The 72,089-nt window shown below is 39.9% G+C and overlaps 2 protein-coding genes across 4 annotated transcripts in view; both read left to right on the top strand.

Annotated features, from left to right (window-relative positions):
- Positions 1–6,462: 6,462 nt before the first annotated feature.
- On the top strand, positions 6,463–46,920 carry ppp2r2ab (protein phosphatase 2, regulatory subunit B, alpha b). Of its 2 annotated transcripts, XM_088931892.1 has the most exons (11): positions 6,463–6,706; positions 8,899–8,999; positions 14,272–14,349; positions 29,386–29,483; positions 33,266–33,431; positions 37,692–37,804; positions 38,169–38,346; positions 40,637–40,801; positions 42,000–42,169; positions 45,074–45,165; positions 46,403–46,920. In XM_088931892.1, the coding sequence occupies exons 2-11, from the start codon at positions 8,927–8,929 to the stop codon at positions 46,680–46,682; spliced, it is 1,413 nt and encodes a 470-aa protein (XP_088788018.1). In that variant the 5' UTR covers positions 6,463–6,706; positions 8,899–8,926; the 3' UTR covers positions 46,683–46,920. The 2 variants fall into 2 exon arrangements, with proteins under 2 accessions (XP_088788018.1, XP_088788026.1); XM_088931900.1 differs by lacking the exon at positions 8,899–8,999 and having other exon boundaries at positions 6,485–6,706.
- An 11,602-nt stretch (positions 46,921–58,522) lies between these two features.
- Positions 58,523–72,089, top strand: part of LOC148839349 (BCL2/adenovirus E1B 19 kDa protein-interacting protein 3-like) — a 17,437-nt gene continuing 3,870 nt past the window's right edge. Inside the window, exons 1-5 of one of the 2 annotated variants that reach the window (XM_088909737.1) lie at positions 58,523–58,646; positions 67,665–67,911; positions 69,727–69,814; positions 70,736–70,842; positions 71,381–71,530. In XM_088909737.1, coding sequence (XP_088765863.1) covers positions 58,583–58,646; positions 67,665–67,911; positions 69,727–69,814; positions 70,736–70,842; positions 71,381–71,530 — 656 coding nt within the window. In that variant the 5' untranslated portion in view covers positions 58,523–58,582. The remainder of the gene's footprint in view (positions 58,647–67,664; positions 67,912–69,726; positions 69,815–70,735; positions 70,843–71,380; positions 71,531–72,089) is intronic. The other variant, XM_088909736.1, reaches the window with a different exon arrangement.

The following is a 72,089-nucleotide window of genomic DNA, read 5'->3' on the forward strand; positions in this document are numbered from 1 at the left end:
AGCAGCCTATATCACCGGGCAACTCACAACTGGCAACCCACTGAAGCTAAGCAGGTGTGTGTCAGTACCTGGATGGAAGACCTCCTGGGAAAAACTAAAGTTGCTGCTGGAAGAGGTGTTAGCGGGGCCAGCAAGGAGCGCTCACCCTGTGGTCCATGTGGGTCCTAATGCCCCCAGTATAGGAGATACTATACTGTAAAAAGGCACCGTCCTTCAGATGAGACGTAAAACCAAGGTCCTGACTCTCCGTGGTCATTAAAAATCTCAGGGTGTTTCCCGAAAAGTGTAGAGCATCCTAATAATCACCATCTAGTTGGTGTGTAGTGAGCATTCTGGAACTCTATGGCTTTCATCGCATCATTGGAGCTGCACATTGGTGGTGGTGGAGGGGAGTGGAGTGTCCAGAAAAAGCTCTATAGAAGTGTAAGCAATTATTATTATTATTATTATTATTATTAAGTTTACAGTATTACTTACATGCTTTGTTGCAAACTACATTTGGGATTTAAGATGTGATTACCACTCTGTTATACAGGCCAGCTTTGTGCAGTGATCAGAATATCGTTGCCTCATGAACATTTTCTCCCATCTCAGCCACTGAACTCTGTAGGTTTTTTAGTTGTCACTGTCCTCACAGTGGTATCCTTCACCTGTGTCCCTCCTGCCCGACAGCTCAGTTTGGAAGAACATTCTGATCTAGTTATTGTCTGACTGGTACAATGCCCTTTCTAATTCTGATCAAGGCAGTGCCCGGGTGGTGGTACGATGCATTTTCCATTTCCAGATGAATGCTGACTTACAGCTAAGTTCAGAAACTTTGATATGTTTGTTGTTTTTTCATGAGGTCGGTGCTTTTAAATCACCTTATATTGACTTGCTTTGAAAGCCCCTTAGTGTTCATGTTTGAGTCTTTGCTTGAAATTCAATACCTGACCAAGGAACCTCACAGAGACAGGTGTTTTTGTTCTGAAATCATGCAAACCACTATTATTGCACACAGCCAGTAGCCACTCTGACTGTGTGGCTTGTTACAGTAATTTTGTTCATCTAAATTTACAGTAGATGAGCTGCAACAAAAGGGATTTGAATACTTTTGCAATCTCGACTTTTCCATTATTCTTTCATGTTCATTATTTTTAATTCTTTTTTGTAGTCTGCTTTGAAGAGTAGATTGTATATATAAAAAATAAAAGTTTTTCAAGTCGGCAGCTGCGTCAGGATGCATAGGCTGCAAAGAAACAAATAAAGGTTTATTCCATGCTGAAAAGAGAAGAAAAAAAACACAACGTTTCAGCTGTGGATCCTTCTTCATGTGTGCACAGAAAAGAAACACAACATGGTTGAAACGTTGTGTTTCTTTTCTTCTCTTTTCAGCATTGAATAAATAATAATTGTGACTTCAAAGCATTAGATAGATAAGACTTTATTGATCCCGAAGGGAAATTGATGTAGAAACTCATGGCGATAGCTGGATTTGAACACCCTGTGGCTGAGATCCGACCTAGAATGCACTTCTGGTGATAGCAGTTACAGTGGGATGCCAATGGTTGCAAAAACGGCACAAGCTTAAGCCATCATGCTTATGACTGCAAACTTTAAAAGCAACAAAATGCAGATACTGTGCAGGGGTCTGAGTACTTTTGCAAAACATTGTAAATACTGTAGGTTAGTGTGAGTAGACATGTTTAGTAATTTTCTCTTCACAAATAACACAAAGGGAATGCATTTTTATCACCCTGTGATATGAAAATAGGAATAGGCAGGTACACTGCATATTCATTTACAAAGGTTAATCTGCACAGGAAATTTATTTGGTGAAGCCAAACATATAGTGTGCCACAAAAGAATTGTGTTATTCTTTCAGAGTAGAACAATCACAGCATTTGAATTTAGGGGATACTGTTTATTTAATGGTTGAACATTTGATAGATTTTGAGGATTGAAAGTACTACACTTTAGTTCACCACCAGAGGTCGTACAATCCCACAAACTAGAAACGTGGTGTTGCTGTTCAGACGCAGCTGACTCAAATACAACACAGAACTGCAATAAATATGAACATAATTTCCGGCAGCATTATTTTTTTCTCAGATAAATTAAATCAAAATAAACAGAAGATGTATTCTTAACAGGAGAGGAAGTGTAATTATGTCAAGGATCTAGAATATTGGGTTCATAATTCTGCTCCTGTGGAGACACCCATCTGCTGATTTTCATTGCAGCAGTCTTTACTTGATTCCCTAACTGAACCAATAAGTTACCTGGTCAGACCTTGGTTAGTTGTTTTGTAATTCAAAAGCTGTAGATTTTGTAAATTAAGAAACATAATAGTTAAAAGGCACCTCCTATAGGTATATACAGTATTAAAGAGCTGAAAACATTTAAAGTTAAGATAGACAGACAGATACATTATTAATCCCGTGAGGGAAATTGCAGGGCAACAGCAGCCTGGAAAAGTCAACACAGCACAGTGTAACGAAATAATACAATAATACAACAATTCAAAACAGTAAGTATAGTCAGTGAGAAGTGCAGTAAATAGTAAAAAATAGAGTATACAGAATTGCACACAGTACAGAAGATACAAAACAAACCAGAATGTACAGTACACAAGAAGATGTATTGCACATTATAAATATATTGCACAAATTATATATATTGAACATCAGTTGTAAACAGGAAAAGCAGCTCTGGAAAACCAGAGAATTCATGTTTAATCCAAAAACAGGTCAATGTTGCTCCTGCCCAGACACACAGTAGATGAGTTGTAAACTCTTATGGCAGAAGGCAAGAATGACCTCCTGTAATGCTCCCTGTCACACCGTGGTTGGATCAGCCTATTGCTGAACGTGCTCTTCATTCTCACAATGTCATAGAGGGGATAGGAGACATTGTCCATGATGGCCATTAATTTGGACACCATTAAAAAGAGTTCAAATGAAATGACTAGATCTATTAAGGGTTCAAGTATTCAATTGAGTTGTATGTGGGTCCCCAGGACCAGGAAATCAGCAGCATGTTCTTAGACTGCCAAGGGTGAGGTCATAGTCCTCATCTGCCAGAACATTAGGGTTGGGTCATTAATCCTTGATAACTCTTGCAATAAAATTCCTTTAACTTAGTCCATTGAAGTTCCATGTATTGTGCGTATTTACTATTTCAAAATAACTGGGGCCTCGCCTTTCCACCCCCACACTGAGAGATGGCGGTTACCTGCCAGACCAGACAAGTGCCAGAGCATGGGCAGAGGAAAGAGCACCACTCCCTCATGCAGACATCTTACATTTATACCAAGGAAGTCATGTACTGTAGCTTGTTACCCAGAGGTTCCCGGTTGAATTACTTGCTCTGCCAGCGACTCTCTGAACTTGATCTCATCTGTGGAAATTCGCAGTAATAACTTTGTGTTACTGTGAGCACATTGTTTTACTTCTTTGTGTTCGCTTGGCTTCCTGTGACTGTGTAGCAGCAGTTATTAGTGTAAGTCTTAGGTAAGCGTCTACTAAATGGCAACTCCAAATTTTTCATTTTCATTAACATGTAGCTGGGATTTTAAGAATAAACTCCAAAATTCAATTAGTTATAAGGAACTCTTATTTTACTGTTGCAGGACTCTGCTTGACTGATATCTGGCAGAAAAAAATAGGAGGAATATATCACTGTGTTGCTTGGTTCAACAGGACAAAACTTTTGGAGCTTTGCTGACAGATACATGTCTATTGATTTTGGTTCAGTTCCCCTCTGTTCCTTTTTAACTCCATGTGTCTTTTGTAACGGAAAACCTTGTTCTGGATTCTGTAGTATTAAGCAAACTGAAGTCTTCACCTATAAGGGGCACTAATACCGTACATTGCACATTAACCCCTCAGCAATGTTGGTGCTCGTTTACAGCTCTGTACTGAGGCAAAGTCCTTTCCTCAAGCATTTAACAGCTACAGTATGTCCAGGTTGGGGACTTGTACATACAACTTTCTGTTATTGGATGCAGAGCCCTTACAACTATTTCTGACACCCCCCTGTAATACAGTGCTAAACACGTATACCTTTCCAGTGACTTTTGATTAACTAAGTGTTCAAATACATCTCAGTTTTAAAACCATTCAAGACTTTCTTCATGTAAGTGTGAAAAACACTTAACATTCCATACTGTATTAATAGCTGGATGACAGGTTATACCAGTTAAATCAAAAAAACGATTTCTCAAGACAATACCCGATACTTAACTCCCATCCAGTAACAAACACAAAATTGAATGTTAAACAGATTGTATTGTATGGAATTGTATTTTTATATGCTCCATTATGCACTTGACATTTTGTGGCCATGATATCTTAAGCTTAACAAACTTCTGATTTTAATATGACAAATATCTACAGTTCTGAAATTGCTCTTTGCTTGAAAAGTACTGTATGTTTCAACAGCTAATAATTTTCACCTTCTTGCAAAATAAATCAAGCAAAGTAAAGAAAATATAAAATCCTATTCTGGACTTTTTAGCATCATCTAATGTTTTATTTAAGAATAAAACTGAGCTCCTTGCTACTGAGAGATGTCACTTGTTGTGTCTGAGCTGGTCTGCTTTATCTCAGTATGAACTCCAGAGGTTCCTCAGCAAGGGCCTTCAGTAGCTGTACTCACTGGGGATTTCACTGATGTATCTCAGTAGTGACATGCTTGACAACAGTTCTGCAGTTGCATGCTTTTGAATGTTTTAAGGACTTATTCCTAGTATATTTTGGTTTTATTTTTGTTTCACCTGAACTTTGAGGTACAGTATATACTTTAGTTGGTCTAATGCGTTCATTAACTGCATAACTGTAAATAAGTCTAAACAGGCCCCGAGGTGTTTTCTAGGTAACTGAACCTTTAAGGACGTGAAAGTTTTAACTTTCAGATGATTTTAAGAAATGTTTGAGACAACCTTTCACAGCCAAGGATATGCAAATAGAATTTTCAATGGATGCAGTCTTCAGTTTTCATTCCACTTGATATATAGCTTTATTTAACTAATTATTGAAACTATCCATTTGATCAATTATTGTATTCTAAAAGATTTTTGAAACAGATACAGAAAAAATATACATATATAAATCCATACACCCATTTTCTAACCACTTTATCCAAAACAAGGGGTTACCAGAGACTAAGCAAGCAACAGTCAATATACGCTAGATGGAACACCAGTCCATCACAGGGCACACATACAGACACAAACACACGCACCAGGGGCAGTTTTCCCAAAAGCCAAACAAGCAACCAACATGTCTTTGGACTCTGGGAGGAAACCAGAGCACCTATAAGAAACCCACATGAGATAATACCCCAGGAATTGAACCCAGAGCCCACTACAAGGCAACAATGCTTACCACCGTGCCACCCAGATATATAAACGTAAGAAATTAATACTGGAGACACTAGTGTAGCTTCTTACAGTCCACACAGTATACTTAAAACGACATAAATAATATTCTGGAATAATCTACGCCTGTATTTATGCTGCTTTTTCCCCATGCAGATCTCAAAAAAGTTATACATCCAAAATCCATGATGCAAAATCACAAAAAGTTGAATTTATTTTGGTCCAGCAACGTCTAACATTAAAAAACCATGTGCGGCAAGAGCTGTTACCTAAAAACTGGAAAGAGTTTTTAAAGCAACTTTTTAAATTCTAAACCTTAAATTCGGGTGTTTTGACACAAGGCTGTATAACAGATTTCATGTGATGAAAATCGGTCATATGTAGCTCGTACCTAAGTAGTTATTTTATCTGTCGTGTGCGCTTTTCCTTTACAAAAGCACGTGTGACAAGTAAATGTGTATCTCCAGTACAATTCCGACTGCTGTGTTGACTCGTTTCCGGCATGTGAAACAAGGTTTGCGCCCAAACCACTTCATTGTCTGAACAAGCGCCGTCTGATCTTTAAACTGCGTATGCGCACAAGAAGTTACAAGCACTTCCACAGCTACCACTCATGGTCCTAACATCGCGTTTTCTGCCTGAATGTTTCACAAATCTGTGACTGATCTAAGAAGATCTTAGTAGGTCAAAATGTAACACACAGAAAATTGTCAATGTGTTTACCTTAAATCTTAATTTGTTGTAACATTGGGTAACAAGCTAAAGTAATAATAATAATAATAATAATAATAATAATAATAATAATAGACGCTATTTCCCAAACTATCTCCTTCAAAGTATCCCTTTTTATGTATATAATGTTAAAACACAGCATTACAAAATTAAAGACAAAACAATCCACTAAACGTGTAGCTTTTCCTTTTTATACCGTTGATATATTTGCACACCTACAGCGAGGGGAGCTTGATATCTGAAAAAAATGTTATGTCCTTTTAATGTGATTTTACGGTAACACGTCCTCAAAAAGCGACAAATTCTGGGCGCAAACGTCGCTCGAAGCTCCACCTTTCCCTTGGAAAGGTTGTGTCAGTCGTGATGACATCAGTGCGGGGAGGAGGTTGCGCCATTTTGAAAGTGGAAGGAGAGAGGGGAGGTAGATTAGAGAGAGTAAGTGAGAGAGGGAAAGAGAGAGAGCGGCAGGGGCAGGCAGGAAGGCGGCCGAGTGCCTAGCTTGACGATCCACCACCATCCTCATCGACAAGCAGCTTGCACACAGCACAGACCGGCAAGATTAGAAACCCCAGGCCCCCAGTCGAGCACCAGAGAGCCGCACACTCACCATGGCAGGTAACAGTATGTGGGGAAAATAGAAGTACTCAAGGCGTCCGCTCCTCTTTTTTTTTCCTGTGTACGATTTTGAGACCGAAAAGGCAATTCATCACGCTGAACCCTGCTCATTTCCTTAAATCACCCCTCCTCTGTTTCCCACTGTTCCATCGATCAGTCTTTCCCCACGTTGCATGCACGTCAAGCAGGGGGAAAAGTGAAGAAATCGTGGGCTGGTGCATGTTTTTGTCTTGTATGTGTATTTATATCTGTCGTGTTGAGATCATAACTTAATGCGTTACTGGAATGCATGCCTGTGTGTGGTAGAGAGAGTGAATAGTACGGAATTGCATCCGCTCCATTACTGTGATCCTTTGCTCCGTAAAGTTTTTGCGTTCCATTTTAGGATTGACTGGCGATTTTTATATTCTTGCGGGAAAAAAATGTAATTGTCGTTTATATTGGACACTGGGAAATTCCTCATGATCAGCAATATCAAGTTTTTGCACAGGGCGGTCATGCCCCTATCCCGGTATTGAAATGCTTATTTCAATGTTGCTGTGTGTGTACTATGTAAAGATGCAAGTAAAAGGGTGGATATGACTGTTGAAATAAAAATATCCACACAGACATGGAAGGATGAAAGGACGTGTGTTAGTATTTAGAGGGACTTCCTTGATAGCACACTTATGACGCGAGTGATGGAGGCACCTTGCGCCTCGTTTATGAATTTGAGATGGCGATTTCTATTTCGTCCCCATGTGTCTTTCTGAACGTTTCCCCCCAAAAACTCATGGTGTACTGGCTACGTTAGAACTAGTAACAGGATCTAGAACCGTTAATTCGTGTATGGAGATATACATAGTACAACACCTAGTTTCAGGGAAAAGGGAAAATATTTTCTTATTTAAGTTAAAAAGCAAAACATGACCACTTTCCGTAGTCTGTCCATCCCCGAAGCGTTAAAACTGGCAGGCGTATCCTTGCGCTCTCCTAAGTCTCTGAATAGGTCTATTATGTAATGTAACTACAGTGCATTTCTGGCTGCATGTATAATCAGTTTTTTTAAGCGTGTTTATAGCCTGCGGTGATTTAATACTTATTTGTTTTGCAGATGCAGGGGTTTAGGTAGTTGTAGAGACACTTGTGGGTTTTTATCGTACTGAACTGGGATTGTAAGTTAGTCACTGCCAACAGAATTCCCACTGTATTCCAGTATATCTCACACTGACCGTGCATTCTGTCTTTATTGTAGTAGCAATAGTATTAATGTTTTCTTTAACAAGCATTAATGAAACGGTATCCTTATGCCACACTTGTTTTTATTGCCTATCAGCAAGTCCAAAATTGAGTGCTGATTAAAAGCTGGATTTGTCACTTTTCGGTTATGCATTTATATAGACTTGCACTGTGTATGACGTACAAAACAAGCTCAACCCATGTATAATACATTGAATTAAAAAAAATAGATATCAAAAATCATGAACTAAAACCCAGATGGGTGAGTTATGTTTTTTAGTTAGTATTGGGTATGATCTCCCTGAGGCCTGGCTTTCACTCTTTTGGTAGACTGCGAGATGCTCTGCCACTCTTCTTGTGCAGCTGTGGCAAGCTGGGAAAGTTGGCAGCATTGGCAACATGGTCCCACTTATGTTCCGAAGGACTTAAAAAACACTGGCCATGGCAAGACCTCGAAATTTGCTTGCAGTCATGCCACTGTAATCTTGGCACTTTGTGGTCTCTCATTGTCCTGCTGGCAAATCTGTGCTTTCTGATTGGGCTGAAAAAACAGGGGGAAAAGTGTCAGCACAAGGGCTTTGTTAGTGTCGCCAAGCTGTAAGGTTGCCCACAATCTGCCCCAAAAGTGTTCTTGTGTTCAAGTAGGTTCCTTCCCACATCCTCACATTTTCACTGCCTTGCCAGTAATCTTGAACAAAGCAACAAGCGGTATAACACTCATCATGGCACCTTCCTGTACGATTTCTTCCTTCAGGTCTGTCAAGTTCAAAATGGCATTCCTTGGTGCCATTTTGCACTGTTCACCACACCACCACCTCAGACGTTCTTTGGCCCACAGAAAATGGCGACTACACCTTTCAATGCGATACCCCTGAACGGCCTCTGAGCATTCAGGACATTTTCATGTAGACTGCGAGCTAGAGCCGTCCTGCTGATGCGTGCCTTGTTTCTTCCTGGAATTTCTTGTACTATAGCTACAGCAGTCTGAAAACGATTACGCAGATGGATCAGATGGATGTGACGGTCCTGAGCCGTTGCGGTGACCCTCTGCCTTCCAGGATGTGGCCTGTTCCTGGTGAGCCAGTTTCCTGGTTTCTCTGAATTAGTCTGCTGATTGGTGAAGCAGAACATCTCATTCTCTGGGCAACTGCTGTCACAGACAGGCCACCTTCAGTCATGCAAGTAGCAATTAAGCGATCTTCATCACTCACAAACTGGGCATGGATGTACTGTCCTTATTAATTAAAATAATCTTTGTGAATGGTTGTTTATGCAGGTTCTCAATCAGTTCATTTTGGAAACTTAAGTACAATTTAAATACCAAACTTGGCACCTGGTATTTTTTTAAATTGCATGACCTGAGCTCCATGACCTGAGTAGGTTGTTTTTCCCATGAAACAGTAAATAATCAACAAACCTTTCTGCTCACTATTAAGAATTTAAATAACCCTATGCGCCCAATGAGGTAGTGGTCTAAAACCTAGACTTGATGTTTTAGTCTATTAGCACCTATTTTCAGAACTTGGAAATGCAGAGATTTTCTGATCTTCTTGACCACTTTTCAAGACACGCCATTCAGTAATGAACAATTTTTAAAAACACATTATTTTTTATTTGTAATCTAAATTATCTTATTTTAATTATAAAGTCTTAAAAGAAGAACTGCAGGTCAGTAGATGTACTATTAGCTTTGGTATGGAGAAGATCCACTGTCTGACAGGTTTAATTTGACATAGCACTTATACTACTAGATTGGGGTATAAAACATCTCCTTGCTTCTGGGGACGGGAAGGCCATTTTTGAAGACCCTTATTTGACATCCACTGATGTAGAATAGTGGTATGCCTGTCAAAAACTTTGCCACTCACTTCTGTAAGTGTTCAGCATGGAACGGTTCCCCATATTATGTACTGTAGTATTTGCTGCGTACTGAAAGATGGGTAGGTAGTTTGGAGCTCGTAGGGCCACAGATGTGGAGAATACAATCTCATGTTGCTGTATAACACTAATGTATCTGCCTTCCCGGTTGTCTGGAATCTCATCCCTTGCTGAGGGGTACTCAAGTACAGTAGCTCAATGGTCCAATATTTAAGACAGAACCAATTAGTAGGAAGTTGGTGATCATGTCCCAGAATTACTGCTGCTTTACTGTGTGTCACGGTGAGAAAGCTATTGAACCTCCTCGTGTTGCGTTTGTTGAATGAGGCTTAAAATCAAGTTCCTGTTGTGAATGTGGTGGTAGTTGTTGATCCATTGTTGAATGGTCCCCGTTCCTTGGTCAAAGAACCTTTGGATAAAATCATCTGCTTTATAAAATTACTGCGCTGGGCCCACTTCAACCTATTGATCTAATGGTTTGGATGGAACTTTGTATTGCAACACCTGAGGTAATATTGCAGGAAGTCAGGGGTCCTGATGCCTTAGTGCGAGTGTATTATACTGGATGTAATATATGTATATACATTTCGTACTGAGGACCAAACCCAATAACAATAGGAAAAACTCAGGTCTATTTTTCTCTTCTGTCTCCTGCTCCCTTCACCTGACATACCTTCCCATCTTGACCTGATCAAATGTTATTCTCCCATTGGAAAAACATCTTGTCTTTGTAAATCCCATCAGTAAGTTTCAGGTAAGATTAATACTTGGATGGTTCACTTTTAGACCACTAATCTCACATCTGGTCCTGCATGGAAATGTAATTTTTGTAATGTGGTCATAATAATTCTGTTTTAAAACTGGTTATTTACAGGGCACATTTTTGTCTTTTTTTTCTACTCTGATAGTGACATTCAACAAGACCCAGCTTGGTGAAATCTGGGTTGTCAGGTAATGGAATCACAGACACCCAAATGGACCGTGGTGGCCTTTTGTCACTTGTAACCCTTCCTGATGTTTTTAGACTCACAATCACAGAGAAACCAGTCAAGCAGTTTTGCAAACTGCAAGTTTTTCCAACACCTTTAAAGCAGAAGAACAAATACATTTAGTGCTTTTTTATTGTCTGTGTAGGAGTGTTTTCAGGAAATTGTGAATGTGAAGACTATGGTCAAGAACCTCAGCTTTTTTAATTTTACCTTGTGCTGAAATAGATCTGCCTTTACATGGCTGTTTAACAAGTTATTTTAATGTATTCTTATTCTTAAAGCATTCTGGTTATGTGTTTGATGTGATAGATGCGATGATATGCATTTTAAAATCCCAATACAGCCACCCACGGCTGTTGCTGAAAAGTCCGCTATTGTAAGTACTGGTTGTCCATTCAGTCCTGCTGATTTATAGGGTCTTAGTATTAGCAAATACTTGGCTCAATATAAGACCCAATATAGTAATTTTTTTTTCCATATCGGTCTGTATCAAAGTCTGAATACTGTGTTTGAAATATTTGCAGGGCGTGTGCATAATTATATCACAAAGTTAAGATATACCCTTGCTTTTGAAAAGTGAGGGCGTAAAGCACATTTGTCTTGATTATTATTGCCATAATCAACAATATAAAGTCAAATAAATTGTACGGTTAATATTTTAGAAAAACTATAATTTTTAATGCTTGGAGCTTTAGCAAGCATGAGCTGGCATATATAATTGTCCTGTTGACTGCATACACCTTAAAGTTTGATTTTGAGCTCAGTGGTGTTTCATAGCTCTTAAAAGTTGGTCTTACTTTAGATCCATATTGAATACAGTCTGTGTAAATGCTTGTATGGGATATCTGTGGATATATGTTAACAGTGTAAGTCTAGATAGGGGCTAAGGTGTTCCTTATAAATCAAAATGCAAGATGTATTGATATGATTTACTCAATGTGTTGGTGACTTTTATGGGGCTACATGTGTGGCCAACTAAATGTCCAAGGGTTTCTTATCCTCGTGGGTGCTCTCCTGTCCAGTATGACTGATGATTAATACTGTTTCTGCCTCCGCTAGTACAATATTTTTAAGTGTATTGCTCAGAACATTGAAAATTATATCTCTTCTAATATAAATTTATTATAAGCATTATTTCTATTAAAAACCTTGACTGCTTTCATTTTCTGAAGGCCATGTGCAAGAATCTCACACCCTACTGTAATCTGGTAAAAAAACATGTAGTTTCCTTTGAGCTGTGAAACTAAAACATGCAACACTAAACTGGTAGATGAATTGCTGTGAATGTCCTAACAAATGAATGCAATATTACTTGCAACACTTGCCCATAGTGCTCTGTCACTTGGTTAAGAATAAGACGTTTAGACCCAATCCAGAGTCCTTGCAGCCACATTTTGTGTTCTCATTGTTGACACAATGCATGCTGTCCTCCTACAGTATATGCATCCTGTCCCTTTTATTGTTAATCTTTTCCATCATAAATTGTTTTTTGTTTAGTTTTTCATATAGCCCAGTATAGTGCTACACATGTTCCTTGATTTTGTGCTGACATCGCATGGAGTTGCCACTGTGATTAAACGTTCTAGGAAAAATGGGCAAAAAAAGACCCAGCAATTGGAGTATTATGCACACAGCATTGTGTTCTCATTGGGCTTCTTCAATGTGGCCACGAGTAATAACGCACATTGCAGGACATGCAAAATGTGGAACAAAGGACACCCTTGTCTTTCCTATTTCTGATGATTGTTAGATTCTAGCTAGAAATTGTGAGATGCAGCAGGACTGAGCATAATAAGAATGTGGCTGAAAGATATCTGAATTAAACATCATGGAAGCCTTTTATGCAGATCAAGCATAGGCATGGTATTCATTGAGTAATACAGCATTAGGTTGGTTATATGGTCATAAACCAATAAAATGAATGCAATGTATAAAGCTGTGCCTTTCATCGGTACCATCATGACTTTGTATCTGTTGGGTTTTGACAATGAGCCATCTAGTAGGAAGTTAGAAGTTAGACTTTTTGCCCATTTCCATTTTGATCCTGTATAATGCAGTGCTCTATAACACATGGTTATCTTTCCATTATGAACGCAAAGCAGTCTGCCTTGAAAATATTTTTTGTGGACGCATTTCAATTCACATTACATTTTCCAAATATAGTTAATATTATAAAATCACTTTGCGCTCTCTGTGCCTGGGGTGATGGCCTCCCTATTTATACTGCTTCATAGTATTAGGGCAACCTTGAACGTCTTCTGCCTGTAATCGTGAGTAGTATTGCAGTATATACATTTGTTTCTCTTTCCACAGCTCTATTTTTAGTGCTGCTGCTTATCACTGCTGTCTTGCAGAAAAAGGAATGTTTTATGTGTTCTTGGGCATGTTTCTCCTGGAAAGGGATTTTTGAGTGGAAGTCGCCCAAAAAGCAAAGCTTGTTTAGTGGCACAAGCTTTAAAGGGGCTCACTCAGAAAGCCTGACCCTTATAGGCTGTACATTTGGTCAAGCATTAGGCAGTTGTTAGTGAAATTCCCCAAGTGGTGATGAACATTGACTGAGATTTGGCATTGTGTGACGGGCTTGAGTTGACTATTGTATCTCTAACTTGCCACTTAACAGTGGAAATGTCAGAGAAGAACAGTTTTTTTTTTTTTGTGGTGGTACTGCATGCCAAGTTGATTAGCTGTTGCAATTATGTTTTTGGGAAGCCAAAGCTTAAAACTAGGGATTCCAAATAATAAAATTTCCGTTAATTCGCCACTGTCGTGTAAATGTACCTTCCCTCACTCCAAACTTGTGGTCTCTAACAAGTTCTAGTATTGCTGATATTGGTGAATATCTAGTAAGGGGGAGGGGGAGGTTCTAAGCTACATTCACTGATTTGTGTGTGTGGTCCAAAATTGATTTGTCTGAAACTGCAGAAGTACCTTGGTTCTGAGCACTCGACCCCAGAAATGCACTCGGAGTGATTTTAATGGGATAGGCACATAATTATAGCATTACAAAGGGAAATGGTGAGAGTTAAAAAGTACTGGGAAATGAACAATGTTTGAATAAACACATTATCAAGCACATTTATTGGAATCTCTTTGCTGTTTATCATGGTAATTTTTTAAAAAATCTTAATGCTTTAAATATTTCTTTCTTGCTTTTCCTTTCCCCATCAAAATTTAGCTCAGTCACTCACTATTTGAACTGGAGAGATCTTATTAAAGGGCATAGCTCTAGTGGATCACGTGCTATGCAGATTGTGAGTACAGTGTGCCAAGGTCACATGGTTTATGCACCATGTATCCAGCAATGTCAGCATAGGCTGCTTCAGGCTATAACTGAAAACTTTGTAAGGCTACCTGGCACTGTTGTAATCTGGCTTTGCACACAGCTGTGCAATGTTGCTAACCGAAGAAAGGCTGCTGTGTGCAGTAATTGAAAAGGGGCGGGTTGCTGTTGAAACTGACTGTGTGACTGTTGCTTTCCAGGAGCCGGAGGTGGGGGGAATGACGTGCAGTGGTGCTTCTCTCAGGTTAAAGGTGCCATAGACGACGATGTGGCTGAAGGTAAGACAGCTTGTCCTGCTCTTCTAACCTGTTCAGCCTTAACTTGTGGGTTTCTTGTGTTTTGCATTTGAGTTTTATTCTTCTTTTCTTTGGCTTGTCTTGTTATATATGGAGTTGACTGTCTGGTCTATACTCATCATCCTACTGCTTAATTCTGTACTTTTATATGTAGACTTATTTTTTTTTACTTAATGCTTGTTGCATTTGTTTATACCACAGACCTAGTAAATAACTTCTTTAGTCAAGGGTTGATTCTTTCTTTGAAGCACTATGCGAAAGCTTTTAGGTTATAAAAAAACTTGTTCTCTCTCATTTTGCAAAACTCTAAAGCCAAGCTTTCTGTTCCATTTCTGTAATTTCATTTAAAAAGGAGAAGGAAGACTTAGATGGCTTTGTCAGTTGTTGTTGTTGTTGTTGTTGTTGTTGTTTTATTTCTGATTTAAATAGTGAAAAATTGCTCTGAAATGGGCTTGAAGGCTTCCCCAAAGCCCTGCTTTGCAACCATTTTAGGGCAAACAAGGAAAATCTAAAAAGTCTAGCACCTATAAACCTCATGGAATGTTGAACAGGTCATTTGGCATAAAATTGCTTAAAATATTACTTGTCTTATGCTGCAAGCACAACAATATATGGAGATTTAAAAACGGAAAAGGTGAATGTACTGAGCAAAACATTCTGTGCCATTTATTTCATAGTCTGTTCTTGGCTGTTATAAATGAGTCCCATTTAGCAGGAAAAAATGATCCCCTTTTGATGTTTGTTTTAGTCTTTTATCATAGCACTTAAATCTGAGAATACAGACTGGGTCTGTGAAATTTCTGGGGAGACACCGTGTCTGTTTTTTTAAACAACAGATTTAATACAATTTGATTTATGTCTGGATTAAATAAAAACTTTGACCACCCACTAGTTGCACATTCCAAAGGAGTATAGTACTGTGGATTTAGGTTAAATGGCTTTTTCTTGACAGTATTGTAAAGATCGGCATTATCTATTGCCCTTTTATGGTGGATCATTGGAAAAGAATGAAAATACAGTATCAAAGACTTAAGAAGACTTACTGCTCCTAACTTTAGAAAAGGAACAAATCCATTCAGTCGGTATCTCCAGTTCTTCAAGGTTTCAATACCTGCAGGTTTTATAGGCATCTTTTCTCTGACACAAGACTACCATTGGAATGCATTTTGTGCTTAGAGTTTTGAGTAACACTGCCCAGAAGGACTGTGCATTTTAAAGTGTTGTTCTCCTACTTAATTATAGTTTATGTAGATTTCTACTTATACAGCAGGAAAAGCCATGTCTTTTAGTGTGAATGCCTATTATGATTCCCTGTATATTTGGATTTGGGGGGGGGGGACAGTCATGTAGAAAGTTGATAAATTGCAATTAATACTCTGGACCCCCAAATGCAATCTTTTGGCAGAGATAAAGACCAGAAAGAGGTGCATGGTAGAAAGGACTTTTGGGAAGATATACTTGCTTATCACTCTCCATACATATTTCACTTGTGTGATTTCTGTAACGAAAATGGATAACAGCTCCTTAGAGTTGTGGCTATTATGGTCATGTGTTAAGTTGCAAATTAGATATTAAAACTCTCATAGAAACCTCTCAGAATGTAATATGAAAGCAAAAAAGAATCTTTTGTGTTTAACTTGCTTTATTGAAGTTATGACTGCAGTATATTGTATTCTCTATGGGAGTATAGACTAGCCCCCAGCCTATAAAGCAGCGTGTTATACTTATGTACAGCAGAATCTTTATGTGCGTATAATGGGTTTAAATATTTAGAATTTAGGTATTGAAAGGTAGTCACAAAAATGTGACAAAAATACAGCTGAAAGAATATTAGCAGAGTCCTGGAAGAAGTGATGGGATGCCCCACCATTCTTCCTGAGCAGCTCCAGCAAGCTGGTAGAGGTTGGCTGGTCATGCTTGACTGGTGCTGATGACCCTGGCAAAGTGGTCCCATAGATGTTCTACTGGACTCTGGTCAGGAGAAGAATCTAACCATGACAAGACCTTGGCATTGATTTCTTGTGTCATTGCAATCATAATATGGTGTGGTCTTGCATTTTTTTGCTGGAAGATCCACACATCCAGTTGACTAGGAGGAAAGGATAAACAATCTCTGAGCGGTAAGGTTGTCCTCAGTCTGGACATTCTTTTGTTGAAAATCTCCTTCAATATCAAACTTTCATCACCCAAAAAGTTGGTTTAAATAATGCAAGTGACCACAGTCTTTCAGGGGCAAAACAGTGCTCATCAGTGAATAAAGTGTTCCACTATCGTCTTCTGCCACCGCAGTTTTCTAGGTTCACTGAAGATGGCGATGCAACCAGGCTAGCTTCGTTATTCAAGAGGCATGATTCGTTGTTCTTGCGTTAATTAAAATATTCCTTGGAATGGCTGTTTGTACAAATTTTTTATCCATAAATTGCCTATTTTTAACTAAGCACTTAGCTATTTGTGAAATTACATAACTGGAGCTCAGTTTTTTTAATCTGATTTAAAACTTAGGCCGTCTTGTTTTTATTGTGTATCAGTGTATTTGTTTGGCAGAGACTGTTATCCTATCCTCAGTAACTTAAATATTGGAAAAAGAAATCCAATACACATGCTGTAATATACTGACCATTAAGAGAAACATAACTCTACTTATGCAAGTATGCTGTTAAGAAGAATAAACTGTATGTGTTTATAATATTAAATGCTGGATGTTAATTAGTGAGAATTGATTGGGCACAGGTGATGAGATTGATCCAAGAAGGAAACGCCAGTTTATCAAAAGAAACTCTGTGCCATCAGGATTTTGGAGGAATGGGAACATGTGAAGATGTTTCAGCTAATGATAGTCTGACTAAGAGTGGCTCATCACTAAAGAGCTCCATTTGTAGTGATTAAAGGGAACCTGCAAAACACAATGAACATTTATATAATGAATATGGATGTGTGACATCTAGGGTTCAGATACCTGTGAACAGGTAGATGCTTGTTGAGGCTCTCCGAGACAAATGAAAATACATTGGAGCAATGTTTTCAATGGAAGTACTACATTTAACTGTTAATTTTATATATATCATATTTGTTCAATAAAATGTAATTGTACCCATCTGATGGCCAAATTAAACTGTTGCATTTATAACTTTCCTAGATTTGCCAGATGTACAAGTGCAGTAATATTACAATAGTACAATTATATCAACACTGCAGAGCATGTAAGGAGCATTAAGGGTGCAATTTGAAATGGATCAAATGTAATGTAAACAAACAATTACCATTTAATATCGGTACTAGTTCAACGTAAATAGGTGTTAACGAGGCTTGGTCAGGATTGGGGAAAAAAACCCTGTCACGCTACACTAGCATCAACATTCTGCAGAAGAGCCCAGGCACTGAAAAAAGCTCTAGGGTCTGTTATACCAAATAGGTACACCCTCTATGTGGATGAGTAGACAAGAACTAAACATCAATTTAGTTTAACCTGTACATGTTTCTGAAAAAACATGACAAATAGGCAGAATAGCTGTTGAAAATTCCAGATTTTAGTAATTATTTACATTGACCACCAATGAGACAAAGAAATAGGCAGACAAAGTGGATACCCCGATGCTTTTGCTGAGAGTGTAAAACTGAGGCCCACTACATCCTCCACTATGAAAAATGTAGGGATCTGGTAGATCAATGTTCCCTCTGACTGGAATACAAAATGGGTCTGTGTTTTGTTTTGAGAGAGAAGAGTGAGAGGCTGTAGTAGGTGGTGAGTTCTGTACCAAGACCAGAGATACTTTAGATTAGCTTAGTAGAAACATCGGGTTTATTTTTTTTTCTGTAACACCATGCAACACCACTGTCTGCACTTGCATATTGTGTAAACTACAAAATACACTGTCCCTCACCACAAACCTAGATAGATCCTAGTAATTCTGAAGTTAGAAATTCTCATATCAGCATTTGCTTTACACCTTGAGAAATTGACTACATAGGACTGAACTAAGGTACAAAGGAGGTTTAAACTTAGTTTATAAATTTGATCTAAAATGTGAAGGGAAGACCGTAGTTAGTAATTAACTGTGGTGAACAGTGTAGAGCAGTGGTTCTCAAACTATGGTGGTACGCCATATGACCCTGGAACTTTGTTGTGAAAATCGGGAGGGGTTTTCATATTTTCTATTTTTAATTCGTGTCGAATACGCAGCCTACGTGCTATGATACAGTGCGCGCTAAAACTTGAGTGGACAAAAGAGCTACAATGTAATTCTACACCATTCTGTAGGAATGCGTGCTACGAACGAAAGTGACCAATTGTATTTAAAAAAATGTTATCTCCAGCAAATAGGCAGGTAGGAGAATGTGCGTGATTTTGGAACACTGCCAATCTTGTAAGCACAGGAAAGCGTGATAGATAACAGAAAAATATTTAAGAACTGTTCTAGGTTAATTTTAGAAAAATACACCGAGCGTCTCTGTGTTGCGCTCCCATGCGCATGAAATAAAAACTTTTTGACTCCCGAAACCGAAATGGGGTAAAACGCAAGCTTGTGGATTGCTAAAGCAGGTAAGCCCCACACTATGTTTGAAGAACCTTATTTACTGCTGGCAAAAGAGCTGACACGTATTATGTGTGGAGAAAAAGCTACTAAACAGCTAGACTTGCTGCCCCCTCTGAAAGACACAGTCATTCATAGAATTATTGATATGGTGGATAATATCAAAAGTACGCTGACAGAGCACGTTAAGATGAGCAGATGCTTTTCACTGCAATTAGATGAGTCTGTAGTCGATTTGGCCAATTCGCTCATTTACGTTAGAAACGAGTTTGAGGGTACGTTCCATCAGGACTTTCTGTTCTGTAAGCCGCTACCAACAGGAACTACAGGAGAGCACATATTTCAGCTTCTGAATGAATTTATCGAAGAGAATGGCGTCGACTGGATAAAATGCGTCGGAGTTCGTACAGACGGTGCTAGACCCGACACAGCGGTGTAGTTGCACTAATTAGAGAGGTTGCTCCAGAAATTAATGGATCCATTGCAACATCCACCGCGAGAACTTCAAGAAAATGCCTGACGATTTAAAATGTTAGACTCTGTTGTGAGTTGTATCAAGGCACGAAAAATGAATTCACATCTGCTTTGCTCGATTAAACAGGCTCACCCCTCTCACTAAAGGCGCTATATCAAATAAAGTTTATAATAAATATTATTATGTGTGTATGTGAGTGTGTGCGCACACGCGCGCTCATATTGGTCATTGAGAATTTCTGGGGCTCCTGTGAGAAGATGACTTGTAGGTGGTACTTGGATGCTTTGGTTTGATCAGGGGTGGTACTTGGTCCAAAAAGTTTGAGAACCACTGGTGTAGAGAATGCACGGGATGGGCCCATAGAAGCATCTGGTCTGTGTAACTATCTTCAGTCCTTTTTTAAAAAAAGCCATTTGTTTCAAAGACTCCAAAGTAACATTTGAAATCAGTTTTTCCTTTTTTAGGTTTTTGACTATTAATTGTGGATAGTTTTTGGTATTGATTTTTTTTAAAGAATGTGATGAATTGTGGCTGGAAGAAAACTAAGTCAAAGATTCCCCAGCTGCCTGTGTGCCACTTAAGCGACTCTATTCATCCCCACAAGCTACTTCTGCATCTGCTGTCTCAGATGCTCCACCAAGACATCTATTGCCTGCCATGCCCAAGCATTTTAAAATGAGAACTAATAGTGTCCTAAATTAAAAAGTGATGTATATTCTTAAGGTGCTTCAAACCAAAAATTAGCCAATAGTGCATAAATTGAGTGTTAATTGAAATTGATGTTCACTAGACTTTCTACATTGTTCTACTTATTTAATTCACCTGTAGTTAGTTGCCTTTTCTAACACACTTTTCTACTTGGTAACAATTGTATCAATTGAATAAGGAGAGTGCATATTTTAAATGTAAAGGAGTCTTTCTGACTGTTATTGAGTTACACCTCACCTAAGGCTTTATAGTGCTTGCAGCTGTCAATTATCAGTTTTAGTTTATTTAGGAGCATCTTCACGAGCATAGGTCACATGGTGTTTGGGTTGGAAACATCATGCAAAATTGTGGCAGAAATAGCATTTACAACTTTCAAAAAGTCAGCGATGGCTTGATTACTGTCATGTACCCATTTAGATCCATGTTGGCTAAACTGAATAAAAAGAAAATGAATCAAAACCATTAAGCAAATGTATTGATTTGGATTGCTTGTATCAAGCTTTTTTTTGTAGTTCTGCATACAAAAAACTATGGACTGGCTTGCTGTTTGTCTGTAGTTTTTGTATGTTACTGACTTTTTAGATGATGGGTAGGAGTGCCTTTCCACCTCATAGCAAGCTTCTACAGTTGCAAAAATAATTCCTTCACTTCAGAAACTTCACCCTTGTGGATAGAAATGTTTTTTTTAATCTCAAAAGGCTTGCTACAATGCAGGGCGAAATTCCAGATCTTTCCTCTTATCCTCCCTGTCGAAGCTTATTTTCTTCGCACCTTACGTGCTTGAGTGCATGGACTTGCGTTATCGTTTATGCACATGATGTCTGCAGGCTTGTGTGTACATCTTTGTATGAACCTCTTTGAGTTCATATGCGATCTGTGTGCATGTTCGAGCATCGGGGACTGTGTGATTCCTGACAAAAGCATGTAGGTCTTCCTTTGTGCACATCTGGAGTAAAGTGCAGCTCTTCTCTCACATGATTAGCTTTAGGGCTGTCTCTGCCCTGCACCACAACAGTGCCAGCACAGTGATAAGGCTTAGATTGTGTGCTGTGGGTATATAGGGGAGAGGGCAGAACAGTGACAGCAAGGACTTTGTAGAGAAGGCCACTGTAGATGGAGACAGCTGTGGTTCTGAAACAGGCTAGGTTGCCACTTGTGAAGCAGTATGCTCTCGATTAAGACACTTTTCGAAATACAGATGAAGCCATTCCAGGCTTTCATAAGATATTCTGAAAATTTACAAACAAGAAAAATGTCTTTCAACACATTCCCCTGTTTTAATTTCGCAAAAGCTTACTTGACTGTATATGAAGAGGTGTTGCATATATTATTTTTTGATTACTCAGTCTAACTGTATGTTAAGTCCAAAAAGTAGACAGGTACTTGGTCCCTTGCAGGGCACTCTGTGCCTTAGGATTAGCCGTTACTTTAATTCATGTATGCAGTGGAAGTACATAGTGTACACTATCAAGGAGTTGGAACTGTCCTCCAAGCACAAGTTGAGCTCTTTGAGCAAGTTGTATTCTGGGTCATGTCTCTAGTCAACTGCAGGGAGGATTAGACAACCAGGGATCTCTCAGCTCCTAGCAGCTGACAACTGCAGCTTCCAGGGCCCCAGAAGGCTTGCAGTGTCCCTTCTGAAACAGGCTCTGAACCATCTGATCATCTCTCCACAGCCTGTAATGAGCCACAAACTGAGTGGCTTAAAGGATGGGCAGGTTGGACGGTCCCATCTATACTTCCCTGTGTGCTGTAGGAACCTTCTCTGTGAGCTGCAACAGGAAAGCTACTGCTGACACCAGGTTGATATTCAAAAAGTAGCTTGTCAGTGTTTTGATATCTGAAAAAACTGAATGGAGCATTAAGGCTGTCTTCTTAAGGTGCGTTGTTAATATTACACAGATCCCAGCCGGACTGATATCCATGTGACATAAATACAAAGTGAAGCACACAAAAGCAGTAGTATCTGGTTTTACCTGGCTTTGCTCATTGGTGAGAGCTTAACACGCACTAATACACAAGGCTGGTATTTGTATCACAGGGCCCCTGCGAATATAACAAACTGGACAATTCTAGTGTGTTTTTTTCAGGTTACAAGACTTTTTAATAATGATAAAGGCATGTAAGCTTTGTCTATTGCCTGTAACCCGCACCCCACCCCCATCTGCCTGTGGCCCCAGGGAGGTCAGTGCCATACAAAGGCTCTCTGCCCTATGCCTTTCTTCTCCATTGTCTTTCTAGTCCACTGGGCAACAAAGAGTTAATTCAATTTGGTCTCTCGGGTTGCAGCAGCCTGTATTGGAGCAGGGAGAGGGTGTGATACTTGAAATTAGGTTACTGCACTTTTTCCTTAACACATTTAAGTTTCACTAACTATGTATCATATTTAAAATACCTCTTCCTCTGTCTGTGGCATCAGTAAATTTATTGCTTGGTATAATTTAGCCTTGATTTCCAGTATATTCCTATACTGACAGAAGTGACCTCTTTACAGTGGTATACCCAAGCCCAGCTGATCTATTTGCAATACAGCTCAATTCAGACTGGCTGTTTTATCAGGAAAATATGGTAAAAAGCATGAGACATTGGTCTCAGAGCTGCTGTGGCACAGCTCTGGTAATAAAAAAGAGGTGATATTGAAAGTTTGAGACCTAGAATTTGCCTGTTCTTTAAAACACATCAGGACTCAGGACTTTTTTTTCTTTCTCATTGCCAGCTGAATTAGACTTTAAAAATAACCACAACTGTTAGATATGGGCTAAATTTTATTTAATTTTTAAATTATTTGAATGGGATCAAGAAAAACAGTGTGCCACATTCTGGCATTTTTGTGTACATTCAGAAAATAAACTGTCACAAATAAAAAAGGAGCCTAATAAAGGAGCCTTTGAACATAACCTTAACTTAGTCTCCGGGGTTCATCTTCTCTAAATGTTTCACTTGGAGTAGATTTCTTCGGGACATGTACTATGCCTTTGGAAAAAGCGAAGTAGTCACTGGGACAAACTAATTCCAAGAAATTCACACATTACCACTTCCTTTATATTATACTATAAATTTGGTGTTGATAATAAGCCCTGTAGTATAATCTTACAGTGGATTCTCCAGTTAACATAAATCATACTTTTATATTAGGAATAACCTAGGTTGAATTAATCTTCTAAACTGCAAAGCAGTCTTTGGGGTAAAATGATGTAGTCTGTCACTTGAAGATAAGGCAAAGCCACTGTAAGGTTGTAATGCATTGAGCCATGTTCAGTGCTTTACTACAGTATTCTCAATAGTGTTACTGTTGTTCTCATATATTGAACGTCAAAAGAAATCCATTGTTTGATTTGTGTATGTTTTTAGAAAGATAAAGTGTAAACATTTTGGTAATTGATAAATGGAAAGAAAGTGATATGCCCCACTTACCAAGAGAAGTACTCTTGTGGACATGCCAGAAGTAAAGCCATGTCCTCTTCTGTGATGAATAAAGGTTTTGTTCAAAGCCATTCACAGAGCAGTAAGTGTGATGCGAACATGCAGAAATGTACACTCATTGTCGTGGACAACAAACCACTCGATGGGGTAGTTCAAGTATGGTGATCTGGGCAGGACTTCACTTGTAGTGATTGATGCCAGTATGACTGCATGGCATCAAGTCCTGAGACCTCTCTTATTGCTTTTCCTGTTTTCCATTATGACAATGGAAATGTATCCTTATGGTCTTTTTTTAATTTTTTTTTTTTACATATAGAAGGCCAGAAGCCAGTACCTGCAACCTTGTGCAAAACAAAAATTGTGGATCTTATATTGCGTCCAGGGGAAGCCGCACTTACTGGCTTGTCATAGAACACTCCAGGTTGATCAACTGTCAATGCCATTTGAATTAGCATGATGAATTGGGACATATCCTGTATGTTTAATAATATACCAGTCCACCCCCTCCAACAAAATTAATTTGTTACAGTGATGTGTGATTTTACTTTTACTTTAGCTAAGTGTATATAATAGTGTTGAAATCCCCAGTTAATGGGGGAAAGGTTGCTTAGATATTAGTAACGTTTTCCTAGTGATTGATTTGTATGTGTAGCATGATGTATATGCCACAGTTTTCTTCCAAAATCTCTTCCCTTTTCTGTTTGTCCAACTTTGGCTTTGATTGGCATCCATTCCCATTCAGTATAAATCCACGCCTTCCGTTAGTGTTCCTGAGCATACTCTCAGACCATCAGAGCATGTCTTGTACCATAGAAAAGAGCTATTTTCTTCACCAATCACACTGGCCAAACTCGGCACAACAGGGAGTTCTTCCAGAATGTTTCAGTGCTTATAAATTCAAAGTAATAACCGTAATTAAAAAGCTGCGTGGTCTTTGGGTCTTCTGTAGGGCTTCTTTATGTTGGTATCTGCACAGGCAGACCAGATGTAATATTGATGTGTTTCTGTTTCATCGGCACAGTTTGTTGAAGAGTCTGTGACTCAATATAGAATCTCAATGCATCAAACTCATCTGCCTTCTGAATCTGATTTCCACCCTTTTTCCAGGAATTGATTGAATAATAGAAAGAGGTGTTGATTTGCCGCATAATAATAATAATAGCATGTTGAAAAGATGAACTGAGATATAAAAGGTGTTCTTTCCAGTCCAGTATTTCATCTGTATTTTCTGATTTATGATGATGTATGGGAGCAGGGTTGGTGATTCACTGATCTACAGCCCTCCTGACTCACAGGTTCTAAAGAAAAAAAGGATTTTGTAATAGTGGATGATAAGGGAGTATAGAAGGTTTTGATTTTGCCAATCTAAAAAGTGCCACACTATTGATAATACTGAAGGCCATAGGTCTGTCAAGATTCCTAAGGATGATCTTTTGGGGTTTTCTTGTTCTGGTTACAGTCTCAAAATAATCTATATTTTCCTGAAGAATAAGAAATTTGAACAAGTGCGATATGACAAGGTGCAAGCGGGGGGAAAAAATGCAGTTGATGCAAGCTGCTGCTTTAAGGATCAGATTTTAATAATTCTGGCATCATGACGCATTACAGACATAGCCAGGGAGTTTTATTATGTGATCTATTACATAACACCCTTGCAAGCTGTATTTTGCTTGTCTGTAGGGTATTTCTCTCAGGTAGTGTATGAGATGGAGACTTTGGTTATTAAAATGGCCAACCATTTGCTAAGCATCCCATTTTTCTGTTAATAATCATTTTGTTAGGAGCTAGCAGCCTTTAGTAACTAGGCTATCCCACCTTGACAACACCTGCTTCTTTCCTCAAGGATATAAGTGGGTTAATCTTAAAAGCAGGCTTAAATGGGTGTTGTTGTTTTAAACATTTTTTTTTTCACTTGTGAAATGTCACATTTTCCACAACTATATTCTTTCAGGTCAGAGCAAGGCTATGTCTGAATTCTTATGATGTGCTTTTATTTGAGACTTATACTGTACAGGCAGGCACATTGGCAGCATCGTGAACAAAAAATCTCACATGTTTAAAATACACTGGGTCCTGATTTTTTCCCACAAATATAAAGTGTTCCTTACCAATCGCTGCACAGAATAACAGAACAGTAATTCTTTCTTTTAACTTGCCCTGTTCTCAGATTTAAAAGTAAGAGTGCTACCCAGCAGGCCTTGAAAGCTAATTTCACTCTCATGTGCATTCCAGATGTCTTCTTCAGCACGTCTCATTTCGATCCATTCATTTTCTATTGAGTGAACTTGTGCGTGTTCGGCTTCTCTGTGTATTTTGTTAAAAGTATTCCCTTGTTTCTTAAAAAGGTCAAACCAGCCAGAGCCACAGTAGAAGTTATTTGAGTCTTTAGATTTCTGTTTCACGAACGCTACACCTAGGGGAAGCCTGTCTTTTTCTGGCTTCCTGATCTTGTCCTTCTCAACCTTAGGTGCCTCACTTGGCTACATTCTTGTCCATTCTCTTTCTTTTTTCATGGTGCTTTCCCTGTCTTTACAAATCTGACGGAGGCTGTGGAATGCCCGATTTCTAAACTGCATCTCTTGTTTCATGTTTCCAGAAGAATTGTTTCCTCTTTGCACATAATCAGCACAATTTTTGTTTCTAAGCAAGGATAGCACCATGTGTTATAAATGAGAAGCCTAATAACACTAGAGTGGATATTTAATCAGAATAGTTCTGTTGGCTTAGTATATCTCATTGCACTCATTTTTGTATTATACTTCATAGTGAGTTTGCACCAAAAAAATCTTATAAGTGTGTTTGGTTTTTATATGTGGTGAATTAAAACAGAGTTAGTATTGGAACGGCTTTGTCCCAATGCTTTGGATCACTATATATGGTTGATTCTTATATTGGTTATTCTTAAAGTGGGCTTCACCGTGATTTATATCGGACCATGCGTCAGTTCTTTGGGCTGCTAAATGAAGTTATCTGACGTTTACTTGGAGCCTAATCTGGTCAGATTTTAGAGGCAAGGATGGGACAGTCTGGACAGTATTAGGCTTGGAGAAAAATCCCAGCAAAAAAAGTAAATTTGCTGCAGTACTTGAAATAGTGTTGATGAACCAGTAGGGGACCTCCACAGGAAGCACATCACAAACACTCTGGTTTGAATTTTGTCAGATTACAGTAGAGTCTTGACATTCAGAGGGTTCAGTGCAGAGAAAAAGAATATACTTTATTTTGTATAGGTGACTTCTCAAAGCATCTTACAGAATGACAACAATAATAAATAAAAAAGAATCCACAAGATAAGACACAATTCCAATACATAGAGGAGACTGTGGATGGCGGTACTAAGTATAGTGGAAGCAGAGGGGTAAAGAATGGAACCAGTTAACTAATAATAATTGCTTATACTTATATAGTGCTTTTCTGGACACTCCACTCAAAGCACTTTACAGGTAATGGGGACTCCCCTCCTCCACCACCACCACCAGTGTGCAGCATCCACCTGGATGATGCGATGGCAGCCATAGTGCACCAGAATGCTCACCACACATCAGCTATCAGTGGGGGGGAGAGCAGAGTAATGAAGCCAGTTCATTGATGGGTATTATTAGGAGGCCATGATTGGTGAGGGTCAATGGTAAATTTGGCCAGGACACTGGTGTTACACCCCCTACTCTTTTCGAGAAACACCCTGGGATTTTTAATGTCCACAGAGAGTCAGGACCTCGGTTTTATGTCTCATCCAAAGGACGGCGGCTGTTTACTGTATAGTGTCCCTGTCACTATACTGGGGCATTAGGACCCACATGGACCACAGGGTGAGCACCCCCTGCTGGCCCCACTAACACCTCTTCCAGCACAGAAGTAAAGGCTCTTCTAAAGAAGTAGGTTTTGAGTCTGGATTTGAAGGAGTTTAGAGAAGGTGACATTGTGAATAGCCAAACTAGTATGTCCTGTTCACTCCTGTGCTTCTGACATAAGTAACTCTCTCTTATGTGATAAAGTACTAATGTATTGACTTTAGGTTAATTAAAATATAATTGATCAAATACAACAAACAACAGTAATCACAAACTTATAGTAATCGGCTACAATAAACAACATCAATTCTTCCTCTGCGTCCAACAGTTGCCAGCACTTTCTTACTCTGCCTTTCCAGCTATTTTTCTGCTCCTTGATTAACATGTCCCGCTGTAATCTAAAGGGTAATAAAACTGTCGGTGAGCCTGTAAAGTTGTCTCCCATGTCCTGTACCCCAGGTGCGTTTATTACAAAGTGTAAACAGGACCATGTTGAAATGTGGAGGCTGGGTAGTGGGTACCTGAGCAGGGGGAGGCTCGTTTACTAACTATACTCGTCTCACAATCCTAGTCTCTTACTTTTAACACCTTTGGCTCTGTTGCTCTGCTTTTCTTCCATCCAAGACCTCCTCAGCCAGACCGAATCCTGAATAAGCAAATTCTCTATGTTAAGTTTGCAGATGTCTTGACCCTGCTATATTTAGAAAACTGGGCTTCTATTGTACTGTGTAAGAATCCCTTATATGACTCAGTGTTTCATTTTCTTCCTCATTTAACTGGTCAGGTATAAATTACCCATGACCTGTGTGGAACACCCTATTGGAAAACTCACTTTCTTAGTATTTGAGTGGTTCTAATAGCTATTAGTCTATTTAGTTGGAAACCACTTCCAACCAAAATAGGAATACAAACCTTTTTAAAGAAACGCTCGTCACTCTGAGATTGCCTGCTGCAAAATGGCTTTGAGTTTCTGCCCAGTGGACAGTTTCAGCTAGATCTGTTTGTAATGTACCGTCCTGTTTGAGTTTAAATGTGTCATTGTTGCCCCCCAGTGTTTTGCAGCATGCAGTTTGTTAGGTTAATTCTAGAGCAGTGAATTTCTAATCTGAGAGCAGTTGTGCAGTGTTTTACAGTATAGTAGTGTCTTGTATTAAATGTAACAGGATCTTTTGTAATTGGAATGGTTTTCAGAAAGATAATTCATACAATTGAGCTCATCTCCTATACCTTGTATTTGTAATAATTGAGCATTTCCAGTCAGCTTTAAGTCTTTGTTCAACTACTCATATGTGCTCTCTACCAATTGATTTATTTTTTTATGTTGACTGTCTGGTTTATTCTGTTTTTTGGTGCCTATTTCTGCATGCATTTGCTCATGATGATATTGCAGTAAGACCCCCTTGTCAGCTGTTGATTTAATTGCTGAAGGACCTATGGTGATGCCACAGAGAACCAGACGGACACAAATTAAAAAAGGGATGGGCTGTCCTGTTTTTGGAGATTTTTAAAGACACTGTTTTAGTTTGTTTGGACTGTTGGGTAGCATGGCCAAAAGAACAGGAAAAAAATATTTGAAACTGCACTTGAATAAGGAAGTAACTGGGAGTTACAAGTAGAGCTTCATCGCTGGACTGGACTGGAGTCTGTTGTGACACGCAGTGCACCCCACTGTACATTCTCCGCCTTAATCAGAACAGGGATAGAAACAACATCCATTGCTGCCATCTGCCATACTGATTGGACCAATGAAGCAGAAAAGCAAGTACATTTATATAACACATTTGTTAACTCCCTTTCTACCTATGTAAACAAGGCAACAAGCATGAACAGTTCAGTTTCCTTGCATTCCTGAACCTGACAATTCGGTATGTCAAAAAGAGAGCAGAAGCAAGTGCAGTGGTATGTGCTATAGTCTGTTTCTAGCACAGATGGTTGGCTGGTGTTCATGCTAAGGAGTGCGGAAGTGTTGTGGGAAACCAGAGCAGTTCTACTATGTTAGGTGGGACAAGTGTCTTTTTCAGTGCACAGGGCTCTGTATGGTACACGCTGTAATACCTCCTAACAAAAATCCTATGTTTGTGTCTTGCAGCTGATATTATCTCCACTGTGGAGTTCAATCACTCGGGAGAGCTTCTGGCCACGGGGGATAAGGGTGGCCGGGTGGTCATCTTTCAGCAGGAGCAAGAGGTCAGAGATCAACTCCGCCTTTCATACTCTTAAATGTTGTCAGATTTAGAATACCAAAGCACTCTTATTTACCTCAGGCCGTTCCCTTGGCGCTGGAAGTAAATAATTACAGTACTTCAGCAATGGCCTGTCCAATGGCTTTTTAATTGCTTCATTATTTTCTGTATTTGGTCAAAATTCACATCCAGTTCTGCCTTTGATTTGAAGATCCTCTGAAATCTTTCAACACGAGGCAGTCAGGTCCACCCTTATTTCTTGATTAGAAACCTTTGTTTCTTTTGCCTTGTCGGGTACAGAGAGTTTCTACTGAAAAGGGTCTTCCACACCCCAGCAGCAATTTCAAAAGTTTTCCAATGCCTTGTGTGCTCCAACTATATCTTTATCTAGATATCTCTATATCACTTCCTCTATCACCTCCTTCTCTGTGTGGTTTGCTATAGACTAGAGGTCTGCAACCCTCATCCTGGAGAGATGCAGTCCTGCGGTTTTTATGGGCAGACTTGAGAGAAACATGTTAATTCTTCATACTTTAAGAACTAATTGATTCAATTGAGTCATTTACAGCTTAGCTGGAAAGAAATCCAGAAGGCACTGCAGCTCTCCGGGAATGCTTTGCAGACTCCTGCTTGAGATTACTTTTCACTCTTTCACCTGTCCTTTGTGTTTAGCTGTAGACTGTTTCTCTTTCTCTCCTTTCCTGCATTGTTCATTCCAGACCATCTTTCATTCTCTCGCCTGTGGGTGATTATACCATCTGTCTCGATCGCCTATCCTGTGCGGTTAGCTCTAGAGTCCAGTCTCTTGAATGTATGTGTGGGGTGTGTAGGTGGGACTTGAAGGGAGTGAGTATGTGATTTAAGAGGTATATGTCCTGTCTTTGTTACTTTTCAGTTTTCCTTTAGCGGTAAAACAGTACACAATTATGGGACAAGAGGTGCAGAAACTGGCTGGTCAGGCTCCTTGGCTTAACCTTAATGTGGGGATTGAGAGGCTGACCAAAGGCGTGATGTCAAAACACTGGAGCAATTAATCCTACTCCATAGAGGAGGGGACATGAAAAGAGCCGGTCAGCCTCCAAAGTGAACAAGGGTCTTTCCACTACTGTTCTTGTTAACATTTAGTGTAATGCAGCATAGACCTCAGAGGTACATATACACCAATACTGCCGCTGAAAAGTTTGTTTTGCAGCAGTAGCTGACCCTATATTGACTTATTGTGTCAGTAACTAAGCTGGTTGTTAAGTGAAGTGAAATTTTAAAGAGGGAAAATTTAGGATTGCAATCGGGCGATGCAGGGTTTTAGCTCTGGGAGAGAGACGCACCTAGGGAAGAAATGTCCTGAGCTGGGAGAGGAGACTGAAGATGAAGAAGCCACTGCCAGCCCTAGCTATGCAGGAGCTCCACCAGTCTCTGAGGAGAAGTGACTGGAACACAGATGGTTCCCCAGACCTGCAAACCACACCACTTAACGGGAGCTGAAGGCACAGGAGGGCAGGGTGCTTAGTGTGTGGAAGGACGAAAGAGCAGGGGTGACTGGTGCTGGAGTGCAGGCAGTGCTGGTAGTCAAGGAATCGTCTTGGCCGAGGGACTACAATACCTGAGTTGGAAAGCATACTGGGCAGCAAGGATATAAAAGTTAATAGGAAAGAGCTGAATTTGTTACCAAGGACAATGAAGAAAACGGACGAGGGCTGTGCTACTAAGAAGTGCAGCTCAGTGGACTTCAGGAATGTCCTGCAAGGAGAGGTCTAGTGTTAGGGCCCCTCAGGAAACATTGGAGAGGACTGGTAAAGTCTTCTGCTCTGACATTTACGGAAGAGGTAGGCTGGACAGGCACTTATGTCGTTTGGAGGGCGGCCAGATTTGGGAAGTCTTTTAAAAAATTAAGTTTTCTGCACCAAACCAAAAGTATAAGGACAGTTGTGACGTTCAGTAGGATTATTTCCTTGATGTTCATTAACCTCTGCTGAGAAAGGCCCTGTGGATGGAAATATTTCATATTTCATTTTCCATTTCTGTTGTTTTTCTTTTCCATTTATCCCTCACTTATCTTAATGAGTGAAATACATGCAGCAGCTTGAATGTTAATGGAAACAGAGATGCATTAAAGTGAGTTGTTTTTGAACATGCTAAAGAATAACATTTCCCAGTGGTATTTTTACAGGAGATGCACTCTAATGCTAGAGACAGGAGAGGTTGAGTTGCTTTAGACATGGCCCTAGCCAGAGTGCAGGGGTTATTTTGTTTAATTTTAAGCCTGTGTTTCTGTTAAAAGATTCATGCACACAGTTAGGGCAGTAGTTGAGAATCTGTACTTAAGTTTTGATTTTATCAATTAATATGCACTGACAGGGAAAGGGAGAGAACAGCGTTGAAGTAACTCAGTAATGTTCTAGTACTTAATGTTCTGGGAGCAGAGAGAAATCTGGCAAGGCTGCTTCTTAATATTACATTTCTTTCTGGAAGGTTAGTGCTGTTTGAGGCAGGAAGTGTTGTAACTAACAAGATAGAGGGGCTTTATTGACACCATTAGAAGGAACAGAGCCTCTTTTTCTGCACAGCCCACATGTCCTGTCCAGGAGACCACCAGTCTTCCGCCCCACAAAGGTGGGGCTCTGCAGCTGGAACATGTGATGTAAAATTTGCATAGCAGTAGGCTATATTTCAGTTCCCTTCCTTTTTTCCTCCACTATGTTTATTGGCCACAGCAGCTGTTCAAAGCCGAGCGTGAAGAAAGTGCTTTCTCCCTTCACCATTTCATCCTGTCCCCACTGAGTGTTGCGACCTCAGCTTGAATTCTGAGTTGCTCTGCTTTCCTGGCTTCTCGGGGCTGCTGCTCATTACTGGCATTGCTTATTTGCGCCACCTGTTGGATGGGTACTGGGGTTGCTGGTGCATTGCAGGCAACTTGGCTAGAGCTTTAAGCGTTCACTCCATGTGTTGTGTAGGCAAGTTATGGTTAACTTGAGTCCTAGTCTGAGTCCTCATCTTCCTTTCACTTTAAGTGCTTCTGATATCAAATCTGTGAGTCTGGAAACTGACTCCCGTTGGATTCTGTGGAGGTAGAATTTAAGGCTAGACGCATTGTTCTGTGGTCACCTTGGAAAGAGAAGTTGTGTGCTCATGTCGGAATGGTACAGTGTTTATGCTACTGCAAATAACCAGTGCTCTTACTCAATGGTGGCAGATATTCTAGATGACAACATTGCAGTTGATTGTTGTATTTGTTGTGAGTGCGCCTGCACTGTTTTTATTTTTAGTGAAAGGATTTTTTTTTCTTTTTTTGCATTGTAATCATTAGCATTTCTTAGGAACAGGTAAAGGTTTATTCTATGCTGAAAAGAAAAAACAGACAACTTTTCACTTATGGAGCCTTCTTCAGGTGTCCGTTGTCCTGCTTTGAACAGCCTTAAGATCTCATTTGATAGCGCTGTTTACTTTTGGTGTCAAATGCACAAAATGTATTAGAGAAAGGTATGATATGGCCAGTTTAATATCGGGTCAGGCCAAAATGACAAATGAATATGCAGTTGAAACACAGTTATGATGTGCTGGTGTTTGAGGTTTTGGTAAAGGCTAGAGCTGCATTCTTTTGCAAGTAAGTGTTTGAGGATTTGCGGTATATAGGTGATGTCAACTGGACCATTGAAGGTAATGCTCTTTTAATGTGTTTTCACAGTTACGATGAATGGTTTTTCAGTAAATGTGGGATTCAGTTTTTTTTCCATTCTGTGTAGTTAGTACTACAACTGCCCTTACTCTTTTTCTCTTGCTTTTTCACAGAACAAAAACCAGCCTCAGTCTAGGGGCGAATACAATGTTTACAGCACGTTCCAGAGCCACGAGCCCGAGTTTGACTACTTGAAGAGCTTGGAGATCGAGGAAAAGATCAACAAGATCAGGTGGCTGCCCCAGAAGAATGCAGCACAGTTCCTGTTGTCCACAAATGGTGAGAGCTGTTGCTTGAAGAACTAGAGCAGATTGATTAATCACAGACAGTTCTCAAAGCACCCAGACTGTGATGTTTAAGGTTTTTTATTACTGCTACATAGAGAACAAAATACAGCTGCATAATTAAACATTGACAATTGGAATTTTTTCTCAGCTATGGAATTCTTTGCTTTGTGAAGCAGGAAAGCTATGTAGACCATTTCATGATTTAGGTAATTGATATATATGAGCAATGGTAATAATAGGATTATCATATAGATTAATTTAAAATGTAGGGAGGAATAAAAAAATACTTCAATTAAACATCCAGTAGGTGTTCAGACATTTCAAATGAAAATGATTAAAAATTCCACAAGAAAATCCATTTGTCGTGAACATTTGATTCAGTTGTTTTTTATAGAACAGCCTTATCTTTTGTGGGGGAAAAAAATTAAGTGTTCCTGACTGTTCTTTTTTTTTTCCCCTGTTTACACCGATTTTTTTTTTTTACATTTTTACTGTTGGGTTCACCAGTGAGAGATCTGTCTGTCTTATGAGCATTACTGGGGCTCACAAACCTCAGATGTCACCAGTTTTTTTAAATTTGTGCAACAGTTACAGCTGCTATCTCACAATGTTTGGGTCCTGGGTTCAGGTCCAGGTTGGGACACCTTCTGTGTGGAGATTGCATGGTCTCTGCTGGCCAGGTGCTCTTGTTTCCATCATGTCTCAAAGATGAACTGGCTGCATTTGTCAGGCTTTTCAAAGTTGCCCCTTTCTCCACAGTCCTGGAATGGACTGGCTTTCTTATAAGGAGAGAGCAGTGATGTTCATAGTGCAGCCTTGTGCCCTTTTCTTACAGCATAAGCTCTGGTTTTACAGATGGATGAAATTCAGTCAACATCAATCAAGCAAAATCGTTTTTTTTTACCTCGTGCAGTAATATGCATTGCAAGGAGCACATACTTCATTAATTTGATTTCTTTTGATCATTCCAGTATATGTTGCTGTGCAAAAAAAACTATACATATGCACTTACTGTGATAAAGCATGATTTTCTGAGTGTGAAGGATAAGATATACTGTAGTCAGCAACTGAGAAACTTGACAGTTTGCCGACTCAGAGGCCTAGTCAAGACCACAGGAGTAGGTGTTAGCCATGTCTGACAGGAAAGACTGCAAGTTTAAGGAAGTTAGAAAAAAGATGTTTGACAGAAACAGATTGGAATAGTCCATGATTTGTGTGCAAGCACATCTATTTTATGTAAAATATTAATGTCCTTAATAGTAGTGGAGAAACAGATGTTCTTTTCTGTGTATAGTCAAAGACCATCTTTTTTTTTTTAATTGCACCTAGTACTCGTTTGAAAATAAGGATTTGTTTGTATTGGAAATGGCATTTAATAACAAATATAAAAGATTTAGGCGTTGAGTTCCTAATCTGATTAGAGTTCGGCAGATTAGAGTAGCGGAATTGTGATGCTTTTTTTTTGTCAGGTTTTGTCGGGTCTTTGAATGCTGGCAACTTTTGACTGTGCAGCAACTAGTTGAGTTATTGGCAAAATTTCTTGTTTGTGCTCAAGACTTATACTTGGTTCCTGTATTTCTCTTGATCCTTCTAAAATAAGTTTTTTCACTCTTGCATAATTCTGCATTTATCTATTTTTCTATATAGTGTTATTAGTATTCTATTACAGTGGCTATCAAAAGTATTCACCCCCCTTGGACATTTTCACTTCTTTGTTACAATATGGAATGTATTTAATTTGTATTTTTTTTTTACCATTGATTGACACAAAACACTCTATAATCTTCAAGTGAAAATAAAATTTTGCAGATCCTCCTCAATTAATTATAAATATAAAGCAGAAAATAGCTGTATTCACCTCCCTTCAGACAGAGGCATCTTTCATATAGGCATCTTTAGCAGAAAGTGTAGCCATGAGTCTTCTTGAATACATTTCCACCAGTTCTGGACACTGCAGTTGTTGCTCATTCTTCTTTGTAAAATTGCTCAAACTCTGTCAATCTTGATGGATATCATTGGTGAACGGTAATTTTCAACTCCTGCCACCGATTCTTGGTTGGCTTGAAGTCCAAGCTTTGACTGGGTCACTCCCAGTGGCACTGTAGTGTGGCTTTGGCTGTTTTCATGGGACAGGCATTAGAGATGATAATGTTTTCATCCGCTGGGTCTCTCTTAGGCCTTCTGGTAAACTAGTTGAAATTTGAAATGTTTTTTTTTTTTCAATAATGGATTTTGTTGTGCCAAAATCCCATGAAGGCCAGATTTGTGAAACACCCAAGCAGGTGCGGTGGAACACTGTCATTCGTTGAGAGTTGTTATAAGCCTCTTGGTGGCCTCCCTAACTAGTGCCCTTTTTGCCTGTATGCTCAAGTTTGTGCAGACACCCTATTCTGCACACATTCACACTCACATTAATATTTTCTCAGTTTCTTTATAATTGACTTTACTGTGCTTTAGGGGATACTCAGAACCTTCCTCTGATGGGTGCTTTTCAGAAACCCTATCCTGGATTTGCTTTGAAAGTTCCTTTGTCTTAGTGATGAAGTTTTTATTGGGAGCTGTGCTGATCAACTGTGGCACCTTCTAGAGATAGGTGTGTTGAACATGACCTTGTTAATATTAACACATGGACTCCATTCGACTAGTTTAGTTTGACTTCTAAAGACATCTGTTTGTACCAGAGCCTATGTAGGTGTGTCATAGCAAAGGAGGTGAGTTCTATTGCAGTTATCTTCTTTTTTATACATTTTCTCTTTGATATTATATTATTCCTATTATAGAATGATTTTTATACCAATGCCAAGAATCCCAAATAATTACTTTTGATATCCACTGTAGGAGTGCAAAGGCAGGAAATTGTCTGAACTCTTCATCTCTTGGTTTTTAGGTTTTTAGTAAATTTGGAAATTCATTGGGTTGGTAATCCACCAGACTGAACTGGTACATCTTCATTGTTCTTTTGTCTGTTTATATAGTTATTTGAATTTTTGGATTTCTAGTCATTATATTTGACTATTATATATAAACATCTGTTGTTTCAGTTATCTCTAATCATGCAAATCTTGCCAGCTTGCATCTTAAATGCTACTGTTTGTTTAGTCCAGCAATCCTGGGAAATTCTGTTTTGCTTGAATCCCAGCCTTTCTTAGCAAGCCCTCAGTGTCCAATCCAGGCCCTGTGAAAAACTGTTTCCTCGTCTCACTCCTGAGTCTACCACTTAATCACTTTTGCAAAGAGCTTTTCCATGGACACGAGAGAAAAGGCAATCAGTAGCAGTATCTCATCTTTTTCTGGATTTGTGAAAGTTTTCAATTAGGTTTCCATGGCTGTCCAAATCCCTTTTCATCCCCTTTCTCAGGATGAGACTGTATGAGTCAAAAAAGGCAGTTGAGTCTCTGTAGTGCTGCACATTCTCCTTGCTGCTTTTTTGTGTTATTCTGCTAGTGACCTTGAGTCCCAGTGTAGTGATGCATTCACATAAAGACTGTCATTGGGTCACAGTGATGTGAGCTGAGGGGTGATCTTTGAGACCACTTGGCGTCCCAGTGTATACTGGAAGGTATCTGGTTTAACACAGTAGGACTTATAGGAACTGCATTAAGTACTATTGATCGGGAACCATTCCAGACATAATCTGTCCATCAGCGAATAGTCCTGAAAACAAACATTCGGCATCTTAAAATGCAGATGTCCAAACGTTTGATCACATATTTTGTGCTAAAAACTAGGAATCACTTCTGTATAGATTAAAATGAGAACCTATGTACAAACCTACTTCACAGGATGCAGGAAATACACAAGCTATATAATTTGATTTTTTGTCAATGAAAATAATCCTGATACTTAATCTTGATACTTAATTTTCTGCCTTTTCATACTTTTCGTAATTCTGTAAAAAATGTTTACTATTTTGGCTCTTGAGCTTCCTTACACACCTGAAGAAAGACAGAACTTTCTTTTCTTTTTTACAGTGTGAAATTTTCCTCTACACTGTGCTTATGCGGCCTGTGCATTGACACAGCTCTCCAATTGAACCTGCTTTATTTGCTCAGCATATATAGAAGCACCTTAGAACCACTTGACAACACATTATTGCATGTACAATATTATATAAATACAGCTGAATAAATTTTACTTTGAGCAATCTCAGATGTTGCACTAATGAATTGACACCTTACAAGATAAAATTGCCCTCAATCCTAAATGGACTGAAAAGAAACTGAGTGCTCCGTTTTCCTTCCTTTGGTTACAGATAAGACTATAAAGCTGTGGAAGATCAGTGAACGGGACAAGAGACCAGAGGGGTATAACCTGAAGGAGGAGGATGGCCGATACAGGGATCCTGCTACGGTCACAACACTAAGGGTACGGAGAGTGAGCAAGTGGCCTTGGGTGAAAAGTGAGAAATTGGACGAGAAAGAGAGGGAGACATTCTTCATTAAGAAGGGTTGTCCAACTCCTCAGTCAGCATTGATCAACTGTGACCTTTCAGCTACAGCAGCTTTCCAAAATCTGTTCCAGTAACCCCCCGGCACAGAAGTGCCCATCTCAGTCCTTAAGGACAATACTGTGGTCTGTTATTTAATTGAACTAATTGCATCTTTCTTTGGAGCCATTTAAATTTTTCCCCAGGTGTAGGCTACTGGCGACTGAAACAATCATTTGGTCAAGGTTGACAGTAAGTCACCCAATCGCCCACGATGAGTGTTTTGTTTATTTCTCTCGGTAGGTGCCGGTATTTCGGCCGATGGACCTCATGGTTGAAGCCAGCCCTCGGCGAGTGTTTGCAAACGCGCACACCTACCACATCAATTCCATTTCCGTCAACAGTGACTATGAAACCTACCTGTCCGCCGATGACCTCCGCATCAACCTGTGGCACCTGGAGATCACAGACCGCAGCTTCAGTATCCCTGACAAAGTTCTCTTGCACTGAGAGCCCTGACATTACAGAGCCTTTGGGATACAGTGCAATGAGCTTTTCTCACAGCACATAAAGCAGCCTGAAGCAGTTTTGCAACTATTCTATCTTTCCCTTGAAATTTAATTTGGTGAGAACGAGCAAACGACCGAAAGATTTATTTTATCACAGTTCATCCTTAACAGTGATATAAAAGTTTTGAGAGCCATCTTCCTACAGGTTTATAGATGTCCTCTTATTCTTCCACTAGACTGCTGTGCTCTGTTTTCAGTCTGACTCCAGCTGACACCTAAATCTTAAATTGAAAATAATGGGGGATAAACACTTTGATTCCTTAACTGATATAGCTTATGACTTGGGTTATATTTTATTTTTATTTTTGGCACTTTATTTTCTAACATAAATGAAATGACAATAGGAAGAACTTACTACACTTTGCATTCAAGTGATGGTGGCAATTTATGGCCGGTATTTTTTTTAGTAGAATTATAACACAGCAATTGTAATACCCAAGTAGAAAGACTCTAAAGAAATCAAGAGCACAAAACGTAATAAAAACAACATGATTCTTACAGATGGACATAAAGCACTTGTATTCTTGCATATCAGGGCTGTTTGTTGCTTTGCTGCCCATAGCCCATCTGTCAAAATTTAAAAATTAAGAAAGTACAAAAAGGTATGTTGCTGCAGTGCATGCATTATACGGTAGAATGCTTAGAGCAGCCCACAGCAGCTCAACTCGGTGCTAAAGCTGATTCTGCATAAAACCTTTTTTTTTCTCTACTTAAAACTCAGTAGTCTTTGTAATTCATGTGAATATGGTTTTTGAATCATTTTAAGTAGTGGTTTTAAGACTAATGCTCCAGTTCAATTATTAGGTTCTGCATAATATAACTTACTAATGCTTCTTAAATGACCTAGCTGAAATACACTGTCAGACATTTAAGTAAGATTTGCATTAAATGTATTTTTCATATGGCATCTAGATTTACCAATATGATTTCTAATGAAAAATTTAAAAAATAGTATTTATATCCTGATTTATGTTGTACAATAGAGGTGTCTTACTAAATTCACTGTAGTAAGCGGTATTTGTCAATTTTTAAGTATTGATATTGGTATATTACATGAAATATATGATTATACACCAACAAAGAAATTATGAAATTGCATTTAATATCTTGTAATGAACTTGATGTGTCATTCTTAACACATTAGCAAAACACTGGGTTCAATCAAGTTAGGAATATTATTTTGATACTGTTATTGATATTGGTCCATCTCGAATTGAATAGCACCCAGAAATACCAGATGTGTTTAGATCTGGTTCTGGGTTGCAAAAAAATTGCTCATGGCTCCAACTGGGGTGTTTTGATGCGCAACAACAGAAAATCCTATGTGGTTTGATTTCTTAGGGTTGAGTTCAGTAATGTTGATGAAGATCTGATCTTCTGGCCTTTGACAACTAGAGATACCAGTTTTTGTTCATGCATTGACATGAGGATGAGGTAGAAAACCACACCTCTTGCAGTCAATATCATTTCTGGTATTTTGATTGAATAAATGCTTTACTTGGTTATTAATAATGCAGTTTAGGATTAGCTAAAATGCTGTCTTGTCGTAGAATGAATGTATAATAATAATCCCTTATTCTTAAATAGTGCTTTTCTGGACACTCCACTCAAAGCGTTTTACAGGTAATGGGGACTCCACCACAACCAATGTGCAGCATCCACCTGGATGATGCGACAGCAGCCATAGTGCGTCAGAACACTCTCCACACATCAGCTATCAGTGGGGAAGAGAACAGAGTGAGGAAGCCAATTCATAAATGGGGATAATTAGGAGGCCATGATTGGTAAGGGCCAATGGGAAATTTGACCAGGATGCAGGGGAAACACCTTTGCTCTTTTCAAGAAACACCCTTGGGATTTTTAATGACCACAGAGAGTCAGGATCTCGGTTTTATGTCTCATCCAAAGGACGGCGCCCTTTTACTGTGTAGTGTCCCCATCACCATACTGGGGCATTAGGACCCACACAGACCACAGGGTGAGTGCCCCATTAACACCTCTTCCTGCAGCAACCTTTGCTTTCCCAGGAGGCCTTCTATCCAGGTATTGGTCACGCTCACACCTGCTTAGCTTCAGTGGATTGCCAGTTGTGAGTTGCAGGGTGATAAAGCCATTAGAATAGGGATCTTGAGATTTTGAGGTGTGTGTTTGTGCGTGTCTGGAAACGTTCGTTGGGTTGTCTCCTTGACTTTCCTGTCCTAGACATTGTGGACATCAAGCCGGCCAACATGGAGGAGTTAACGGAGGTGATCACAGCAGCCGAGTTTCACCCAAACCAGTGCAACACCTTCGTCTACAGCAGCAGCAAGGGGACCATCCGGCTGTGTGACATGAGGGCGGCTGCGCTTTGTGACAGACACTCCAAATGTCAGTATTGGCTCCTCTTTCAGCCTGAATGCCCCATCTACTCAAGATAACTGTGAATTTCATGTTATTGATGATGTTGTTGTGAAGCTTCCTTCATTCTTTAGACCCTGTTGTCTTTTTTCTGTTCCAGCTCAGCTTTATTACCTAACCAAACTGCTTGATTAAACTAATTTGTTTAAAGAGCCCCTTTTTGTCACTCCTAAAAGGAGGCAAATTTGATCCATCTTAACAGAAATGATTGTGTCTAATTCAGTTTAACTGAGAAAAACAGAACTTTCTAGGGTAGTGTTTCACATTTCTGGTTCTGTATTATCCCTTTATTTTATGGCTTCTGTTACATGGTTAAGCTACAGAACTTCTAATGTTACCAATTTCCTACACTTAGATCTTTGTGTACTGTTTTCAAGAACTGTAACACTGTTCTAGCATCTTGATGGTCAGGTCTGGGACTTCTATTTGAGAATGTATCCACTTATTGGGTGTCATTGTTTCAAAATTGCTTAGAAATGTTGAAACGTGGGTATACACAAATTTACTTGGAAGCATGACTTGAATATTTAAGACGTGTTCAGATAGCTGTTTTTGTAAAGATTTTGATTCCTTCAGCTGTGTGTTGTCATCTTTAGATGGAGGAATCAATCTAAACAGCATCAGCTGTTGACTCACTGATAAGCCAGTACTCTTAGGAGCTCCCAGACTGGCTGAGTTCCAAATAGGCAGCTTAATCTCCTTTTTTTGGCTGCAATTCATGTCATGCATTCATAACTTTTCAACCTTGTTCCTCTTTAACAGAATATGAGCATTCATCTCTTTAGCATTTTGAGTCCAAACATTTGGCAGTTTTGCTGCACTTATTTTAATTTCCCCCTATTCTTAAATATCAGTGGTGAGTAAAATTATTAATTTGATTTTAAACATTGCTTGTCCAACCATATTGCCCTTCTGCCAGGGGACTGCTGTATAATTAAATTAAAGCATCCGTTTTAGCTTACATTTCAAATGGCACTGACAGATTTGTTTTTCAAATTAATCCCACGTACGGTTGCTCTGCAGTAATTGCACTTTGAGTATAATAAACTTCAAATTGTTATTCTTATTAGCATTCAGCAGAACTACCTTTGAGAATTGGAGTGCAGTGGTAAATTATGAAAAGAAAAATAGCATGACTAACTGCTCTGTACTGCTCTACGTCCCACAGTGTTTGAGGAGCCGGAGGATCCCAGTAACCGGTCATTCTTCTCCGAAATCATCTCCTCTATCTCGGATGTCAAGTTCAGCCACAACGGGCGCTATATGATGACGCGAGACTACTTGTCTGTCAAGATCTGGGACCTTAATATGGAGACCCGGCCTGTGGAAACATACCAGGTTTGGCGGGTGTGGGGTTACAGAGAGCAACGGGGATACACAGAACTGTATTATTAATTTATCTGGCTGACTGTTTCTTACAGATATTACACAGCTGGGTATTTCACTGGAGCAGTTTAGGTGAAGTATGTTATTCAAGGGCGTGACAATAATGTCCCATCTGGGATTTGAGCACACAACCTTCCAGTGTCTAGAACTATAAACCTCTGCTGCCCTTAGTATTTGAATACTGTTCCAGAATCCGACAGCATTATATAATGGTCAGTGTGTTTTTAATTAGCTTTTTTGATGCATTTTCAAACCTTACTATATTTATTTTCAGTATATAGGTTTGCAAAATAATAGATGGTAGGGTAATTACAATTTTCTGTAAGCAAGGCTTGCTTGCTTACAGTATTTGTATTTTTACAGTGCCCAAAACATCGTAAAGTTAATTCCCCTTAATCACAGAGGAAAAGGACATCATTGTGTGGCATTTTAGTACACTTTCATATTTTAGAAATGAATATTTAAACATGCATAATGTGCAATACTTAATGCATCACAACTTTTAAAAATAAAAAGGCCTTTAAATAAAAAGTTAAGGAAATATTTAATTAGCACTCAGTAGAACAACATGTTTAACAAAATTGGAGCATTGCCTGGTTGTGTTTTACTTTTGATCATGGTGGTGCACATTGGAAAAAGTTCCACATTTTCTGCTTAAGTGATTCGTTTGGGTGAGTCTTTTATGGTGTGTCAAGTATTTTCATTATTTCCACACAGTTTGCTTTAGAAGCAATGTGCTGCTTTACACAATTTCAGTGCTACAGCGACTGTAACTCACTGAATATGGAAGATATTTCAAAGTGAACAGTAGTGCTCTTCCTCCGATCTTAATCTGTTCAGTCTGTATAGCAAGAACCAGAACAGTAACCACATTTGTATGTAGCTGGCATTGACCTCTTTGCACCTTTCCAGTTATTCTCACAAGCATTTCATTAAGAATAAGCAGTGCATCATTGCATACACAGCTTTGATTTGGAAACATAAGGTTTGCGTGACCTTTACCATTTGGGAATAGACATAGTCATGCTGATAAATTAAAAAACTGCTTTAAAAAAGGATGAAGCATCCAATACGTTTAACAAAACATGATGCAAAACATGTATTAAGTGTTAACATTAAACAAAATTAAATTTGTTCCAACAGTAGATTTTATTAAACCATTTGCAGTGTTTCCAGTAAACTCATTCTGCCATCACCAGTGACAAAACTGAAATCAGAAAACGGCCAACATTTGTTAACATCCAGAAGGCTAACATCCCTATGGATGCACATACTGTGTGTGACTGTGCAACCCAGTTGTGTTAGTATATAATGTAGGGATGCACGTGTCCAGCTCTGATGCATCTGATGAATTTAATGAGGTCAGTCAGTCTTCCATTCCCTTCTTGCTGTTGGTGGCACTACTAATGGAGGTGATGGTAAGTGCCTTGATGACTTTTCATTGCAACACTCCAGTCAGTTGCTTTTTCAGAGCACACTCCCTCTCTTTTGGACTGAGCTCTGGTAAAATGAGCAAAAACTTGAGCATCACCTTTTCACATGGAACTGAACTGAACTGAACCGCAAGCATATGTTACCCATCTTTTTGTCATTTTGTATTCAGGAGGTAAGGGGAGTTAAAGGGGAAGTGAGTTCAGTTACTTTCTACAGGTAGGTTGCGTAATACTATGCTCAAGCAGATTACCTGGTTAATATTTGCTTAATGGGTAATTGAAGGTGAAACTGTAATTATGGTTCTACAGCAAAAATCTCCAGAACAAAGAGGAACTCAGTTCTTTACTGATCTCATTTATTACAAAAATAACTTCACCACTTTAATTGTATCATGTCCTGAGGTAAAGGTCACATTACAGGATGTGGAAACAGTTTGAAAACCTTGTATATGGGTTGTATCGTCTCACGAGAAGCTTGGAAAGTTTTTTTCATCACCACCAGATGGAGCTATAGAATATAATCCTTAAAATCAGTTCTGAATTGCTATTGATTTTGTAGTGATGAGGAGCACTGCAGGGGCAGCATTCATATCTTAAAGCACCCACAGTGAGAAGTCAAGTTCTAATGAAAGTCAACGAGAAACTCTGTCATAAAATTAACAAGAACAAGGAGGTTTAGTATCTTTTTCAGTGTGACTGACTGGGAGTTAGCGTTTGAACATCAGAATGATAACCCTGTTACTCCAACCTTTGGAGTAAAAGTCTACTTCACTTGTCAGTCATATTTATCATACCGTAATAAGTCACAGATGAGTTTGGATGCAAATATTCCAAATCTACAAACCCAGTCCAATTTATTTCTTAAGAATAAACAGTGAAGCACGAACCAGAGGACACAAGCAGAAATAACAAGGAAATGAACGTAAAGAACAAGAGACTCTTCTTTATGCAGAGGGTTGAGGGAGTACTTTACCATCCATTTTAGTAAAGCCCATACCCTGGTTTCTTTCAGAAAATGACTGGATAAGGTCCTTGGATCAATTGGCTGCTAAAGTTTCAAACAGGCTGGATAGCCTTCTCTTGTTTGTAATTACTCTTAAGTGCACAACTGTATTTAAATTAGATGTCGCGTAAAGCACTAGTAATGAATGGCACCATGTGCAATGTATCTCTAGTAAATAGGTTTGGTGGGCTTCATGGAATTCCCAATTTCTGTACTGTTTCTAGACACAAAAATACATTCAGGAACTTATAAGAAAAACGGTCAGGTCCATTTTATATCCTTTTATAAAGTTATGTCCTTCCAAAAGAGCTTGTTAAGTACCATTTTGCTAATTTGCTTGGGACAGTGCACCCCAGCCTGCGACCAGTGCCTTTCTTCTTTGCTGTCCTTTAAGAACTGTCCTCCGGCCTGTGTCCCTAGGTCCATGAATACCTCAGAAGTAAGCTGTGTTCGCTGTATGAGAACGACTGCATCTTTGACAAGTTTGAGTGCTGCTGGAATGGAAATGACAGGTAAGGCCTCACGCGATGAGCTGGCTGCTTCTCTGGCTGCACAGTCAGCTCTGCACCTTAACAGTTTCTCCTCCAGTTTTCTCTGTTATTTTTAAATCCTTTTTAAAATCAGGAGCATATTTAAACACCACAAGGTAAAGGAGCCATCTGTGAAGTCTATTATGGGAATGTGGTGTCTAAGTATTCTGCTTTGTTTATTTGTTAGTATTTGGAGCAACAGTCCCAGATTCAAATCTAAGTTCCTTCTCCTCAGGATTTATTTTGTACCTTGACTGTGAGTACTGAGATAAGGTTAATTCCCAGAAAAAGATGAAAGCCTAGCCTCTATTTTATATGGTATCTTTTCAGAAAATAAGAACATGATGAAGTTTAAGAAGGCCATTCAGCCCATTTTGCATGTAGGAGTACTTGCACCTTTCGTGCCGAGCTGAGGTTTTGCCTGCTGAAGCAAAAAACAAATGTTAAGCAAAACAGACCTTCAGTTTATAAGTGCATACATCTGTACATGCATTGTATATACACACCTCAGCCCTTGTATATAATTAACCATTTTTCAGAATAAGGAGACAGTGTGACAGTGTCTCTGAAGGTGCTGGTAGCTGGTAGCTTGATTAGTTGCAGCTGTTCAGGTTTGGTGTAATTACTTAGCCAAGCTGTGTTGTGGGTGGCTGTGTTCTGTGAGGACATGGGAGTGTATGTATAATATCTGAGAGACCCATACTGGGCTGGCAGGAAGCAGAGTCATAGCGGTGCCTTATCTCGCCCTCACAGTTTTCTCCTTTGGGGAGGGAGATGTCTCTCTGTATATAGCAATGCTTTAGAAGAGCAAACATCAGTCCTCCGTATGTACTGTTGAGCTTAATGGAGTAGTCCTCCTTGCTTATTGGATTGCCTTTTGATGACTTTCTGTTTTTTCGCATGAGAGATGATTTTGCTTTATGGTGTATTACTTCACCACAACCAACATTACAGGTGTAGAATAGATGTCTCATCAACTTAGTGTCTCTGCTGTCATTGTGTTCTGTCCTGTACACTGACTCCTTTTAAACTGTTCTTCACGTTCTTGCACTTCTTTTCTTTCTCACGCACTCATCTCTCCCTTTCCCCTAGTATTCCTGCTGTCCTCTCACACTCACTCTCTCCTTTTTGTTCATTTTCGTAAACTTCCTCTTTCTTTCCCTAATTCACCCACGTCCTGCCCTCCCCCTGACTCTCTCGTGTTCTTCTCTCTGTGCAGCGTGGTGATGACTGGCTCCTACAACAACTTTTTCCGAATGTTTGACCGCGGCCAGCGGAAGGATGTGACGCTGGAGGCATCGCGGGAGAGCAGCAAGCCCCGCTCGGTGCTGAAGCCACGCAAGGTGTGCGCAGGAGGCAAGCGAAAGAAGGACGAGATCAGCGTGGACAGCCTGGACTTTAACAAGAAGATCCTGCACACCGCCTGGCACCCCCAGGACAACATCATCGCCGTGGCAACCACCAACAACCTGTACATATTCCAAGATAAACTGAACTAATGACTACAATGGCACCCCTCACCCCCACCCACCTCTCACCCTCCCCTGGACCCACAGATCACACACATGACAACTCTCCAGCTGCACCACTCCATTACCCCAGTCCCCATATACCCCCCCTCCCCCAATTCCCACGTCCCACTGTCACCACCGCAGCCCGAAGGGAAATATCAGAACCAGACTTGCGTATTCAATTTAAACAATCTTAATTAAAAACTTTAAACAACCTTAGAAACAATGATCTGTCCAAGTGCCCATTTTCTCTTTCTTGTGTAACATCCAGTTCTGTGTGGAACAGGAGCGTGCCCATACCCACAATCCTGTGAGGCACCTCCTCATCTCCTGTGCCATTCATTACTAGTAGTATAATTTTTACAAGTTCTTCTTGTATGCTTGTTGTTATTGTTGGGTTTTTTTTAAATGGGGTTATGATATTTATTTGTTTCTTCCATTTATTTTTGCATCTCTGATCGTAACACGTTGACGTCATTCTTTGGAACTCCCCTTCCCCCCCGGCCCAACTCCTGTTGCCAAACGTGTGTGCCGGTTTTATTTAACAACCCAGAAAAAGTCCCTCTGCACTTAGTCTTTTCTTTTGGTTTCTTTGGCATGAAACAAAAAAGGGTAGAGAATTGAATTTCTAAAAATCAAGCCACTGAGATAAACTGGTGTTGTAAGGTCACAGGTTATTACATAGAGCACATATACAAATATGTAGAAAGAGCACTGCCTTATTAATGTGAGCAGTCTTGAGCTGAGGATAGCAGGTGACACCACACCAAGCACAAAATGGAGCACGCCCAAGAACAGCAGTGTCTGGTATAGCTGTGCTGTGTTATGCCAAAGGCTGATATTTGTATCAGTGGGCCACAGATATTTCATGGGGAAAAAAGAGTGCCTGTTTTATATCAAAGGGACATTACATATGTATGCAAACACTTGAGAGACCGTTAATGTACATTGAAGACAATGAAGAGACAGGGTATCTAATCGTGCAAATCTCACCATTTTTTAACAAAGCTAAACTTTTGCTCAGCACCGAAAGGGGGAGTCCACATAATTTGCAATAACCGCAGAGAAGAGTGATGTTTCAGATTGAACATTTCTATTTTTTTGTTTAAAGGTGATCAGAATGACCAAACCACATTCATTTAATCCACAATCTATCCCTGACCACTTAGGCTCAGCTTCGGTCTTCTCAGTCAGCTTGATAGCATAAACAGACTCCTGATTTGACTCACTGTGGTGTTCAGGGAGTGATTTAGTATGCAATGAAAAGTTACACATTGGTATTTGGGAGAGGCAGGACTTTTCTTCTTTAAAATGGGGAAATTACATCAAACAAATTATAATAAAGTTGTGGAGGCTTTTTTTCTAGAGTAATATTTGGAAAATGGGTTTCCCTGTAGGAAAAAAAAAATCAATCTCAATACTGCAAGTCTTTCTGGGTTTGTCTGTAATCACAACTTTTTAAAACATGTCCAAAGCAAAGGGCTGGAGCAGAGAGCTTTGGAAATAACCCTTAACAATGGGGGAGTGAGTGGTAGTTCATGTAACGGGAATCATTGGTGATAGTTTCTTTAAAACCCTTAAACATTTTTATTTCTTTGGAAGAGCTAGATCAGAGCAGATAACCGAAAAGAGAGACCAGAATGTGTATGTTTGGGGAAAGATAGGGTAAGTCCAATTTTCTTTGACCCCAGCTGAGGAGAGGAAATTCAAGTGAGTCTTGCATTTCTTTGGCACCCTCAGGTGTATTTCACAGCAAAGCATATGCTACATTTATTGAGGCCAGTTTTAGAAAGTTTGCTTTCTAAAAGGAGGAAGTGAATTTTTTTAACTCCAGAACCCGGAGGAACCCAGATTACATCGGGACTTTGACCCAGAAGCCTGTCACAAATTTCATTTGTCACTTCATGGTGGCCTCCTGTTTCCCTGGCGCTCTGGTCTACCGAGTGTAAAAGTGTGAACATATTTAGAAACTGCGATTGTTGGTGGGGTTGAAATTGTTGATTTAATCCATGCGAAAATCAATTTGCTAGGCTTCCCTGACAGTTTTATCAGCATATAACATTATGATCAATGTCTGTTGTGTCTTGGCTGTTGCCTGGAAATTTTACCAAATTGTGTGAATCCTTTCCCATCTTTGGCAGAATCTAATTTAAGTTTTTCTTTTGTTCTCTTGATACAAATTGAACTGGCCTGTGCAGTGCCTGCCAAAGAGATGGGGCCAGATATAGTATAAGCAGTATTATAGTTTGTCCTTATTTGATCACCTAACTTAAACATTCACATGTACAATCTTCTGTATATAGTCATGGGTAATTTCATTTTTTGGAGTTTCGTTTTTTTTTACTGTTTAAGGCATGACACAAATGCTTCAGTAATGGAAAAAGAAAATTAACTGTACATCCTGAATACTTGATTTTCACATAGAACTACATTATGTTATGTGTGGGTGTGTTTGTGTTTCTTTGTAATTTTTTCTAAAAGGGGCACTTTTTTCTTCAGATTTGAACTATGCTGGTGTGGCATACACTACCACAGATTGCACTCCAAGGTGATATACTACTGGCCCAAGATATGCTTACAGTGTCCTGTGCATATCCTCCTTTCTTTTCTTGCTCATAAAGGACTTGTTTCATCTCAAGCCATCCTCATTTCATATAGTCTGTACTTGAGTCCTTCAATTGATGTTTTTCTGCAGACTGCCAGCTTTTGTCATGAACCAGTAGTAGCAGTAGTGAGTTTTGGGTGCAAAACGGTTTACAGCCCGTCAGGTGTTGGGAGTCACCTTTTCTACTGAGTAGAAAACCCCCCAAGAGCTAGGTTGCAGCAACTGAGTTGTAATTTAGGGCTCAATACCATCCCCCTCATATAGAAAATCAGGTTTGCTCAGCAAGGAAGTTCAGGCTGGGCAAACAGTATGATAATGGTGGACAGTTATCAAAGTCTGTTGCAATTAGAATTTGAAAAGTTCAGGGCAAGATGTACACCATCTTTTGATTTTTTTTTTGTTGCTTTTAGGATAAATAGTGAAAGTAAAGCTGTCAAAACACATTGGTGCTGAGAGCTCTTAATGATTGACTATGTATTATTATTACTGTTGTTATAGTAGAGCACAGCAGAGCCCTAAAAACTAATATGAAGAGCTCAGTCACAAGCTTTGTTATTCTGTGGTCATCTGGATGGAGAGGTGTCCTCCACCCCTGGAGTATCCTTCGCAGACCCAAGACAGTTTCAGGTTAAGATGATCGAAAACTTTAGAGCACAATTTATTTTCTGGAATCTGTTCCCAGACACTGTTGTTCACTGGATCTTAGGGCCTTGAATAAAGTGTGTGGGTGGGGGTGGGGGGGGGGGGGTATTTTGAGGTAGGAATGCAAAAAGAATTCTTAGATGTTGAGAAAATTTGACATCACTTACTGTAAAGGTGCGGGGGCTCTAGTAGCTTTTTTAGAGGTAGCATTGCGTATGTGGTTTGGTTTATAAATCTCTTGTTTTTAATATTTTCAGACTCGGGAGGGAAAGCTTATTGGTGAGCTATGAAATTGATTTTTAGATGTCTGGTAATATAGGATACTCTGTTATTCCTTAAGAGGCAAGAACAGTGGTCCACTGAACCAAATTAACCACCACTTCTGTCCCAAGTGATATTGTATGTTGAGCACTGTAGAAAATTCAAGGTTTCAGTATTAAAAGGTTGACAGTCTAAACTCATGAACACTGTTAGTGGCATAGCAGTATAAAACTCCTTTAATTAAAATAAAACTTTTTCCACTCCCTTAAGTTTTCATCTTTAGCTTTCAAACCGCTGCAATTTTCAGAAGTGTCAGACCTTTCAATCAGATTTGGTTTGGGAAGGGGGTCACTTTTTTGCCATTTGTTGTGACTTTTCAATCTTGGCTGTTTGTAAAGTTTATACTGTGCCTCCCTGTTCCCTAAAACATTAATAAATCAAAGTAAAAGAAACACTTGGATGATCTCCAGTGTACTAACTACTGTAGTTTGTGCAGGAAGGATGCAGGAGTATCCTGGAGTATGGACAGTTACCATTTATTTGGCACATTGGAGAGACTGTATGAATGAATGAAAGAATATTATGCTTTACAGACTCTGCATTAGGCCCACTTATCACAGTCACCAAACTGCACTGTCAAGCCATCCCCATTTCATAGAGCAAGTCTCACAGTAGTCCTATAGCATCAAGTTAAGGACTGATGAAATTCTCACCACGTGTGCGACAAGCTTACAGAATCGGGGCTCTATGTACCCTGGCAAAATCTAGCTTGCTTTCAGCCAGTGGTAGATAGTAGCCACTTGACAAATCTGAGCCCCATAAATCAGATCATTGATGCTTCGATACTCCTTATTGGCACATTCACTCTGGGATCCTTGTATATTTTTCTCAGTACTGTAGTATGAATGGGCTTTGTGGGGAGGGGTATGAGGAGTTGGAGGCATTCATTTTTTGTTCAGGTATAGCTGAAGATCATCTCTTTGTGTTCATATGCAGTGCTACATATTTGAAATTAAATGTTAAATCCTGAAAACCACAGCACTTTTTCTCCAAGGCTCCTTTAATTGCATCTACCATATTATGGTATGAAAGCCGAAAACAAATGGTCATATAACAAGTCTCTAATCTAGGGTAAGACACTTCTTTTTAGTAATTTTAACTTAATTGTCAGCAATGCAAAAAAGCAACAAACCACACTTGTCAGAACCACACTTTTCTGTGCCAGTGTCTGTATTCTATGCTGGGGCCGTTTGTTTCGCTGTACCTAGCACCTTGCTACTGTGTGCCCTGTGACTGTAAGTGTGCTGGTCAGCTTGTGGTGTGAAATTCTTTTAAGTGTGTCCAAAGAAGCCGGCGATTGAATATATGCTCAGTGCCCCTGATTTTACACTGAGCGGGACTGTCAGGGATTCTTTAGCCCGATGTCAATGTGACGTTAAAAATACAGAAAAGCCTGCATTTTTCTGTATTTCAAAACCTAAAGGATTCGTGTTAGTGGCGGTGGCTGTGTCTCGACTCTGTGCAGTTTTCTTTTCGTTTTTATTTTAACATTCTAGAAGTGCAAAGCATCTTCATATCTTAGTGAGCAGCTCCTAGGGACACACGAGATCTACATTGTGGCATGTTTTTGCAACAACATCATTCTTTCAATTGGGGAATGAAACCATACATTTGACGCAGCTTACAGTTGGTTCTGTGAAGGCATCAGCCCCTGATCACCAGATGTTTGCACCTCTTAGAATGACTGCAATGCAGTTTAGGGCAGGAGTCTCAATCTCCAGATCTTGAGGACCATAATTCAAGGCTTGCTTGATCCCTTTAAATTATTAGCAGGTTATAAACTAAGGGAAAATTGTTTAAACTGAATATTCCTAATGTTGTTTTTTTTATTAAGGTCTGAAGGAGTTCATGATTTAAAGAGGTCAAGAAACCCTATTTGGATGTAGTCATCAGGGTTCAGAATTGGGCACTCCTGCGGGGCGGGGTGCGCAAGGTTTGCCAGGCTCTAGACTGTGAGAAGTGCACAGCGTGCCAGGATATGATTAAATTAGGAAATAAGAAACAGGAGTAAAATCTGGGTACAGGCTGTTTGAATCTGAGTTTTTGAGGGGAGGGGCTGCAACCTTCCTCTTTCCCCAGCACCTGCCACCCCTCACCTACAATCCAGCCCCCATTGCCCTCACCCTCACCCTTGGAGTGAATTACATCTCCCATGTCTGAAAATTGCCGGACCCGTGGCTGGTCCACAGTCCAGTGGGGAAAAACCCTTTTCTCAATGCTGCATTGGAATTAGCTGAAGCCATGCCACTAGACAGACTCTCAATGGTCCGGGGTCTTCTACCATGGCCTTGGGAAAACGAAAAACTAAACTAAAAAGTTTGACTTGCCCTTTAATTGCAAATTAACCCATGATGACTGGTGTCTTTGCACTACCTGTGGCACAAATAAATCAACACTCAGCTACTACGTATAAAATTTGACAGGTGGGCTCATAGATTAGATCTAGTCTATACAAATAGCGAATGAAATGGTCATGTGGATCCAGTAAACCTGGAGGAGTTGAATGAGTGACGGACACTATCTGAGCATTGATTTTCCTGTGTGTCATAAGACCATTACAAATGTGCTTTAAAATGTAAAAAAAACATGTTTTGTTTATAAAATGTGAAGGAAAATCGTTCTAGAAGCCGCTCTGACCTGTAAATAATTCTTTCCCTAGAACATAGCTGTCCAATCCTGGTCTGCAGGGTGTGTTTGTAGGTTTCCCACACTTGAACTTTGAGATTGTGTTACATTGGTTCAGTAAAGACCAAATTTAGCTGATCTAGCTTGTTCAGAGATAACTTGCAATGAAACCCTGCAGACACTGGCTCTGCAAGACCAGAGTTGGATGGGCCTGCACCTTTTTAATAAATGCAAATTCTTACAGTTAATCTTCATTTTAAAACCCAATCTTGCTAATCCTGGTGCTTATGATCCCAGAGCCTCCTGGTTTCTGACCTCCCCGAGTTCTTGTTTAATTAAGAAATTTAATTGAATGGATAATTTGATTAAACATGCTAAAATGTTGCAGACACAAAGGTAGAAAATTTGAGTTAAACTGAAATCTCTAGCTGTTTAGGAACTACGTAGTTTAAATGTAATATGTTGAATTCCTATCCATTTAATACAAGACTTATGTCATGAAGAGCTCAGATGTAATGAACACCTGCCAACACTGGGCTCAGGAAGACCTGGATTAAAATGCCATGATTTAGCACAAGGGTTTCCAATCCTGGCACTGGGGACCCACACCTGCTGGTTTTTGTTCCAACTGAGTGCTCAAATAAATAATTTGAACTGTTAATAAGCCTGAACTGTACTGAACATTACCTAAACAAGGGAGGTTGCCTTATAACTATTATGTTTCATAAGTAACTTGAGAACTCCAATCTTTAAACAGAAACAGAACTTGCAAAGGCTCCATCCAAACCAAAGCAATTCAGGGTTAATTGACATAAAGACCTCAGCTGCAGTGAGAACGAGCAACTGTTAGGTTCTCCTAATCCTGGTCCAGTGTACCCTATTTTAGCATACAGTAGGTTCTCAGCCCTGGTCCAATCCAGTTGAGTTTGTAATCAGATGCTAATTAAGCACTTTAATTGAGCCCCTTGCTTAATTTGACCTTTTCACTCTGCACAAAATGTTTGTTTTCAGCAGTACTCTTTTTGAGTGGTGTTGCAAGAATGTTCAGCCAAAATCCATTCACTTCTCAGATTGCCTAATGTTTTTTTTATTCTAAAAGGATCTCAATAGTTCACCTATTAATAATGTCTTGACACAAGTAGGAATAAAAATATCAAAATCTTCTACCTAACCTTAAGCCACTACAGAGGACCAGTGAAGTATTCACCTAAGTGAAGGCAGGTATGAAACCCAGACGTTTTCACGATTCATACCAATTAATAACCCCACCCAAGTTCTTACAACTGAAAGAGGGTCTTAACATATAAAGTATAAGATTAGCGTAATTGGTAACAAGCTCAGCTAAAATAAAAATCCAAAGAGCCAGGAGTCCTTCAGGACCAAGGGTGAGAGCAACTGGTTTAATGTGTCCATCTTGTGTCATTCTAAACCCCTCCCAGAAATCAGGCCAAATAGCGGTTCTATCCCCAGCTGTGGTCTTCTAGGGTTGCAGTCCCATGTTTCTACAGGTCTTTTTACAACTGGCACGTGCTTGTCACCTGGTTTGAAATGTGAAATTGTCATCAAGTACAGTAATTGTTACTTCTAGAAGGGTTGAGTGCTCAAGTAGAAAGAAAGCAGCCTGCAGCCCTAGAGGACCCCAGAGTCATGGCAACCACAGGATAACAAAACATAGTTTTCTGTTTTCATTGTTTTTCTAAAAAATGTATCTTTTTTTTGGTCAGAAATGGCTCATGAAATCTGGGTAATCTGTGTTCTTAAAATCTATATCAGGTGTTTTAACAATTTGACTGTAATCTAACTTGCCTGTGGCACAAAGGAAAAGATGAAAAAACAACACTGAACTACTGAATAAAACAAAAAAAAATGACAGATAGATCTCGATGTTTTGTGTCTTGATCTTCCTCTGCCTAGATGAATTTTGCCATTGTTTCTGTACTTTAATTTAAAATATACATTAAATTTGACCTATTGCTTTTTTTAATGTTGTAAATCGCCAAGCTGCATCCTTCTTCTATAAGGGAAAGCACAATGCTGTAATTCCAAATTATTTAAATACTACAGTACTTGCTGTTTTGCAACTAGATGATGCAAATAACCTGGGATATCGGTATGATACCTTTTTTTCTTTTTCAAAGGCTCATGCTCACCTTGGTCTTAGAGCACAAGCTAGTTCTAGGGCACTGGTATTCATTCCTAGTCATAAGAATGGTTACAAATGATAGAAGGCTATTCAGCCCATCTGCTGTAGCTCGGTTCTGGCAAGGCTGCTGTGTCTTGTTTTCATTCCACCCCAGTTTCTGTATTTGAATGAATTACCCACTTAATTGGTCTATATATATTGCTATTTCCTGGTCTGTGCACACATATATTTATACATGACCTATAATTGACCAGGAGTGAATATCTCTGCCCTAGGACATGATGATAGCTGAGCTTAATCTAAGGTTTATCATTAACCAATATCAAATGAAAAGCAGTTTTTCACTTTTGGCTGAGTTCTGCTCAGTCTGGTTGTATATCTGCATGCTAGTTATTCTATCCTCCTGCTTGATAGTGGCAGTCTTGGTTAGCTGGGTGATTTCACTGTGTTATCAGGAAGATGCTTAATTCCAATTCCAGTGGATATTGCAGTACAAAATGAATCTGGTGGTGTGACATTGTATGTTTAAGAGGAAGTGTGCTTGTAATCTATACAGTACTTCTCCTGCGCTAGTACAAGACATCATTGCAATGGTCTGAATGATTAAACAATTGATCTCAAACCTATAAAAATAATAACTGGCAAGTTATAAGAACGTTTTAAATGTTAGTTTCATACAGCTTGCGAGATTTTATCACAAAACTTTACTTGGATAAACTCGGGTTCATTTCCCCCTACCTCTTACTGAATGTTAATAATAGTAATAATAAGTAATAGGTTTATTCGATGCTGAAAAGAGAAGAAAGAAAACAACATTTCGGCCGTGGAGCCTTCTTCAGGTGTAATAATTTATATTAATATAGATTTCATAGTTCATAAAGTTATAAATCACTGTAAGTTTAAAAATAACTGCTGAGTTATCAAGATACTTAGTGCTTTGCTTGATTAACACCAATTTGGGGAATTTTAATCTTCGCATTTCTGGACATGGTTTGGGCATCAAAACCCAAAACAGGGATGAACAGTTCTAGTCCTTGAGGGCCTAAGTCTTTTGCAGGCAGTTTTCAAGTAATTGACCAACTGCCAACTTATTATCCAATAAATAAGGGGAATCCCTTTGTTATTTAAGATCTCGAGTTGCCCATCCATGCTCTAGAGCAGGGATCTCCAGCTTAGGTCCTGGAGAGCTTCAATCCAGTAGGCCATCATTAATTTATCTGTTTCTAAGTCTAAAACAGTTTCGTTGTGATCTATTGAACAGGTGATTTTTAAAAAAAGTAATTTAGAGATCATTTAGGAAAATCTAAGTCAGGGGTGCCACATCCTGATCATGGTGGTTCTTAATGTTTCTTTAAAGCAGTGAAGCTGTTAAAGTATTTGTCAGTTCTCAAGGACCATAGTTCTCTTAACTGGACAGATTTGTTCCTCAACAGGTTACAGGTGTTGCTAATCTTTAAAAACTAACTACAAAACTAAAAGGATTGGGGCTCTCTAGGATTAGGATCAGGCATTCCTGCTCTAGAGTAATTGGGAAACATGGTAATTCAGCTTGCAGGAAAATCAAGCTAATAGTTTTTGATGTTTTATATACCTTTTATAGTCTTCTAACTTTCTCTTCACTCCACATTTTAAGCAAAGCTACAAAGCCTGTCTTTTGAGTACTAGATTTTGGATTACCAATTTTGACCAACAACTAAGACAAAATGGGGTATTCTTGGCTAACCTACCTACAGCAGGACAGCTATGCATGGAGACCTTTGGCTCTGTGCTCTTGATGAAACAAGATAAAAGAACATTCTCAATGTGGGGGATTTTGATACCTTTTCCCACCTGTGTCTTGTGGTACTAATTTGATTGCCTAATACTATTAAATATGGGAGCAAATTCATAATTAGCTGAGAGGAGACTACATACAGTAACATTGTGTATACTAAATTCTGAAAATAATATACTTTAACTCAAGGAATTTTGAAAGCAAGGACAGAATGCATAAAAAATCTAAAACAGAGAGCAGCTCAATTACAGGCAGCAAACTAACACTGGTGATTAGGGGCCCAGCTGGCACCAAAGCAAGCAGACAGGTATCCCTCACAAGCAAGACTGAGACTCACTAGCTAAGTCTCTTTAGGTTTATGTTCCAACCTGAGTAGATGATTAACCTAATTCATGTCTTTCCCATATTTATGATTTTTGAAAACTCGATTACTTTAAACAGTCACTTCATCTCAACAGTGGTGACCTTGAAAAGTCCTTGGAAGGACTCTTCAGTGATGCTTATTAGACATGTAATTATTTAATTACACTACCTGAGAGCTTGGGCAGAACACAAACCCAAAGCAGATACAAACCCTACAGGAACCGAGTCTGAGTTTGAAGCCTCCTGCTCTAGGGTGAGTTTAAGGTCTACCAGACTGAGTATTTTTATCTTTATTTCAAGGTTTGGGAAGTTTTGGCTCTTCCATTTCTCCTGTTATGCCCCCAAGCTCTGGAACTCTCTCCGCAAGGATATCGGAGAGTCACCTTCTCTCTCCTTCAAATCCAAACTCAAAACCCTCTTCAGAAAAGCCTTTACTTAACTGGTTCCATTCTTCACCCCTCTGCTTGTTTTATCTTGTGTATTCTTTTTATTTATTGTTGTTGTCATCCTGTAAAGCGCTTTGAGAAGCCACCTTTAAAGGTGCTATATAAAATAAAGTTTATTATTATTATTATTATGTTCCATTAATTACTTAAAACATGCTGCTAAAGCCAAATGAAAAACAGCCCTTTACTGCACTTGGTTTGTATTCCGGGGGTTTAATTTTTTCTCCAGAAGTCCCTATTTCTACCTGATGTCATGTAAATGAGAGAAAGAAGCAGGGGGTGATATAAAAAATTGATGTTTTGCTGAATTTTCTGTTATGTATGGAAAATGGAATTTCCATGAACAAAGAACACACAGGCCAGAATGCTTTTGAAGGAACTCATTAATGCACGGTGTTGGTTTTAAGTAATAACTGTAAAATATGTCATGCCTGGACGTTTAAACCTTTGTTACTTTTAAATGTCACGGGTGGGTGGCATATAACAATACATTAGTAGTGATGAATAACATCACTACTAATTAATTCCAGGGCGTCGTAAATGAAATAGCAAATCACTATGCAGTACTTAATCAAGAGGTATACAATGAAACTGCACAACTCGGCTGTTTACACAGATCCCAATGGCTGAACAGGCTGAAATGTGATTATACCAGACATTAAAACGACAGAATATGACATTTAGATGGATAGAATTCGTGTAAAATAAAGATTTATTGTGCATGTATAGTACAAGGACATCGCGGCAAAATCGTGCAAATTCAGCAAATGCAAGCTAACTGTCCGCTGATGCAAAGCATAAGGGTACAGGTCGCATGATGTTCGTGAATAGACGAATGTATTAATACACAACTGACGTCAGCCGGGTTCAGGTGGGGCCGCGGCTGGCGGACGCGGTTGCGCGCACGTCCCACTCCGAGGGTTTGCGAGTGAGCGCGTGTTGACAGTCAGACGCGAACGACTCCCAGTCATGATGTCCGCTGCTGCTGCTGCCGCCGCACAGCAAAACAACAACGAAGAACCGGGGCTCAACGGTAAGAAAATGGCGTAAATCCTCACGTCTTCCCTTGGAGGTCGCACTGTTCTGGTTCGAACACTGCTTTATCCCTCGGTAAAAAGTAATAAGGCTTTAAAAATACAGATAATTCCAGCAAACACCATTAATATGTACACCAAACGAAAGATCTTGGGCTGACTTTCTTATCTAGGAGGCGGAGGCAGCGTGTGACGGTAGCATCTATCTGAGATTGACGTTCTTTGAAGCGAATCGTATTGCCGACAATGTGAGAAGGGGGGCAGAAAGGAGGGGTTTGCCTTGGATGTTATTGTGACTGACACTTTTTTGACCAATACGACTAGCATCATCTCGCTGGTCAGCAGTTCGGAGTGGGCGGGTACTTCATGATGTCAACGAGGCAAGAACGGAATAAATAAAAGAAAAATAGGAGGGGGTTGGGGTGTTGTTAGTAAATTAATATTTTGTTATTACAATTTTTTGTTCATGTTTACATATCAACCTGCAAATTGGTACCACCTAATATTTAACGCCTCTTTTGTTTGTGGTTACCTAATTTGAGACCGAATGTGACCTATGGCTATGTTTGTATTGAAATGCACCTATTTATGATTGCGCTGGTAAAACTCTTACAAAAACAAGGTATCCATCTGCATTAGTCTTCACCATTTCCAGGTTTACCGTGCACCCGCTGTAAAAAAACCGTTTCAATGTTAAGTTTTGCACAAGAAAAACTTGGGTCGTTTACTGAATTCTTGGATGGCGTGGATTAAGACATGTTAGAGCATGTCTTATTCGTGTTCTAAACTGTTAACAAAATGTTCCGCTAGATCATGTGGGAAAGGGGGGAAAAGATATGCCAGTATTATCTTTGAAGGCTGTAGCTGACAAATTAATGGGTAACAGGTTGAAAATATGGCCTGCCTGCCTGCCTATCAGTGTGGCTTTGTTTACTTCGCAATGCAAAATGTTTAGTGTGTGAGAGGTGTGTGTGGGGTGGTGTGGGGTGGGGGGGAGGAATTGGAGGACTACTGTAGAAACCACAGGATCTTTTTAGATTTGCTATTTTTGCAGAATTAGGAAAGCAGTGTTTGTAGATACTGAAATCTTGTGCAATATACAGCTTAGTGGAGGTTTGAAACTAGCCAAGTCTCATGTTTTCATGGGCATTGGCTTTTGTCTCTGGTAGTCCCTATGAAAGAAACATTTTTTAATGTTTTTTATCTTAATTATACTTAATTGTGCCTTACCAGCACCCCCCCCCCCTTTTCATTTCCCTTTCTTAGCAGCAAGTTGTTGTGGCATGTCTTTAATTATAGAGCTGAAGTATTCTCTAAGAATATATTGTGTGTGAATTGATTAATATTAGAGTACCATATTATGATAGTAAAATTTAAAAAATCTGAATGTGGTTTACAATATTCCAATTATAAAATTGTTCAGTTTTGTTACTTGTTGGCTGTAAGAGATTATTTTTCTCTGGCTCCTGTTTTTTTATGATGACGAATTTGTATTAAATATTACTGTAAAGGAGGCTCAGCAGGGATCAGTAGACAGTCCCTCCTACACAAGACCAAATTGTATTGGCACCAGCAACTACAGCACAAATGATCATTATAGCACATTATCATTTCTGCAGAATCACAGTGCCTTACAATTTCAAGCACAGCACTGCCCACACTATTTACAGAGTCCAAAACCAGGTATCAGTTTCCTGCAAAAGAGATTTAAAAGGGTTATAATATTTCTGTATATAGATGTTAGGACTCTACACAAGCAGTTTTAAAATCAAACTCCAAACATTGCACAGTTGAGACCAACTTAGCATTTAGGCCTTATAGTGCTTCTGATTGAGTGAAAAAGGATTGTCAAATCGCAGGAATAGAGTAACTACAGTGAATATAGTTCACGCTCCGTAACCTGTGTGTCTTCAAACATAACTTACATTTACTATACTCTGTCTTTAATCAAAATCACTGTCACTTTCAGAAGGGCAGTATATGCAATTTATAAGTCTTGATATTGTCTGAATATTCTTGTTCATTTGTGTCACTGTTCATCAATGGTAACAATGGCAGTTATTCCATTACTATTGGCAGTGGAGAGAGGAAGAGGTAATAGCCCTAGCCAGTGTCAGTAATGGCTTAATAACTCGCATTACGTTTCTCTCACCATGCTCACAGAGGAAAATCAGGTTCTGATAAAGTCTGGGAATGCATGCTGACAGCATGTAATTAATCTCTTCAGTGATGCTTAAAGTAGACTTTTAGAATTGCTGTTCTGATAGTTTTATAATCGTGCAACAGGACTTCTTTCTCTGTGCAGGCAAATATGTATGTAATTTATCTTCGGTTTCGGGGGATGTAGAGGTTTATTGTTCTAATTATGAAAGAAAAGAGTGATACTAATAAATAAGATGTGGAACCAAGTTATGTGTATATTTCCAAATATTTTTTTTAAAGTGAATATTTAAACATTCAGGTTTCAACTAATTATGCGCTAATAGTTTTAAAGCAGGTTTGTTATTCATTCAGGGGATTGGTCTTGTTGTTGTGGCATTAACTCAGACTACAGTATAACAGTGTTGTTCTTCTGTGCAGCTGCTCTGGGATCAGGCAGTGTTTTGCCACGTGTTGAAAGCTAGCTTTTCTTTGTGTTCCTGGGAGCAGGACAGAGGGGCCAGGGCTCTGTGAGGATTAGCATCACCTTGAAAAACATGCCAGAGATCCAATAATCTCACCCTCTCTTGGTACAGCAGGTGTATGCTCCTGAACTTTAATGGAAAAATGGATATGTTGCTTTTCACCTAAACATTCACAATTTTGTTACCAATTTTTTGGAAACATAAGTTACACCTAATTGTGATCACCCATTCCATGATCATAGAACCATGGGTTGAAATAAAATAAAAACTGTTCCTTTGTTCTTCCTAAAAAAGCCCGATAAAGTCCTGTAAATAAGATTGGTCATTCATTTACAAGTTGCAGTCTTCCTTTATTTATCCATGCCAAAGTTCACCTGATGTAGTTATATTACACATCATCTTAACTTTTAGAGGCAAATGAGGTCTAGCGTCCTAACATTTTGACCAGATACTGTAGAATTACCATTAACTCTAGCACTGCAACTTCATTTCAGAACATTTCAGCATTTCTCATCCCTGCCAGATATTTAGATTGATTGATATAAGGATTTAATCCAGCTGTGTCCTTAAAGAAACAAGGGTATCAGTTTCAGCAGCGTTGCTGGGTAGCTTGTTCCATGTTTCCACAGCCTGTCAGTGTCTCTCCTGTTCTCAGCTTTGCCTAGGACTAAGACTGTTGCATTAGTGTTACAGTTTCTTCTTTCTCAGAGCACACCTTGTCTGATCCTTGCCCATACTAGACAAGTTTATCCTTCATCACTAAATATATAGAGAATAATCTGCTCCACATCAGACAGATCCATGTTGCATTTTGGTGCATTGAAATTACAGCTCAATTACTGTTGCTTCCACTTTGTACTCACCCTTGGAGGTAAATAAATAGCATATTGGTGACATGTTGCAGGAGTGAATGGTATACTGTGAAAATGGCTACTCTGTATAACTGAAAAAGTAATAGAATTTGTTTTCCTTAAATTGAGATAGAAAGCTGAAATAGTCTTGTAGGACACTCTATATTGCTGCATAGTTTGCCTGCTGATCTTCTAAAGAACTCCTGCAGAATGACTAATTAGTCTCTCATCATATCTCCTCTGTTTCTGAAATTTAAGATAACTTCACTGGAGCCAGTCTTCATGAATTCCACATGTAATTAAAGCTTACCCTTCTGGGGCGGGTTGTAGCAGTCAAACCAAGCCACTTTGATAATGAGCCTGTGATACGGCCTGGGTGTTCTAAATGGGTCCACTGTAAACTAGCTTAATTTTTAATATTTTCACTCCTGGTATGAACTAATGCCCCGTGATGCAAAACATGTGGAATGCTGAGCTGCAGAGTGCCATGGTAGATTGTTGATGACTGTGAGCAAAGACAAAGAGCTCTTGCAGTACTCTGGCAGCTGGGATGCACCACTGCAGTGGTGACAAGGGGGCAGGGGTCACGCCCAGGTCGTTGTCTGATCTGGTACTTAAGGCTGGCTGCTGAATTGAGGATGTGAGTTCATGTTTAAACAATGAACCATTACTAACTTTACAAGCTGGGGTTCGTTTACTGCCTCATACTATTCCTGTTCGTGTCTTTCACAATTTCAAAACAGCACTGATTTCTTTTGCAGTAACTTTGTCTTTTGGGTTCATTCCTAGCACTTCCTATATTCTTCCAGGGTTTTGCTATTTCAAATGCTGATGATAAAGCTAAAAGTACACAGAAAAGTCATTTACTTATATATTAGTTTAAATACTTCTGCCAGTTCCAGAAAATCGTTTTAGGAGTAACTGTTGCTAAATTAATCTATTATAAATATTTGCATATCACCTGCTAAATTTTTAATCTGCTAAAAGTTTGAACATTGAGCTTTTCCCCTCACTTCCACGTGTACTATCAGTTTTGTCCTTAAGGTATCCAAGCTAAAATGTCTGCCTCTCTGAACATGCATTGTAAGACAGAACAGAAATAGTGACAGCTTCACATCTGCTTGAAACAGTCATTTTGATGCCGTTTAGAAGAAAGAAATTGATCATCATTAAATACCGATGCATAAAACTTGAAAACTGTGGCACGTAAACAATTCTAATCCTTTCTTGCCAGAGTTGAAATGTATTTTTATTGTTTCATCTGAAAGATGGCATGGATGAGATGTCTGGACCTCAAATTAATGTTTCCTGTCTATTATGTAATTGAAGATCCCATGGCATTGTTTTTAAGAGCCGTGGCTTTAACCATAGTGTCTTGGCTATGTTTTCCCCTGCAACTGGGTGTTTGGGACAGTAGATGCAAGCCTTGTACCATGATGTCCGTTTTGCATGTTTTTGTGTGAAAACAAAAAAAATATGTATAATGTATTGTTCTTTTTTGTCATTAAAAGTGCAGATAATGTACCATCTCCCTGTCTGTTTAGTATTGCATTTGATTGCAATTGCTTAACTAGGAAATGAGTATGTATACAACATGTTGTTGAAACAAACTAATAATCAGGAATGCTGAAAATGTTCTCATTAATTGCAGTTTGTAGGCAAACTGTAACAGTGTGTTGCCTCCTTTTGCTGAACTGGTATAATAAGAGGTCATGTGCAGAAGGTGTGTATCAAGGGTGGAAGTCACTGATCCCACTTACTGTAATGCACTTAGCTGCTGTGTGTGTTCAGCTGCCTGTTGCATTGTTTCCTTTGGCAAGAGTCGTTGAGACACCTATCCTTTTCGCGCTCTTAAAGAGCAACAGCTCTCACTCTTCATAGAGTGGGCACCCTGCATTTCCGTCCGTCCTTGTAGCCCCTGAATAGATTGCTAATGTGTCAGTTAAGTAAATCCTCATTTTTATCTAGGAAGACTTCCAGCATTAGGATGATGAATTGTACACGGAGTCTCTTTACAGAGCTGGAGATATATTATGTAGTGAGTCCTTCTTGAAGACTTCTCCATTTGTTCTTATAGTCAAACATTCCCATGGGAAAGGGATCATATCTTTAGGTCAGTGCTATCTTAAATCAAGAGGAATGTGCAATAGGTGCCGGAGGAGCTGAGGAGGAGAAGCCGAGGCTGTAGGGCTGGTGCGACGCGAAAGGCGAAGAGAAGGAGATTTAAACCCTACCTTCCTTCGATCATCATGGGAAATGTGAGGTCCTTAGTGAACAAGATGGACGAACTGGGAGCATTGGTGAGAAGCCAGAGGGAGTATCGTGAATGCAGTATCATGTGTTTCACCGAGACGTGGCTGCAGGAACTTATTCCGGACTCGAACGTTACCATCGGCGGCTTTCAGACGGTGCGGGCGGACAGAAACACCGAGAGCGGTAAGAGGAAAGGAGGGGGGCTCGCGGTGCTTGTAAACAACAGATGGTGTAATCCTGGACATACTCATGTTAAGGAGCGCGTCTGCAACCCGGACATCGAACTGGTAGCCGTAGGACTGCGTCCGTACTATCTGCCGCGGGAGTTTACATGCGCCATCTTTGTTGTTGTTTACATTCCACCTACGGCAAATGCAGAGGTAGCGTGTGACGTCATAAACACAGTCACAGCCAGGCTACAAACAAAGCACCCAAGCGCTTTTATAGCTATTTCAGGGGACTTTAACCACGTATCTATTTCCACCACTCTGCCTACTTTCCACCAGTTTGTTAAGTGCCCGACCAGAGAAAACAAAACACTGGACTTATTATATGCCAATGCTAAGGATGCATATAGTTCCACAGCCCTTCCCCCCCTTGGCAGATCAGATCACAACCTTGTCTTGCTTACACCACTGTACACGCCTATTGTCCAGCGCCAACCTGTGACCATGAGGACTGTGAGGAGATGGTCTCAGGAGGCTATGGAGGATCTACGTGGTGCTTTGGAGGCCACCGACTGGGATGTGCTGTGCGAACCACATGGGGACGACATAGACAGTATGGTGGACTGTGTCACTGACTATATTAACTTCTGCATAGATAACACCATCCCCACCAAAGACGTACACTGCTTTTCCAATAACAAACCCTGGATCACCAGCGACCTGAAGGCTCTTCTGAATGACAAGAAGAGAGCCTTTAGGAGGGGAGATAAGGAAGAGGTCAAGCGTGTACAGAGGGAGCTAAAGCAGAAGTTAAGAGAGAGCAAGGACGCATACAGAAAGAAGATAGAGGACAAGCTGCAAAGGAATAGGGTGAGAGATGTATGGAGCAGCATGAGAGAGATCACTGGCTTCAAACAGGCTGGGGGTGCAACAGAAGGGAACCTGGAGATGGCCAACGAGTTGAACCAGTTCTTTAACAGGTTTGATTCTGGGTCCTCTGTGGCGCAACACCCATCCCCCCACTGCCACACGCTCCCTAACCCTTCACAGCTGCGACTGCCCAATACCTCCTCCATCCCCCCACAAACATGGCCGCCTACAGCCACAACCCCCGACGGCTACTCACCCACCCATCCCCCACAGCTGCCACTCTCCAACACCTCCGCCATTAACACCTGCAGCACTGAAAGCAGTATGAGCACCATCCCCCAGGCCAGGCTGACCATCACAGCTGACCAGGTGAAGAAGGAGCTGAAGAGGCTGCACGACGGTAAGGCCACAGGACCAGATAACATCTGCCCCAGAGTTCTGAGGGCCTGTGCTGATCAGCTGAGCGGAGTGCTCCAGCGACTGTTCAACCTGAGCCTGCGCTTGGAAAGAGTCCCGGTGCTCTGGAAGACATCATGCCTGGTCCCGGTACCAAAGAAAGGGCGCCCCTCTGTCCTCAACAACTACAGACCAGTTGCACTGACTTCTCACATCATGAAGACACTGGAGAGGCTGGTCTTATCCCACCTGAGACCCCTGGTCAGCTCATCACTGGACACCCTACAGTTTGCCTACCAGCCCAGTGTTGGTGTGGAGGATGCGATCATCTACATGCTGCAAAGGGCCTACTCACACCTGGACAGGGCTGGCAACACTGTAAGGATCATGTTTTTCGACTTCTCCAGTGCCTTCAATACCATCCAGCCCTTACTTCTAAGGAGGAAGCTGGAGGAGATGCAAGTCGATGCCTCCACGACCTCGTGGATCACTGACTACTTGACAGGCAGACCACAGTCTGTGAGACTTCAGAACTGTGTGTCTGAACAGGTAGTGAGTAACACAGGGGCACCTCAAGGGACAGTTCTTTCTCCATTCCTCTTCACCCTCTATACTTCGGACTTTAAGTACAACTCAAAGTCATGCCACCTGCAGAAGTTCTCAGATGACTCTGCAATTGTGGGATGTATCAAGGGTGAGCAGGAGGAGGAGTACAGAGGACTGGTCAGCAGCTTTGTGGAGTGGTGTGGGGTGAACCACTTGGAACTGAATGTGACGAAGACAAAGGAACTGGTGGTAGATTTCAGGAGGAAAAAGGTTAAACCTACTCCTGTCTACATCCATGGGAGTGGCGTGGAGATGGTGGACTCGTACAAGTACCTGGGAGTGCACATCGACGATAGACTGGAATGGTCTAAGAACATCGAGGCCATCTATAAGAAGGGACAGAGCCGGCTCTACTTCTTGAGGAGGCTCAGGTCCTTCAATGTGTGTAGTAAGATGCTACACATGTTCTATCAGTCGGTGGTAGCGAGTGCCATTTTCTACGCAGTGGTGTGCTGGGGCTCTGGGATTAGAGCAGTAGATTCCAAAAGGCTGAACAAGCTCATCAGGAGAGCAAGCTCTGTCATTGGGTTTGACCTGGACTCCTTGGAGGTAGTGGCTGAGAGGAGAATGAGGTCCAAACTAGAGGCCATCATGGACAACTTCTCCCATCCCCTCTTTGACAGGCTGGCAGGAATGAAGAGCACGTTCAGCAATAGACTGATTCATCCACGGTGCGACAGGGAGCGCTACAGGAGGTCATTCTTGCCGTCTGCCATAAGACAGTACAACGCATCCACCTTGCGTCTTGGCAGAGGCAACATCGACAGTGACCTGTTTCTGGACTAAACGCATCTACACATCTACTGCTACATCTGTTCTCTTTCTTTTTCTTTTTCTTTTTCCCGTTTACAACCACTTTTTGTGCAATATATGCCAGGGACCTGTGCAATACATTTATATTTATATCTATAGTTACATCTATATTTATATTCATATGTGTGATATGAGTGTGATACGATTTTCTGTGTACTGTTCTGTTCTAGTTTGTTCTTGTGCGTCCGGACTGTGAGTAACTCTTGTATTGTATTGTATGTATTGTACTATTATTATATAATTCGTTACACTGTGGCTGTGTTGTGTGTGTTAAGCTGCTGTTGCACTGCAATTTCCCTCACGGGATCAATAAAGTATCTATCTATCTATCTATCTATCAATAACTGTATCGTACTCCTTTTCACCCACTGGGTCTGTGTGCTGTGAAGTGTGGATTTTGGCTTGCATCGCGACCCAGCAGTGTTTGTGTTTCTCAGATCGCCTCTCTCCTATGAGGTCTAACGCTTGTGGCGTCACAGGGTCCTGGGTGGAGCTGGAGATGAATGGGAACACGGGAGTGGCCCACCCCCCGAGCAGCAGCAACGGGAATGAAGGCGAAGACGAGCACAATGGTGGAGGGCTGGAACATGTCCCTTCCTCCTCCTCCATCCACAATGGGGACATGGAGAAGATCCTTTTGGATGCCCAGCACGAGTCCAGCCAGAGCAGCTCCTCCTGTGACAGGTCGGTGTGCTGGCGGAGACCCAGGGTGGGGTGGATTCTGGGGGGATGCAGCAAGAGGAAACAAGAGTAAGGAGAAGAGAGCACTACACATCAAAAACATTAGGGAAGAGTTATCTGGGGCAGCTGAACTGAAAGACACAGAGTAGGGAGTAAGTGTTAGAGCACTGGGGGGCAAAATGCAGAAGAGGAGCAGCTCTTGTAAAAAAGAGCTGTAAGTAAGAGAGTAAGGGAGGAATACAGAAAGTTGGCTTCAGGATACAGGGGGCTAGAAGGGAGGAGGTAGGAGAGGGCATGGGGAACAACAGAGACAGGAGATAGGAGCACTGGAGGAAGAGGTGAAAATGGCTGGTACTTCTCTTCCTGACATGCAACAGAAAGAGCTGAGAAGGACATGGGGTGATGACAGAGAGGAAGGGATAGTGATAGCTGGGAGGAAGAGGATATCCTGTGTGATACCCTCTTTGGAAATGCCTTGATTTCTGGGTGGGATTGTTGTGATGTTTTGGTACCAGTGAGAACTGGTCAACAACAAGGTGGTCCAGAGTAGGAACATTTGAGCAAATATGAATTTAATAAAATTCTTCAGCAATCGTAAAATATCCTTTATTTGGTATTGCAACAAAATGGTACTTCTCAGTTTTGGAGCAACTTTAAAAAAGACCAACCTAAACAATGTCAGGTAAGTAATTTTCCCAGCACTGCTTTTATTACCTCACTAACAATATAAAGCTTATCTGTGCAGCTGCATGTTCTATCCACTTCACTCACCAGGTGCTCTTCCTCAGATACACAGAGGACAGATAACATGTTATTGATGTTGTGTACCTGAAATCTTTTTGAGAATGATTTCTGTATGTTTTGGCAGAGTTGGACCCGGTCAAAGATGAACAAAAATACATGAATTCTTAAGATTTTCAGTCATTAAGGCACAGGATTATTGAAAAAAAATCCCACCCTGCCTAATTCTATCTCTTGGCAGGTCTGTTTTAATACAAACCCCTCAATGACCTGAAAACTTTATTGCAGCACAGTCACCATAACACAGATTGGTTTCCTTTTGAGTAGGTTTTATCCCTGCTGCTGCCATTTTAATTGATTCCATAATTCAACTGAATAGACAAAAGAACATAGAATACCCATTATTTGTTTGTTTAATGGTAGTAGAGGAATTTGTAGTTCCTGATTCCTTTGGCACCTAGCTCCAAAACCCTCATGGCGCTACGAGATCCTCTATGTTGATCAGCCAGATCTTTAAAAGAAGATGAAAACTTCTACCAATGAAATTCTTTTTAACCCAAATTTCTAGTTAAATGAGTTTTATTGCTTCTTATTTTCCAGACGTTACAAAACCACTATGTAACTGCACATCTGTTTTGAGTCCTTTAGTCATCCTAGGAGCAGCATTGCTGGGTTTGAATTTTGTCCTTAGTTGTCCCTGCAAGTTGTCCTTTGTAACCTTTTATATGTGGTTAAACATGGTGCATGGAGCTGTGTTTCTTACAGCTTCAGTCTCCCAAAAGTAATCCATAAGTAAAGGAAAAAAGAAGAACTTAAAAGCACAACTGCCTCTCAAAATATGATTGCCTGTTTCTAAGTTCACCAGATAATGTACTGTAATATTTTAAGGGGGGAAAAAAGGGCAAAACATGTTTTTCCTCTTTATTGATTTTATCGTGTTTTACTTTATTTTTAAGCTGGAACAAACTGCCGTCTTGTTTCAGAATAAAAGCCCAGACCTTATCCATGTCTGGTGCAGCGTTTAGTGCAGAGAGTGATTGTGTGGCAGCTGCTGAGCATTGTGTTGCTTTTCTCCAGCCCTCCACGGCCCCACAGTCCTCAGGACGAGGGACAGATTACCTTTGACGTGGAGATGCACAGTGGCAGAGACAATGGCAGCACACAGGTACGTGCCCGCCTGAAATGTCCAGGTATCCTGTGCATTCCCTCGTGTGGTAACCTTCTATCCAAAATACTGAAATCTCATTGAGCTATACTCTCTACTCTCACTTGCTTAATTGGACCAAATTTTCTTAATTAAGATTTACGTTACCTTTGGTTACTGATTGAAGGTACATGAAAGATAGCAGCTCTCCAGGACCATGACAGAGATGGGTGACCTACTGAATCTTATGAACTGGCATTTCACAGCTCTTCCTTGTTCTGAGAGCATGGAGTTGGGTAACAGCCTTGTGGACTAATGATAAAACTGTTAATATCTAACTTCACCCTTGCAAACTTGCATTTTGAAACTGAAACAAGTTGTCTGGTTTAGTCTTTTTGCGGAGGCAATATGATATTTAATTTCCTTTCAGACCCTGTTTCTAAAGGTGCCCACAGCATTTTTCAAAATTCCAGCCTTTATTATTAAGCTTACTGTTTATTATTTCTGCATGTTTTAGTTATGGCTTAAGGTCTTTTTCAGTCATTAGTGATCTTGTCAGTCTGAATGTTATTATTGTGCGAGTCTGCTTCAAGGCTTCAGTGCTTAGTCTTTCTTCCAGACTTCCTGCAAAACACAGATTTGGAAAAAATTGAGTTTCTCATCCTATTTCACTTTCATTCTCTTCCTAAAGTCTGGACCAAAATAGCTGCTATGACTTTCCACTGTATGCTTACTGGTGTGCTTTAGAGCACACCCTTTGTAGAATGCTTCAGTCCTTAAGGTTGAGGAAGATCACTGTAATTTCCTGTTGTATTTTAAAATAAGCTTTATGAAAACATAACTGGGCTCAAATATTTTGTACTGTAAAATACAAGGACACAAAGCCCACAATATTCATCATTGACTACTATGCTGCTGTATTTTTGCTCCTTCTCTCTGCAGTCGGAGGAAGAGGGGCTAGAAAAGGAGAGAGAAGATGACATTCTGATGAAGAAGAGTGCAGACTGGGTAGCAGACTGGTCTAGCAGGCCAGAGAACATTCCACCCAAGTAAGACCTCAGCGCTGTCTTGCCAGCGGAATGCCAGTGTACAGTAATATGAGGTGACCAGTGGGTTTTTAAAAACATTTTTGCTCCTTTTGGATCAGAATGTGCACCAGATATTTTATCATTTGTGGTGAATTTTCAAACTATACATATGTGGTATGTCTTTTAAGATTTAATAAGGTTTTAATATCTTAAAAGCTCATTGTTTGGCTGAAATCTATAAAAAGGCGTGTTGTAAGTGACTCTTCAGCAACAATTGTTGTGGTTCATTTTCAATACAAAGACAAAACAGTAACAATTTGTCTTCCACTTCTGTTAAAATTCTGCTCCTGCAATGATAGTTAAAAACAGTATTAAAACCTAAGAACACATTTGGTCAAATGATGAAAAGGACTAGGTGCACTCAGTGTTAAGCACACCTCTGGTTACCACATGTTTATTTCAAATTAATTGAAATGGCTTTGATTCTGTGGGACAGAGGGGCTCAGCATATCCTGTCTTGAACACCACAGGGAAGAAACACTGTTCTTCTTCCTTGCAGAGAGTTTCACTTCCGACACCCCAAGCGCTCCGTGACACTCAGCATGAGGAAGACTGGAGCAATGAAGAAAGGGGGTGTCTTTTCAGCCGAGTTCCTCAAAGTCTTCATCCCCTCACTCCTTCTTTCTCACATCCTGGCACTGGGGCTGGGGTGAGTGACCCTGCGGGTACATACTGTACATCTACACACACCACAGCAGCCAGGTCCTCATATGGGGAGGACATTTCTGCCATTATAAGGAGGCTGAACATATGGGGCCATATTGTATATATGATATCATATATATATTATATATTATATATGAATATATCATATTCAGCCTTCACGGAGTTGCTGAATGAGATTTGTTTGTACATTTCTTTCATTCTTGTGTTCTTACTGCATCTATTTCTCAAAGTACTGTAATAATGTTACAAAATGGTAAAATAACTCTTATGTGTCTGTATAGATTCCTTTATTATCGAAATTCAAAATGGAGTAAAGAAAAGAGGTGAAATAATATAAGGTGCTTCAAAGAGTATTTTGAAACTGTACAGAGACTAAAATGAAGGTTTAAGATTTTAGGAAAGAAAGCCAAAGCAAAAGACAGTTTGAGAGAGAGAATGGAATAGGACAGATCTAAAATCAGTAGAGAGTGAATGGTAACAGTTTTCATGTCTTTGGCCTGAGGCACAGAACAGATTCATTCCAAGAGTAAGCAAAATGAAAA

This window comes from Atractosteus spatula, chromosome 2, assembly GCF_055471065.1.
Source record: "Atractosteus spatula isolate fAtrSpa1 chromosome 2, fAtrSpa1.hap1, whole genome shotgun sequence".
NCBI classification, from domain to species: domain Eukaryota; kingdom Metazoa; phylum Chordata; class Actinopteri; order Semionotiformes; family Lepisosteidae; genus Atractosteus; species Atractosteus spatula.

Coding starts and splice junctions, on each gene's coding strand:
- ppp2r2ab (XM_088931892.1), top strand. CDS start 8,927: ATGGATCAGATGGATGTGACGGTCCTGAGCCGTTGCGGTGACCCTCTG. Junction 14,350..29,385: donor AGACGACGATGTGGCTGAAG/GTAAGACAGCTT, acceptor TGTGTCTTGCAG/CTGATATTATCTCCACTGTG. Junction 29,484..33,265: donor TCTTTCAGCAGGAGCAAGAG/GTCAGAGATCAA, acceptor GCTTTTTCACAG/AACAAAAACCAGCCTCAGTC.